Source organism: Rhipicephalus microplus, chromosome 5, assembly GCF_043290135.1.
Source record: "Rhipicephalus microplus isolate Deutch F79 chromosome 5, USDA_Rmic, whole genome shotgun sequence".
Classification (NCBI taxonomy): domain Eukaryota; kingdom Metazoa; phylum Arthropoda; class Arachnida; order Ixodida; family Ixodidae; genus Rhipicephalus; species Rhipicephalus microplus.
In genome coordinates this window covers 208542453-208614541 of record NC_134704.1, presented here as the reverse complement: position 1 = coordinate 208614541, position 72089 = coordinate 208542453, and the positions used below count along the sequence as shown (strand labels likewise).

At 49.5% G+C, this 72089-nt stretch overlaps 1 protein-coding gene across 4 annotated transcripts; it reads left to right on the top strand.

Annotated features, from left to right (window-relative positions):
* Positions 1 to 36035: 36035 nt before the first annotated feature.
* On the top strand, positions 36036 to 47530 carry LOC142818106 (uncharacterized). Of its 4 annotated transcripts, XR_012895576.1 has the most exons (5): positions 36036 to 36476; positions 41453 to 41515; positions 43677 to 43765; positions 46926 to 47085; positions 47183 to 47318. XR_012895576.1 is itself a non-coding variant. In XM_075896441.1 (4 exons), the coding sequence occupies exons 1-4, from the start codon at positions 36330 to 36332 to the stop codon at positions 47459 to 47461; spliced, it is 570 nt and encodes a 189-aa protein (XP_075752556.1). In that variant the 5' UTR covers positions 36036 to 36329; the 3' UTR covers positions 47462 to 47530. The 4 variants fall into 4 exon arrangements, 3 of the variants coding, with proteins under 3 accessions (XP_075752556.1, XP_075752557.1, XP_075752558.1); XM_075896441.1 differs by lacking the exon at positions 46926 to 47085 and having other exon boundaries at positions 41461 to 41515; positions 47183 to 47530; XM_075896442.1 differs by lacking the exon at positions 46926 to 47085 and having other exon boundaries at positions 47183 to 47530.
* Positions 47531 to 72089: the final 24559 nt, after the last annotated feature.

Here is a 72089-nt window from a genome sequence, read left to right as displayed (position 1 = left end):
ATGCCCGCCAGCATCGTGGACCACACCTACCAACGTTGTCGAAGCAGCGCAGGCGCCACTCGAAGCCCGGTTTCCGAGAACGACCATCGCAACATGTAGCATGGGGCAAAAAGGATTGCTCAGTATGTTGCTGAGATCACTGCTTCCTCGCTCACTGGTTAAGTAAAGCTTGTCGTGTGCTTTTGTAGCCATACGATGAGGCACGTGACTTTGCGTCACTGTTTATAAGGTGATATGCCGGTCAGTGGCACGTGGAAAACGTGGATCCTTGATGCCGCATTCACCAAGTGTGGATAAATGCCCGCCAGCGTCGTGGACCACACCTCCCAACGTAGTCGAAGCAACGTAGACGCCACTTGAAGCCCGTTTTCAGAGAACGACCATAGCAACATGTAGCATGGGGCAAAAAGGATTGCTCAGTATGTTGCCGAGATCACTGCTTCCTCGCTAACTGGTTAAGTAAGGCTTGTCGGGTGCTTTTAACGCCATACGATGAGGCACGTGACTTTGCGTCACTGTTTATAAGGTGATATGCCGGTCAGTGGCACGTGGAAAACGTGGATCCTTGATGCCGCATTCACCAAGTGTCGATAAATGCCCGCCAGCATCGTGGACCACACCTACCAACGTTGTCGAAGCAGCGCAGACGCCACTGGAAGCCCGGTTTTTGAGAACGACCGTCGCAACATGTAGCATGAGGCAAAAAGGATTGCTCAGCATGTTGCCGAGCTTGCTGCTGCCTCGCCCACTGGTGAAATACAGTTTGTCGGGTGCTTTTAACGCCATACGATGAGGCACGTGACTTTGCGTCACTGTTTATAAGGTGATATGCCGGTCAGTGGCACGTGGAAAACGTGGATCCTTGATGCCACATTCACCAAGTGTCGATAATTGCCCGCCAGGATCGTGGACCACACCTACCAACGTTGTCGAAGCAGCGCAGACGCCACTGGAAGCCCGGTTTCCGAGAACGACTGTCGCAACATGTAGCATGAGGCAAAAAGGATTGCTCAGCATGTTGCCGAGCTTGCTGCTGCCTCGCCCACTGGTGAAATACAGTTTGTCGGGTGCTTTTAACGCCATACGATGAGGGACGTGACTTTGCGTCAATGTTTATAAGGTGATATGCCGGTCAGTGGCACGTGGAAAACGTGTATCCTGATGCTGCATTCACCAAGTGTCGATAAATGCCCGCCAGCATCGTGGACCACACCTACGAACGTAGTCGAAGCAGCGTAGACGCCACTGGAAGCCCGGTTTCCGAGAACGACCGTCGCAACATGTAGAATGAGGCAAAAAGGATTGCTCAGTATGTTGCCGAGCTTGCTGCTGCCTCGCCCACTGGTGAAATACAGTTTGTCGGGTGCTTTTAACGCCATACGATGAAGCACGTGACTTTGCGTCACTGTTTATACGGTGATATGCCGGTCAGTGGCACGTGAAAAACGTGGTATACTTGATGCCGCATTCACCAAGTGTCGTTAAATCCCCGCCAGCATCGTGGACCACACCTACCAACGTTGTCGAAGCAGCGTAGACGCCACTCGAAGCCAAGTTTCCGAGAAAGACCATCGCAACAAGTAGCATGAGGCAAAAAGGATTGCTCATCATGTTGCCGAGCTTGCTGCTGCCTCTCCCACGGTAGAAATACAGTTTGTCGGGTGCTTTTACCGCCATACGATGAAGCACGTGACTTTGCGTCACGGTTTATGAGGTGATATGCCGGTCTAAGCACGTAGAAAACGTGGATCTTTGATGCCGCATTCACCAAGTGTCCATAAATGCCCGCCAGCATCGTGGACCACACCTACCAACGTTGTCGAAGCGGCGCAGACGCCACTGGAAGCCCGGTTTCCGAGAACGACCGTCGCAACATGTAGCATGAGGCAAAAAGGATTGCTCAGCATCTGTCCGAGCTTGCTGCTGCCTCGCCCCCTGGTGAAATACAGTTTGTCGGGTGCTTTTAACGCCATACGATGAGGCACGTCACTTTGCGTCACTGTTTATAAGGTGATATGCCGGTCAGTGGCACGTGAAAAACGTGGATCCTTGATGCCGCATTCACCAAGTGTCGATAAATGCCCGCCAGCATCGTGGACCACACCTACCAACGTAGTCGAAGCAGCGTAGACGCCACTCGAAGCCCGGTTTCCGAGAACGACCATCGCAACATGTAGCATGGGGCAAAAAGGATTGCTCAGTATGTTGCCGAGATCACTGCTTCCTCGCTCTCTGGTTAAGTAAAGCTTGTCGGGTGCTTTTTAGCCATACGATGAGGCATGTGACTTTGCGTCACTGTTTATAAGGTGATATGCCGGTCAGTGGCACGTGGAAAACGTGGATCCTTGATGTCGCAATCACCAATTGTCGATAAATGCCCGCCAGCATCGTGGACCACACCTACCAACGTAGTCGAAGCAGCGTAGACGCCACTCGAAGCCCGGTTTCCGAGAACGACCATCGCAACATGTAGCATGGGGTAAAGAGGATTGCTCAGTATGTTGCCGAGATCACTGCTTCCTCGCTAACTGGTTAAGTAAGGCTTGTCGTGTGCTTTTATAGCCATACGATGAAGCACGTGACTTTGCGTCACTGTTTATAAGGTGATATGCCGGTCAGTGGCACGTGGAAAACGTGGATCGTTGATGCCGCATTCATTAAGTGTCGATAAATGCCTGCTAGCATCGTGGGCCACACCTACCAACGTTGTCGAAGCAGCGTAGACGCCACTCGAAGCGCAGTTTCTGAGAACGACCATCGCAACATGTAGCATGAGGCAAAAAGGATTGCTCAGCATCTTGCCGAGCTTGCTGCTGCCTCGCCCACTGGTGAAATATAGTTTGTCGGGTGCTTTTAACGCCACACGGTGAGGCACGTGACTTTGCGTCAATGTTTATAGGGTGATATGCCGGTCGGTGGCACGTGGAAAACGTGGATCCTTGATGCCGCATTTACCAAGTGTCGATAAATTCCCGCCAGCATCGTGGACCACACCTACCAACGTTGTCGAAGCAGCGCAGACGCCACTCGAAGCCCGGTTTCCGAGAACGACCATCGCAACATGTAGCATGGGGCAAAAAGGATTGCTCAGTATGTTGCCGAGATCACTGCTTCCTCGCTCACTGGTTAAGTAAAGCTTGTCGGGTACTTTTGTAGCCATATGATGAGGCACGTGACTTTGCGTCACTGTTTATTAGGTGATATGCCGGTCAGTGGCACGTGGAAAACGTGGATCCTTGATGCCGCATTCACCAAGTGTCGATAAATGCCCGCCAGCATCGTGGACCACACCTCCCAACGTAGTCGAAGCAGCGTAGACGCCACTTGATGCCCGGTTTCAGAGAACGACCATCGCAACATGTAGCATGGGGCAAAAAGGATTGCTCAGTATGTTGCCGAGATCACTGCTTCCTCGCTAACTGGTTAAGTAAGGCTTGTCGGGTGCTTTTAACGCCATACGATGAGGCACGTGACTTTGCGTCACTGTTTATAAGGCGATATGCCGGTCAGTGGCACGTGGAAAACGTGGATCCTTGATGCCGCATCTACCAACTGTCGATAAATGCCCGCCAGCATCGTGGACCACACCTACCAACGTTGTCGAAGCAGCGCAGACGCCACTGGAAGCCCGGTTTCCGAAAACGACCGTCGAAACATGTAGCATGAGGCAAAAAGGATTGCTCAGAATGTTGCCGAGCTTGCTGCTGCCTCGCCCACTGGTGAAATACAGTTTGTCGGGTGCTTTTAACACCATACGATGAGGCACGTGACTTTGCGTCACTGTTTATAAGGTGATATGCCGGTCAGTGGCACGTGGAAAACGTGGATCCTTGATGCCGCATTCACCAAGTGTCGATAAATGCCCGCCAGCATCGTGGACCACACCTACCAACGTAGTCGAAGCAGCGTAGACGCCACTCGGAGCCCGGTTTCCGAGAACGACCATCGCAAGATGTAGCATGGGGCAAAAAGGAATGCTCATCATGTTGCCGAGATCACTGCTTCCTCGCTCACTGGTTGAGTAAGGCTTGTTCGGTGCTTTTATAGCCATACGATGAAGCACGTGACTTTGCGTCACTGTTTATAAGGTGATATGCCGGTCAGTGGCACGTGGAAAACGTGGATCCTTGACGCCGCATTCACAAAATGTCAATAAATGCCCGCCAGCATCGTGGACCACACCTACCAACGTTGTCGAAGCAGCGTAGACGCCACTCGAAGCCCAGTTTCAGAGAACGACCATCGCAACATGTAGCATGGGGCAAAAAGGAATGCTCATCATGTTGCCGAGATCACTGCTTCCTCGCTCACTGGTTAAGTAAAGCTTGTCGTGTGCTTTTGTAGCCATACGATGAGGCACGTGACTTTGCGTCACTGTTTATAAGGTGATATGCCGGTCAGTGGCACGTGGAAAACCTGGATCCTTGATGCCGCGTTCTCCAAGTGTCGATAAATGCCCGCCAGCATCGTGGACCACACCTACCAACGTTGTCGAAGCAGCGCAGGCGCCACTCGAAGCCCGGTTTCCGAGAACGACCATCGCAACATGTAGCATGGGGCAAAAAGGATTGCTCAGTATATTGCTGAGATCACTGCTTCCTCGCTCACTGGTTAAGTAAAGCTTGTCGTGTGCTTTTGTAGCCATACGATGAGGCACGTGACTTTGCGTCACTGTTTATAAGGTGATATGCCGGTCAGTGGCACGTGGAAAACGTGGATCCTTGATGCCGCATTCACCAAGTGTGGATAAATGCCCGCCAGCGTCGTGGACCACACCTCCCAACGTAGTCGAAGCAACGTAGACGCCACTTGAAGCCCGTTTTCAGAGAACGACCATCGCAACATGTAGCATGGGGCAAAAAGGATTGCTCAGTATGTTGCCGAGATCACTGCTTCCTCGCTAACTGGTTAAGTAAGGCTTGTCGGGTGCTTTTAACGCCATACGATGAGGCACGTGACTTTGCGTCACTGTTTATAAGGCGATATGCCGGTCAGTGGCACGTGGAAAACGTAGATCCTTGATGCCGCATTCACCAACTGTCGATAAATGCCCGCCAGCATCGTGGACCACACCTACCAACGTTGTCGAAGCAGCGCAGACGCCACTGGAAGCCCGGTTTCCGAGAACGACCGTCGCAACATGTAGCATGAGGCAAAAACGATTGCTCTCATGTTGCCGAGCTTGCTGCTGCCTCTCCCACGGGTGAAATACAGTTTGTCAGGTGCTTTTAACGCCATATGATGAGGCATGTGACTTTGTGTCACTGTTTATAAGGTGATATGCCGGTCAGGGGCACGTGGAAAACGTGGATCCTTGATGCCGAATTCACCAAGTGTCGATAAATGCCCGCCAGCATCGTGGACCACACCTACCAACGTTGTCGAAGCAGCGCAGACGCCACTGGAAGCCCGGTTTCCGAGAACTACTGTCGCGTCATGTAGAATGAGGCAAAAAGGTTTGTTCAGCATGTTGCCGAGCTTGCTGCTGCCTCTCCCACTGGTGAAATACAGTTTTTCGGGTGCTTTAACGCCATACGATGAGGCACGTGACTTTGCGTCACTGTTTATAAGGTGATATGCCGGTCAGTGGCACGTGGAAAACGTGGATCCTTGATGCCGCATTCACCAAGTGTCGATAAATGCCCGCCAGCATCGTGGACCACACCTACCAACGTTGTCGAAGCAGCGCAGACGCCACTGGAAGCCCGGTTTTTGAGAACGACCGTCGCAACATGTAGCATGAGGCAAAAAGGATTGCTCAGCATGTTGCCGAGCTTGCTGCTGCCTCGCCCACTGGTGAAATACAGTTTGTCGGGTGCTTTTAACGCCATACGATGAGGCACGTGACTTTGCGTCACTGTTTATAAGGTGATATGCCGGTCAGTGGCACGTGGAAAACGTGGATCCTTGATGCCACATTCACCAAGTGTCGATAATTGCCCGCCAGGATCGTGGACCACACCTACCAACGTTGTCGAAGCAGCGCAGACGCCACTGGAAGCCCGGTTTCCGAGAACGACTGTCGCAACATGTAGCATGAGGCAAAAAGGATTGCTCAGCATGTTGCCGAGCTTGCTGCTGCCTCGCCCACTGGTGAAATACAGTTTGTCGGGTGCTTTTAACGCCATACGATGAGGGACGTGACTTTGCGTCAATGTTTATAAGGTGATATGCCGGTCAGTGGCACGTGGAAAACGTGTATCCTGATGCTGCATTCACCAAGTGTCGATAAATGCCCGCCAGCATCGTGGACCACACCTACGAACGTAGTCGAAGCAGCGTAGACGCCACTGGAAGCCCGGTTTCCGAGAACGACCGTCGCAACATGTAGAATGAGGCAAAAAGGATTGCTCAGTATGTTGCCGAGCTTGCTGCTGCCTCGCCCACTGGTGAAATACAGTTTGTCGGGTGCTTTTAACGCCATACGATGAAGCACGTGACTTTGCGTCACTGTTTATACGGTGATATGCCGGTCAGTGGCACGTGAAAAACGTGGTATACTTGATGCCGCATTCACCAAGTGTCGTTAAATCCCCGCCAGCATCGTGGACCACACCTACCAACGTTGTCGAAGCAGCGTAGACGCCACTCGAAGCCAAGTTTCCGAGAAAGACCATCGCAACAAGTAGCATGAGGCAAAAAGGATTGCTCATCATGTTGCCGAGCTTGATGCTGCCTCTCCCACGGTAGAAATACAGTTTGTCGGGTGCTTTTACCGCCATACGATGAAGCACGTGACTTTGCGTCACGGTTTATGAGGTGATATGCCGGTCTAAGCACGTGAAAAACGTGGATCCTTGATGCCGCATTCACCAAGTGTCGATAAATGCCCGCCAGCATCGTGGACAACACCTACCAACATTGTCGAAGCAGCGCAGACGCCACTGGAAGCCCGGTTTCCGAGAACGACCGTCGCAACATGTAGCATGAGGCAAAAAGGATTGCTCAGCATATGTCCGAGCTTGCTGCTGCCTCGCCCCCTGGTGAAATACAGTTTGTCGGGTGCTTTTGACGCCATACGATGAGGCAAGTGACTTTGCGTCACTGTTTATAAGGTGATATGCCGGTCAGTGGCATGTGGAAAACGTGGATACTTGATGCCGCATTCACCAAGTGTCCATAAATGCCCGCCAGCATCGTGGACCACACCTACCAACGTTGTCGAAGCGGCGCAGACGCCACTGGAAGCCCGGTTTCCGAGAACGACCGTCGCAACATGTAGCATGAGGCAAAAAGGATTGCTCAGCATCTGTCCGAGCTTGCTGCTGCCTCGCCCCCTGGTGAAATACAGTTTGTCGGGTGCTTTTAACGCCATACGATGAGGCACGTGACTTTGCGTCACTGTTTATAAGGTGATATGCCGGTCAGTGGCACGTGAAAAACGTGGATCCTTGATGCCGCATTCACCAAGTGTCGATAAATGCCCGCCAGCATCGTGGACCACACCTACCAACGTTGTCGAAGCAGCGCAGACGCCACTGGAAGCCCGATTTCCAAGAACGAGCGTCGCAACATGTAGCATGAGGCAAAAAGGATTGCTCAGCATGTTGCTGAGCTTGCTGCTGCCTCGCCCACTGGTTAAATACAGTTTGTAGGGTGCTTATAACGCCATACGATGAGGCACGTGACTTTGCGTCACTGTTTATAAGGTGATATGCCGGTCAGTGGCACGTGAAAAACGTGGATCCTTGATGCCGCATTCACCAAGTGTCCATAAATGCCCGCCAGCATCGTGGACCACACCTACCAACGTTGTCGAAGCGGCGCAGACGCCACTGGAAGCCCGGTTTCCGAGAACGACCGTCGCAACATGTAGCATGAGGCAAAAAGGATTGCTCAGCATCTGTCCGAGCTTGCTGCTGCCTCGCCCCCTGGTGAAATACAGTTTGTCGGGTGCTTTTAACGCCATACGATGAGGCACGTGACTTTGCGTCACTGTTTATAAGGTGATATGCCGGTCAGTGGCACGTGAAAAACGTGGATCCTTGATGCCGCATTCACCAAGTGTCGATAAATGCCCGCCAGCATCGTGGACCACACCTACCAACGTTGTCGAAGCAGCGCAGACGCCACTGGAAGCCCGATTTCCAAGAACGAGCGTCGCAACATGTAGCATGAGGCAAAAAGGATTGCTCAGCATGTTGCTGAGCTTGCTGCTGCCTCGCCCACTGGTTAAATACAGTTTGTAGGGTGCTTATAACGCCATACGATGAGGCACGTGACTTTGCGTCACTGTTTATAAGGTGATATGCCGGTCAGTGGCACGTGAAAAACGTGGATCCTTGATGCCGCATTCACCAAGTGTCCATAAATGCCCGCCAGCATCGTGGACCACACCTACCAACGTTGTCGAAGCAGCGCAGGCGCCACTCGAAGCCCGGTTTCCGAGAACGACCATCGCAACATGTAGCATGGGGCAAAAAGGATTGCTCAGTATATTGCTGAGATCACTGCTTCCTCGCTCACTGGTTAAGTAAAGCTTGTCGTGTGCTTTTGTAGCCATACGATGAGGCACGTGACTTTGCGTCACTGTTTATAAGGTGATATGCCGGTCAGTGGCACGTGGAAAACGTGGATCCTTGATGCCGCATTCACCAAGTGTGGATAAATGCCCGCCAGCGTCGTGGACCACACCTCCCAACGTAGTCGAAGCAACGTAGACGCCACTTGAAGCCCGTTTTCAGAGAACGACCATCGCAACATGTAGCATGGGGCAAAAAGGATTGCTCAGTATGTTGCCGAGATCACTGCTTCCTCGCTAACTGGTTAAGTAAGGCTTGTCGGGTGCTTTTAACGCCATACGATGAGGCACGTGACTTTGCGTCACTGTTTATAAGGCGATATGCCGGTCAGTGGCACGTGGAAAACGTAGATCCTTGATGCCGCATTCACCAACTGTCGATAAATGCCCGCCAGCATCGTGGACCACACCTACCAACGTTGTCGAAGCAGCGCAGACGCCACTGGAAGCCCGGTTTCCGAGAACGACCGTCGCAACATGTAGCATGAGGCAAAAACGATTGCTCTCATGTTGCCGAGCTTGCTGCTGCCTCTCCCACGGGTGAAATACAGTTTGTCAGGTGCTTTTAACGCCATATGATGAGGCATGTGACTTTGTGTCACTGTTTATAAGGTGATATGCCGGTCAGGGGCACGTGGAAAACGTGGATCCTTGATGCCGAATTCACCAAGTGTCGATAAATGCCCGCCAGCATCGTGGACCACACCTACCAACGTTGTCGAAGCAGCGCAGACGCCACTGGAAGCCCGGTTTCCGAGAACTACTGTCGCGTCATGTAGAATGAGGCAAAAAGGTTTGTTCAGCATGTTGCCGAGCTTGCTGCTGCCTCTCCCACTGGTGAAATACAGTTTTTCGGGCGCTTTAACGCCATACGATGAGGCACGTGACTTTGCGTCACTGTTTATAAGGTGATATGCCGGTCAGTGGCACGTGGAAAACGTGGATCCTTGATGCCGCATTCACCAAGTGTCGATAAATGCCCGCCAGCATCGTGGACCACACCTACCAACGTTGTCGAAGCAGCGCAGACGCCACTGGAAGCCCGGTTTTTGAGAACGACCGTCGCAACATGTAGCATGAGGCAAAAAGGATTGCTCAGCATGTTGCCGAGCTTGCTGCTGCCTCGCCCACTGGTGAAATACAGTTTGTCGGGTGCTTTTAACGCCATACGATGAGGCACGTGACTTTGCGTCACTGTTTATAAGGTGATATGCCGGTCAGTGGCACGTGGAAAACGTGGATCCTTGATGCCACATTCACCAAGTGTCGATAATTGCCCGCCAGGATCGTGGACCACACCTACCAACGTTGTCGAAGCAGCGCAGACGCCACTGGAAGCCCGGTTTCCGAGAACGACTGTCGCAACATGTAGCATGAGGCAAAAAGGATTGCTCAGCATGTTGCCGAGCTTGCTGCTGCCTCGCCCACTGGTGAAATACAGTTTGTCGGGTGCTTTTAACGCCATACGATGAGGGACGTGACTTTGCGTCAATGTTTATAAGGTGATATGCCGGTCAGTGGCACGTGGAAAACGTGTATCCTGATGCTGCATTCACCAAGTGTCGATAAATGCCCGCCAGCATCGTGGACCACACCTACGAACGTAGTCGAAGCAGCGTAGACGCCACTGGAAGCCCGGTTTCCGAGAACGACCGTCGCAACATGTAGAATGAGGCAAAAAGGATTGCTCAGTATGTTGCCGAGCTTGCTGCTGCCTCGCCCACTGGTGAAATACAGTTTGTCGGGTGCTTTTAACGCCATACGATGAAGCACGTGACTTTGCGTCACTGTTTATACGGTGATATGCCGGTCAGTGGCACGTGAAAAACGTGGTATACTTGATGCCGCATTCACCAAGTGTCGTTAAATCCCCGCCAGCATCGTGGACCACACCTACCAACGTTGTCGAAGCAGCGTAGACGCCACTCGAAGCCAAGTTTCCGAGAAAGACCATCGCAACAAGTAGCATGAGGCAAAAAGGATTGCTCATCATGTTGCCGAGCTTGATGCTGCCTCTCCCACGGTAGAAATACAGTTTGTCGGGTGCTTTTACCGCCATACGATGAAGCACGTGACTTTGCGTCACGGTTTATGAGGTGATATGCCGGTCTAAGCACGTAGAAAACGTGGATCTTTGATGCCGCATTCACCAAGTGTCGATAAATGCCTGCTAGCATCGTGGGCCACACCTACCAACGTTGTCGAAGCAGAGTAGACGCCACTCGAAGCGCAGTTTCCGATAACGACCATCGCAACATGTAGCATGAGGCAAAAGGGATTGCTGATCATGTTGCCGAGCTTGCTGCTGCCTCTCCCACGGGTGAAATACAGTTTGTCGGGTGCTTTTAACGCCATACGATGAGGCACGTGACTTTGCGTCACTGTTTATAAGGTGATATGCCGGTCAGTGGCACGTGAAAAACGTGGATCCTTGATGCCGCATTCACCAAGTGTCGATAAATGCCCGCCAGCATCGTGGACAACACCTACCAACATTGTCGAAGCAGCGCAGACGCCACTGGAAGCCCGGTTTCCGAGAACGACCGTCGCAACATGTAGCATGAGGCAAAAAGGATTGCTCAGCATATGTCCGAGCTTGCTGCTGCCTCGCCCCCTGGTGAAATACAGTTTGTCGGGTGCTTTTGACGCCATACGATGAGGCAAGTGACTTTGCGTCACTGTTTATAAGGTGATATGCCGGTCAGTGGCATGTGGAAAACGTGGATACTTGATGCCGCATTCACCAAGTGTCCATAAATGCCCGCCAGCATCGTGGACCACACCTACCAACGTTGTCGAAGCGGCGCAGACGCCACTGGAAGCCCGGTTTCCGAGAACGACCGTCGCAACATGTAGCATGAGGCAAAAAGGATTGCTCAGCATCTGTCCGAGCTTGCTGCTGCCTCGCCCCCTGGTGAAATACAGTTTGTCGGGTGCTTTTAACGCCATACGATGAGGCACGTGACTTTGCGTCACTGTTTATAAGGTGATATGCCGGTCAGTGGCACGTGAAAAACGTGGATCCTTGATGCCGCATTCACCAAGTGTCGATAAATGCCCGCCAGCATCGTGGACCACACCTACCAACGTTGTCGAAGCAGCGCAGACGCCACTGGAAGCCCGATTTCCAAGAACGAGCGTCGCAACATGTAGCATGAGGCAAAAAGGATTGCTCAGCATGTTGCTGAGCTTGCTGCTGCCTCGCCCACTGGTTAAATACAGTTTGTAGGGTGCTTATAACGCCATACGATGAGGCACGTGACTTTGCGTCACTGTTTATAAGGTGATATGCCGGTCAGTGGCACGTGAAAAACGTGGATCCTTGATGCCGCATTCACCAAGTGTCCATAAATGCCCGCCAGCATCGTGGACCACACCTACCAACGTTGTCGAAGCGGCGCAGACGCCACTGGAAGCCCGGTTTCCGAGAACGACCGTCGCAACATGTAGCATGAGGCAAAAAGGATTGCTCAGCATCTGTCCGAGCTTGCTGCTGCCTCGCCCCCTGGTGAAATACAGTTTGTCGGGTGCTTTTAACGCCATACGATGAGGCACGTGACTTTGCGTCACTGTTTATAAGGTGATATGCCGGTCAGTGGCACGTGAAAAACGTGGATCCTTGATGCCGCATTCACCAAGTGTCGATAAATGCCCGCCAGCATCGTGGACCACACCTACCAACGTAGTCGAAGCAGCGTAGACGCCACTCGAAACCCGGTTTCCGAGAACGACCATCGCAACATGTAGCATGGGGCAAAAAGGATTGCTCAGTATGTTGCCGAGATCACTGCTTCCTCGCTCTCTGGTTAAGTAAAGCTTGTCGGGTGCTTTTTAGCCATACGATGAGGCATGTGACTTTGCGTCACTGTTTATAAGGTGATATGCCGGTCAGTGGCACGTGGAAAACGTGGATCCTTGATGTCGCATTCACCAATTGTCGATAAATGCCCGCCAGCATCGTGGACCACACCTACCAACGTAGTCGAAGCAGCGTAGACGCCACTCGAAGCCCGGTTTCCGAGAACGACCATCGCAACATGTAGCATGGGGTAAAGAGGATTGCTCAGTATGTTGCCGAGATCACTGCTTCCTCGCTAACTGGTTAAGTAAGGCTTGTCGTGTGCTTTTATAGCCATACGATGAAGCACGTGACTTTGCGTCACTGTTTATAAGGTGATATGCCGGTCAGTGGCACGTGGAAAACGTGGATCGTTGATGCCGCATTCACCAAGTGTCGATAAATGCCTGCTAGCATCGTGGGCCACACCTACCAACGTTGTCGAAGCAGCGTAGACGCCACTCGAAGCGCAGTTTCTGAGAACGACCATCGCAACATGTAGCATGAGGCAAAAAGGATTGCTCAGCATCTTGCCGAGCTTGCTGCTGCCTCGCCCACTGGTGAAATATAGTTTGTCGGGTGCTTTTAACGCCACACGGTGAGGCACGTGACTTTGCGTCAATGTTTATAGGGTGATATGCCGGTCGGTGGCACGTGGAAAACGTGGATCCTTGATGCCGCATTTACCAAGTGTCGATAAATTCCCGCCAGCATCGTGGACCACACCTACCAACGTTGTCGAAGCAGCGCAGACGCCACTCGAAGCCCGGTTTCCGAGAACGACCATCGCAACATGTAGCATGGGGCAAAAAGGATTGCTCAGTATGTTGCCGAGATCACTGCTTCCTCGCTCACTGGTTAAGTAAAGCTTGTCGGGTACTTTTGTAGCCATATGATGAGGCACGCGACTTTGCGTCACTGTTTATTAGGTGATATGCCGGTCAGTGGCACGTGGAAAACGTGGATCCTTGATGCCGCATTCACCAAGTGTCGATAAATGCCCGCCAGCATCGTGGACCACACCTCCCAACGTAGTCGAAGCAGCGTAGACGCCACTTGATGCCCGGTTTCAGAGAACGACCATCGCAACATGTAGCATGGGGCAAAAAGGATTGCTCAGTATGTTGCCGAGATCACTGCTTCCTCGCTAACTGGTTAAGTAAGGCTTGTCGGGTGCTTTTAACGCCATACGATGAGGCACGTGACTTTGCGTCACTGTTTATAAGGCGATATGCCGGTCAGTGGCACGTGGAAAACGTGGATCCTTGATGCCGCATCTACCAACTGTCGATAAATGCCCGCCAGCATCGTGGACCACACCTACCAACGTTGTCGAAGCAGCGCAGACGCCACTGGAAGCCCGGTTTCCGAAAACGACCGTCGAAACATGTAGCATGAGGCAAAAAGGATTGCTCAGAATGTTGCCGAGCTTGCTGCTGCCTCGCCCACTGGTGAAATACAGTTTGTCGGGTGCTTTTAACACCATACGATGAGGCACGTGACTTTGCGTCACTGTTTATAAGGTGATATGCCGGTCAGTGGCACGTGGAAAACGTGGATCCTTGATGCCGCATTCACCAAGTGTCGATAAATGCCCGCCAGCATCGTGGACCACACCTACCAACGTAGTCGAAGCAGCGTAGACGCCACTCGGAGCCCGGTTTCCGAGAACGACCATCGCAAGATGTAGCATGGGGCAAAAAGGAATGCTCATCATGTTGCCGAGATCACTGCTTCCTCGCTCACTGGTTAAGTAAGGCTTGTTCGGTGCTTTTATAGCCATACGATGAAGCACGTGACTTTGCGTCACTGTTTATAAGGTGATATGCCGGTCAGTGGCACGTGGAAAACGTGGATCCTTGACGCCGCATTCACAAAATGTCAATAAATGCCCGCCAGCATCGTGGACCACACCTACCAACGTTGTCGAAGCAGCGTAGACGCCACTCGAAGCCCAGTTTCAGAGAACGACCATCGCAACATGTAGCATGGGGCAAAAAGGAATGCTCATCATGTTGCCGAGATCACTGCTTCCTCGCTCACTGGTTAAGTAAAGCTTGTCGTGTGCTTTTGTAGCCATACGATGAGGCACGTCACTTTGCGTCACTGTTTATAAGGTGATATGCCGGTCAGTGGCACGTGGAAAACCTGGATCCTTGATGCCGCGTTCACCAAGTGTCGATAAATGCCCGCCAGCATCGTGGACCACACCTACCAACGTTGTCGAAGCAGCGCAGGCGCCACTCGAAGCCCGGTTTCCGAGAACGACCATCGCAACATGTAGCATGGGGCAAAAAGGATTGCTCAGTATGTTGCTGAGATCACTGCTTCCTCGCTCACTGGTTAAGTAAAGCTTGTCGTGTGCTTTTGTAGCCATACGATGAGGCACGTGACTTTGCGTCACTGTTTATAAGGTGATATGCCGGTCAGTGGCACGTGGAAAACGTGGATCCTCGATGCCGCATTCACCAAGTGTGGATAAATGCCCGCCAGCGTCGTGGACCACACCTCCCAACGTAGTCGAAGCAACGTAGACGCCACTTGAAGCCCGTTTTCAGAGAACGACCATCGCAACATGTAGCATGGGGCAAAAAGGATTGCTCAGTATGTTGCCGAGATCACTGCTTCCTCGCTAACTGGTTAAGTAAGGCTTGTCGGGTGCTTTTAACGCCATACGATGAGGCACGTGACTTTGCGTCACTGTTTATAAGGCGATATGCCGGTCAGTGGCACGTGGAAAACGTAGATCCTTGATGCCGCATTCACCAACTGTCGATAAATGCCCGCCAGCATCGTGGACCACACCTACCAACGTTGTCGAAGCAGCGCAGACGCCACTGGAAGCCCGGTTTCCGAGAACGACCGTCGCAACATGTAGCATGAGGCAAAAACGATTGCTCTCATGTTGCCGAGCTTGCTGCTGCCTCTCCCACGGGTGAAATACAGTTTGTCACGTGCTTTTAACGCCATATGATGAGGCATGTGACTTTGTGTCACTGTTTATAAGGTGATATGCCGGTCAGGGGCACGTGGAAAACGTGGATCCTTGATGCCGCATTCACCAAGTGTCGATAAATGCCCGCCAGCATCGTGGACCACACCTACCAACGTTGTCGAAGCAGCGCAGACGCCACTGGAAGCCCGGTTTCCGAGAACTACTGTCGCGTCATGTAGCATGAGGCAAAAAGGATTGTTCAGCATGTTGCCGAGCTTGCTGCTGCCTCTCCCACTGGTGAAATACAGTTTTTCGGGTGCTTTTAACGCCATACGATGAGGCACGTGACTTTGCGTCACTGTTTATAAGGTGATATGCCGGTCAGTGGCACGTGAAAAACGTGGATCCTTGATGCCGCATTCACCAAGTGTCCATAAATGCCCGCCAGCATCGTGGACCACACCTACCAACGTTGTCGAAGCGGCGCAGACGCCACTGGAAGCCCGGTTTCCGAGAACGACCGTCGCAACATGTAGCATGAGGCAAAAAGGATTGCTCAGCATCTGTCCGAGCTTGCTGCTGCCTCGCCCCCTGGTGAAATACAGTTTGTCGGGTGCTTTTAACGCCATACGATGAGGCACGTGACTTTGCGTCACTGTTTATAAGGTGATATGCCGGTCAGTGGCACGTGAAAAACGTGGATCCTTGATGCCGCATTCACCAAGTGTCGATAAATGCCCGCCAGCATCGTGGACCACACCTACCAACGTAGTCGAAGCAGCGTAGACGCCACTCGAAGCCCGGTTTCCGAGAACGACCATCGCAACATGTAGCATGGGGCAAAAAGGATTGCTCAGTATGTTGCCGAGATCACTGCTTCCTCGCTCTCTGGTTAAGTAAAGCTTGTCGGGTGCTTTTTAGCCATACGATGAGGCATGTGACTTTGCGTCACTGTTTATAAGGTGATATGCCGGTCAGTGGCACGTGGAAAACGTGGATCCTTGATGTCGCATTCACCAATTGTCGATAAATGCCCGCCAGCATCGTGGACCACACCTACCAACGTAGTCGAAGCAGCGTAGACGCCACTCGAAGCCCGGTTTCCGAGAACGACCATCGCAACATGTAGCATGGGGTAAAGAGGATTGCTCAGTATGTTGCCGAGATCACTGCTTCCTCGCTAACTGGTTAAGTAAGGCTTGTCGTGTGCTTTTATAGCCATACGATGAAGCACGTGACTTTGCGTCACTGTTTATAAGGTGATATGCCGGTCAGTGGCACGTGGAAAACGTGGATCGTTGATGCCGCATTCACCAAGTGTCGATAAATGCCTGCTAGCATCGTGGGCCACACCTACCAACGTTGTCGAAGCAGCGTAGACGCCACTCGAAGCGCAGTTTCTGAGAACGACCATCGCAACATGTAGCATGAGGCAAAAAGGATTGCTCAGCATCTTGCCGAGCTTGCTGCTGCCTCGCCCACTGGTGAAATATAGTTTGTCGGGTGCTTTTAACGCCACACGGTGAGGCACGTGACTTTGCGTCAATGTTTATAGGGTGATGTGCCGGTCGGTGGCACGTGGAAAACGTGGATCCTTGATGCCGCATTTACCAAGTGTCGATAAATTCCCGCCAGCATCGTGGACCACACCTACCAACGTTGTCGAAGCAGCGCAGACGCCACTCGAAGCCCGGTTTCCGAGAACGACCATCGCAACATGTAGCATGGGGCAAAAAGGATTGCTCAGTATGTTGCCGAGATCACTGCTTCCTCGCTCACTGGTTAAGTAAAGCTTGTCGGGTACTTTTGTAGCCATATGATGAGGCACGTGACTTTGCGTCACTGTTTATTAGGTGATATGCCGGTCAGTGGCACGTGGAAAACGTGGATCCTTGATGCCGCATTCACCAAGTGTCGATAAATGCCCGCCAGCATCGTGGACCACACCTCCCAACGTAGTCGAAGCAGCGTAGACGCCACTTGATGCCCGGTTTCAGAGAACGACCATCGCAACATGTAGCATGGGGCAAAAAGGATTGCTCAGTATGTTGCCGAGATCACTGCTTCCTCGCTAACTGGTTAAGTAAGGCTTGTCGGGTGCTTTTAACGCCATACGATGAGGCACGTGACTTTGCGTCACTGTTTATAAGGCGATATGCCGGTCAGTGGCACGTGGAAAACGTAGATCCTTGATGCCGCATTCACCAACTGTCGATAAATGCCCGCCAGCATCGTGGACCACACCTACCAACGTTGTCGAAGCAGCGCAGACGCCACTGGAAGCCCGGTTTCCGAGAACGACCGTCGCAACATGTAGCATGAGGCAAAAACGATTGCTCTCATGTTGCCGAGCTTGCTGCTGCCTCTCCCACGGGTGAAATACAGTTTGTCACGTGCTTTTAACGCCATATGATGAGGCATGTGACTTTGTGTCACTGTTTATAAGGTGATATGCCGGTCAGGGGCACGTGGAAAACGTGGATCCTTGATGCCGCATTCACCAAGTGTCGATAAATGCCCGCCAGCATCGTGGACCACACCTACCAACGTTGTCGAAGCAGCGCAGACGCCACTGGAAGCCCGGTTTCCGAGAACTACTGTCGCGTCATGTAGCATGAGGCAAAAAGGATTGTTCAGCATGTTGCCGAGCTTGCTGCTGCCTCTCCCACTGGTGAAATACAGTTTTTCGGGTGCTTTTAACGCCATACGATGAGGCACGTGACTTTGCGTCACTGTTTATAAGGTGATATGCCGGTCAGTGGCACGTGGAAAACGTGGATCCTTGATGCCGCATTCACCAAGTGTCGATAAATGCCCGCCAGCATCGTGGACCACACCTACCAACGTTGTCGAAGCAGCGCAGACGCCACTGGAAGCCCGGTTTTTGAGAACGACCGTCGCAACATGTAGCATGAGGCAAAAAGGATTGCTCAGCATGTTGCCGAGCTTGCTGCTGCCTCGCCCACTGGCGAAATACAGTTTGTCGGGTGCTTTTAACGCCATACGATGAGGCACGTGACTTTGCGTCACTGTTTATAAGGTGATATGCCGGTCAGTGGCATGTGGAAAACGTGGATACTTGATGCCGCATTCACCAAGTGTCCATAAATGCCCGCCAGCATCGTGGACCACACCTACCAACGTTGTCGAAGCGGCGCAGACGCCACTGGAAGCCCGGTTTCCGAGAACGACCGTCGCAACATGTAGCATGAGGCAAAAAGGATTGCTCAGCATCTGTCCGAGCTTGCTGCTGCCTCGCCCCCTGGTGAAATACAGTTTGTCGGGTGCTTTTAACGCCATACGATGAGGCACGTGACTTTGCGTCACTGTTTATAAGGTGATATGCCGGTCAGTGGCACGTGAAAAACGTGGATCCTTGATGCCGCATTCACCAAGTGTCGATAAATGCCCGCCAGCATCGTGGACCACACCTACCAACGTTGTCGAAGCAGCGCAGACGCCACTGGAAGCCCGATTTCCAAGAACGAGCGTCGCAACATGTAGCATGAGGCAAAAAGGATTGCTCAGCATGTTGCTGAGCTTGCTGCTGCCTCGCCCACTGGTTAAATACAGTTTGTAGGGTGCTTATAACGCCATACGATGAGGCACGTGACTTTGCGTCACTGTTTATAAGGTGATATGCCGGTCAGTGGCACGTGAAAAACGTGGATCCTTGATGCCGCATTCACCAAGTGTCCATAAATGCCCGCCAGCATCGTGGACCACACCTACCAACGTTGTCGAAGCGGCGCAGACGCCACTGGAAGCCCGGTTTCCGAGAACGACCGTCGCAACATGTAGCATGAGGCAAAAAGGATTGCTCAGCATCTGTCCGAGCTTGCTGCTGCCTCGCCCCCTGGTGAAATACAGTTTGTCGGGTGCTTTTAACGCCATACGATGAGGCACGTGACTTTGCGTCACTGTTTATAAGGTGATATGCCGGTCAGTGGCACGTGAAAAACGTGGATCCTTGATGCCGCATTCACCAAGTGTCGATAAATGCCCGCCAGCATCGTGGACCACACCTACCAACGTAGTCGAAGCAGCGTAGACGCCACTCGAAACCCGGTTTCCGAGAACGACCATCGCAACATGTAGCATGGGGCAAAAAGGATTGCTCAGTATGTTGCCGAGATCACTGCTTCCTCGCTCTCTGGTTAAGTAAAGCTTGTCGGGTGCTTTTTAGCCATACGATGAGGCATGTGACTTTGCGTCACTGTTTATAAGGTGATATGCCGGTCAGTGGCACGTGGAAAACGTGGATCCTTGATGTCGCATTCACCAATTGTCGATAAATGCCCGCCAGCATCGTGGACCACACCTACCAACGTAGTCGAAGCAGCGTAGACGCCACTCGAAGCCCGGTTTCCGAGAACGACCATCGCAACATGTAGCATGGGGTAAAGAGGATTGCTCAGTATGTTGCCGAGATCACTGCTTCCTCGCTAACTGGTTAAGTAAGGCTTGTCGTGTGCTTTTATAGCCATACGATGAAGCACGTGACTTTGCGTCACTGTTTATAAGGTGATATGCCGGTCAGTGGCACGTGGAAAACGTGGATCGTTGATGCCGCATTCACCAAGTGTCGATAAATGCCTGCTAGCATCGTGGGCCACACCTACCAACGTTGTCGAAGCAGCGTAGACGCCACTCGAAGCGCAGTTTCTGAGAACGACCATCGCAACATGTAGCATGAGGCAAAAAGGATTGCTCAGCATCTTGCCGAGCTTGCTGCTGCCTCGCCCACTGGTGAAATATAGTTTGTCGGGTGCTTTTAACGCCACACGGTGAGGCACGTGACTTTGCGTCAATGTTTATAGGGTGATATGCCGGTCGGTGGCACGTGGAAAACGTGGATCCTTGATGCCGCATTTACCAAGTGTCGATAAATTCCCGCCAGCATCGTGGACCACACCTACCAACGTTGTCGAAGCAGCGCAGACGCCACTCGAAGCCCGGTTTCCGAGAACGACCATCGCAACATGTAGCATGGGGCAAAAAGGATTGCTCAGTATGTTGCCGAGATCACTGCTTCCTCGCTCACTGGTTAAGTAAAGCTTGTCGGGTACTTTTGTAGCCATATGATGAGGCACGCGACTTTGCGTCACTGTTTATTAGGTGATATGCCGGTCAGTGGCACGTGGAAAACGTGGATCCTTGATGCCGCATTCACCAAGTGTCGATAAATGCCCGCCAGCATCGTGGACCACACCTCCCAACGTAGTCGAAGCAGCGTAGACGCCACTTGATGCCCGGTTTCAGAGAACGACCATCGCAACATGTAGCATGGGGCAAAAAGGATTGCTCAGTATGTTGCCGAGATCACTGCTTCCTCGCTAACTGGTTAAGTAAGGCTTGTCGGGTGCTTTTAACGCCATACGATGAGGCACGTGACTTTGCGTCACTGTTTATAAGGCGATATGCCGGTCAGTGGCACGTGGAAAACGTGGATCCTTGATGCCGCATCTACCAACTGTCGATAAATGCCCGCCAGCATCGTGGACCACACCTACCAACGTTGTCGAAGCAGCGCAGACGCCACTGGAAGCCCGGTTTCCGAAAACGACCGTCGAAACATGTAGCATGAGGCAAAAAGGATTGCTCAGAATGTTGCCGAGCTTGCTGCTGCCTCGCCCACTGGTGAAATACAGTTTGTCGGGTGCTTTTAACACCATACGATGAGGCACGTGACTTTGCGTCACTGTTTATAAGGTGATATGCCGGTCAGTGGCACGTGGAAAACGTGGATCCTTGATGCCGCATTCACCAAGTGTCGATAAATGCCCGCCAGCATCGTGGACCACACCTACCAACGTAGTCGAAGCAGCGTAGACGCCACTCGGAGCCCGGTTTCCGAGAACGACCATCGCAAGATGTAGCATGGGGCAAAAAGGAATGCTCATCATGTTGCCGAGATCACTGCTTCCTCGCTCACTGGTTAAGTAAGGCTTGTTCGGTGCTTTTATAGCCATACGATGAAGCACGTGACTTTGCGTCACTGTTTATAAGGTGATATGCCGGTCAGTGGCACGTGGAAAACGTGGATCCTTGACGCCGCATTCACAAAATGTCAATAAATGCCCGCCAGCATCGTGGACCACACCTACCAACGTTGTCGAAGCAGCGTAGACGCCACTCGAAGCCCAGTTTCAGAGAACGACCATCGCAACATGTAGCATGGGGCAAAAAGGAATGCTCATCATGTTGCCGAGATCACTGCTTCCTCGCTCACTGGTTAAGTAAAGCTTGTCGTGTGCTTTTGTAGCCATACGATGAGGCACGTCACTTTGCGTCACTGTTTATAAGGTGATATGCCGGTCAGTGGCACGTGGAAAACCTGGATCCTTGATGCCGCGTTCACCAAGTGTCGATAAATGCCCGCCAGCATCGTGGACCACACCTACCAACGTTGTCGAAGCAGCGCAGGCGCCACTCGAAGCCCGGTTTCCGAGAACGACCATCGCAACATGTAGCATGGGGCAAAAAGGATTGCTCAGTATGTTGCTGAGATCACTGCTTCCTCGCTCACTGGTTAAGTAAAGCTTGTCGTGTGCTTTTGTAGCCATACGATGAGGCACGTGACTTTGCGTCACTGTTTATAAGGTGATATGCCGGTCAGTGGCACGTGGAAAACGTGGATCCTCGATGCCGCATTCACCAAGTGTGGATAAATGCCCGCCAGCGTCGTGGACCACACCTCCCAACGTAGTCGAAGCAACGTAGACGCCACTTGAAGCCCGTTTTCAGAGAACGACCATCGCAACATGTAGCATGGGGCAAAAAGGATTGCTCAGTATGTTGCCGAGATCACTGCTTCCTCGCTAACTGGTTAAGTAAGGCTTGTCGGGTGCTTTTAACGCCATACGATGAGGCACGTGACTTTGCGTCACTGTTTATAAGGCGATATGCCGGTCAGTGGCACGTGGAAAACGTAGATCCTTGATGCCGCATTCACCAACTGTCGATAAATGCCCGCCAGCATCGTGGACCACACCTACCAACGTTGTCGAAGCAGCGCAGACGCCACTGGAAGCCCGGTTTCCGAGAACGACCGTCGCAACATGTAGCATGAGGCAAAAACGATTGCTCTCATGTTGCCGAGCTTGCTGCTGCCTCTCCCACGGGTGAAATACAGTTTGTCACGTGCTTTTAACGCCATATGATGAGGCATGTGACTTTGTGTCACTGTTTATAAGGTGATATGCCGGTCAGGGGCACGTGGAAAACGTGGATCCTTGATGCCGCATTCACCAAGTGTCGATAAATGCCCGCCAGCATCGTGGACCACACCTACCAACGTTGTCGAAGCAGCGCAGACGCCACTGGAAGCCCGGTTTCCGAGAACTACTGTCGCGTCATGTAGCATGAGGCAAAAAGGATTGTTCAGCATGTTGCCGAGCTTGCTGCTGCCTCTCCCACTGGTGAAATACAGTTTTTCGGGTGCTTTTAACGCCATACGATGAGGCACGTGACTTTGCGTCACTGTTTATAAGGTGATATGCCGGTCAGTGGCACGTGAAAAACGTGGATCCTTGATGCCGCATTCACCAAGTGTCCATAAATGCCCGCCAGCATCGTGGACCACACCTACCAACGTTGTCGAAGCGGCGCAGACGCCACTGGAAGCCCGGTTTCCGAGAACGACCGTCGCAACATGTAGCATGAGGCAAAAAGGATTGCTCAGCATCTGTCCGAGCTTGCTGCTGCCTCGCCCCCTGGTGAAATACAGTTTGTCGGGTGCTTTTAACGCCATACGATGAGGCACGTGACTTTGCGTCACTGTTTATAAGGTGATATGCCGGTCAGTGGCACGTGAAAAACGTGGATCCTTGATGCCGCATTCACCAAGTGTCGATAAATGCCCGCCAGCATCGTGGACCACACCTACCAACGTAGTCGAAGCAGCGTAGACGCCACTCGAAGCCCGGTTTCCGAGAACGACCATCGCAACATGTAGCATGGGGCAAAAAGGATTGCTCAGTATGTTGCCGAGATCACTGCTTCCTCGCTCTCTGGTTAAGTAAAGCTTGTCGGGTGCTTTTTAGCCATACGATGAGGCATGTGACTTTGCGTCACTGTTTATAAGGTGATATGCCGGTCAGTGGCACGTGGAAAACGTGGATCCTTGATGTCGCATTCACCAATTGTCGATAAATGCCCGCCAGCATCGTGGACCACACCTACCAACGTAGTCGAAGCAGCGTAGACGCCACTCGAAGCCCGGTTTCCGAGAACGACCATCGCAACATGTAGCATGGGGTAAAGAGGATTGCTCAGTATGTTGCCGAGATCACTGCTTCCTCGCTAACTGGTTAAGTAAGGCTTGTCGTGTGCTTTTATAGCCATACGATGAAGCACGTGACTTTGCGTCACTGTTTATAAGGTGATATGCCGGTCAGTGGCACGTGGAAAACGTGGATCGTTGATGCCGCATTCACCAAGTGTCGATAAATGCCTGCTAGCATCGTGGGCCACACCTACCAACGTTGTCGAAGCAGCGTAGACGCCACTCGAAGCGCAGTTTCTGAGAACGACCATCGCAACATGTAGCATGAGGCAAAAAGGATTGCTCAGCATCTTGCCGAGCTTGCTGCTGCCTCGCCCACTGGTGAAATATAGTTTGTCGGGTGCTTTTAACGCCACACGGTGAGGCACGTGACTTTGCGTCAATGTTTATAGGGTGATGTGCCGGTCGGTGGCACGTGGAAAACGTGGATCCTTGATGCCGCATTTACCAAGTGTCGATAAATTCCCGCCAGCATCGTGGACCACACCTACCAACGTTGTCGAAGCAGCGCAGACGCCACTCGAAGCCCGGTTTCCGAGAACGACCATCGCAACATGTAGCATGGGGCAAAAAGGATTGCTCAGTATGTTGCCGAGATCACTGCTTCCTCGCTCACTGGTTAAGTAAAGCTTGTCGGGTACTTTTGTAGCCATATGATGAGGCACGTGACTTTGCGTCACTGTTTATTAGGTGATATGCCGGTCAGTGGCACGTGGAAAACGTGGATCCTTGATGCCGCATTCACCAAGTGTCGATAAATGCCCGCCAGCATCGTGGACCACACCTCCCAACGTAGTCGAAGCAGCGTAGACGCCACTTGATGCCCGGTTTCAGAGAACGACCATCGCAACATGTAGCATGGGGCAAAAAGGATTGCTCAGTATGTTGCCGAGATCACTGCTTCCTCGCTAACTGGTTAAGTAAGGCTTGTCGGGTGCTTTTAACGCCATACGATGAGGCACGTGACTTTGCGTCACTGTTTATAAGGCGATATGCCGGTCAGTGGCACGTGGAAAACGTAGATCCTTGATGCCGCATTCACCAACTGTCGATAAATGCCCGCCAGCATCGTGGACCACACCTACCAACGTTGTCGAAGCAGCGCAGACGCCACTGGAAGCCCGGTTTCCGAGAACGACCGTCGCAACATGTAGCATGAGGCAAAAACGATTGCTCTCATGTTGCCGAGCTTGCTGCTGCCTCTCCCACGGGTGAAATACAGTTTGTCACGTGCTTTTAACGCCATATGATGAGGCATGTGACTTTGTGTCACTGTTTATAAGGTGATATGCCGGTCAGGGGCACGTGGAAAACGTGGATCCTTGATGCCGCATTCACCAAGTGTCGATAAATGCCCGCCAGCATCGTGGACCACACCTACCAACGTTGTCGAAGCAGCGCAGACGCCACTGGAAGCCCGGTTTCCGAGAACTACTGTCGCGTCATGTAGCATGAGGCAAAAAGGATTGTTCAGCATGTTGCCGAGCTTGCTGCTGCCTCTCCCACTGGTGAAATACAGTTTTTCGGGTGCTTTTAACGCCATACGATGAGGCACGTGACTTTGCGTCACTGTTTATAAGGTGATATGCCGGTCAGTGGCACGTGGAAAACGTGGATCCTTGATGCCGCATTCACCAAGTGTCGATAAATGCCCGCCAGCATCGTGGACCACACCTACCAACGTTGTCGAAGCAGCGCAGACGCCACTGGAAGCCCGGTTTTTGAGAACGACCGTCGCAACATGTAGCATGAGGCAAAAAGGATTGCTCAGCATGTTGCCGAGCTTGCTGCTGCCTCGCCCACTGGCGAAATACAGTTTGTCGGGTGCTTTTAACGCCATACGATGAGGCACGTGACTTTGCGTCACTGTTTATAAGGTGATATGCCGGTCAGTGGCACGTGGAAAACGTGGATCCTTGATGCCACATTCACCAAGTGTCGATAATTGCCCGCCAGGATCGTGGACCACACCTACCAACGTTGTCGAAGCAGCGCAGACGCCACTGGAAGCCCGGTTTCCGAGAACGACTGTCGCAACATGTAGCATGAGGCAAAAAGGATTGCTCAGCATGTTGCCGAGCTTGCTGCTGCCTCGCCCACTGGTGAAATACAGTTTGTCGGGTGCTTTTAACGCCATACGATGAGGGACGTGACTTTGCGTCAATGTTTATAAGGTGATATGCCGGTCAGTGGCACGTGGAAAACGTGTATCCTGATGCCGCATTCACCAAGTGTCGATAAATGCCCGCCAGCATCGTGGACCACACCTACGAACGTAGTCGAAGCAGCGTAGACGCCACTGGAAGCCCGGTTTCCGAGAACGACCGTCGCAACATGTAGAATGAGGCAAAAAGGATTGCTCAGTACCCAGGCAGCACAGAAGGTTGGCCCAATATTGGGGATAGATCGGCATTGCCTGGCCCATGAACGGCCCAGTTTTCACAACGTACCGCCAAGATTGGCTATGCCAGCCAAATAGAACGGCGACGTTGGACCAGCGTTGACAACGTACCCCCAATATTGGTTCTGCCAGCCGAATAGAACGGCTATGTTGGACCAGCATTAACAACATTCCGCCAATGATGGCTGTGCCAGTCTATTAGATTGGTTATATTGGGCCAGCTTTCAGAACTTTCCGCCCATATAGGCTGTGCCGGCCTATTAGAACGGACACATCGGGCCAGGTTGTACAAGTAGCAGCCAATACGGGCGGAGCCATCCAATAAGACCGGCATTATTGGCCCGCCGTTTGAACGTTATTGCCGGCGTCAGCTGAAAAGTCAACATCACGATGTCATAATATTAGAATATGAGCCAATTTCTGCGTGTGCTGCTTTATGGCGCTGTTCTGGCCCCAATTCACGCGCCGATTTTTCAAGTTAGAGAGAGAGTAATATATGTGGCGGGCACAATATTAGAACTATCTTTTCGTCATTAAAACATGCCCCGCCGCGGCGGTCTAGTGGCTAAGGTACTCGGCTGCTGACCCGCAGGTCGCGGGTTCGAATCCCGGCTGCGGCGGCTGCATTTCCGATGGAGGCGGAAATGTTGTAGGCCCGTGTGCTCAGATTTGGGTACACGTTAAAGAACCCCAGGTGGTCGAAATTTCCGGAGCACTCCACTACGGCGTCTCTCATAATCATATGGTGGTTTTGGGACGTTGAACCCCACATATCAATCAATCAATCATTAAACCATGCACAGCTCGTTGAAATGCATAATCGTTGGTTGAAGGTGTGCAAGGTAGACTTTTTAAGTGAGAAAAAATTACCGATCAAGTTTCTCTGTCAGACGTGACGTCCGATGCGGTGCTATCCGTACGTATGACGAAGCTGCTGCGGATACCGCTGTCTTACGCGTGCATGTAGACGTCGAATATCTGACGCAAATCTTATCGTATCATGTGTCGGGCTAGCTATCTACGTGACCTATTCTAATCTGTTTTGCGTTCACAGCACAGTACGGTTAACGGCCGGCACTTGCTGCTGCTTGACGTGTGGGAAGAGCGGGGGTCGTCAGTTGCGTTATGGTGACTGAATCATACAACATATGCAGTTGCCGTGATCTAACACACAGACGCGCGTGCGCACGCACGCACGCGCTATATTCATGCAACGACCACACGAATTCCCAACAACATCGCAGCGAACGGTTGGTAAGGTGTTGCGGAGTGTGTGGGCGTCGTAGGGCACCCTGTCGGTGCCCAGCTCGTTGCGAACGTGAATTTCGGCGTGGAACGCATCTTTTTTATGTACTTTTTTTACGTTTGCCCAAAACGGTAGGCTGTGCGATACGAAAAGTACGACACACAAAAAAGAAGAAACGTGAATGCATAGGGCAAATCGTTAATAACAAAAAAAAAAAAACAAAACACGCACGCTCACGCCACTGCAGTGGCGTGAGCGTGCGTGTTTTTTTGTTATTAACGAAGCACATGTGCTTCCATAAAACTTGACAGCCAAGAATGATGAAGTATTCATTTACATACAAATTACTATGAGTTGCTGAAACTCACGCAAAAGAACATAATTTTCTTCCTTGGATATTGATCGAGTGCCTTGGAATTATGCTATGTGAATTTGACACATCAACAGTGCATTATGATTCCCACCATAAGGGGCCACAATCTTGGCAAGTAATAGAAGTACTCTTCCCACCTGATGTGCACCTAACGTAAAGAGGCCTTGGTTCTCAAGTTAGCAAGTATATATTATATATATATATATATATATATATATATATATATATATATATATATATATATATATATATATATATATATATATATATATATATATATATATATATATATATATATATATATATATATAACCACTGGAAAAATATACTAGGTGTAACCAGAAAAAGGTGCACCTGCAGTTTTAAAGTTTAAAAGAAGCAATGACATGCCAACCATCCAAAATAGAACGCCCGAGAAAGGAGCATCAATCAGTATTACAGCAGCTAAAAGCCTGCTAACAGCTGAAGGTAGTCATGCTGCTCTTCCATTCAAGTATAGTGTACACTGAGAAAAGATACTGAAGATACACCATCAGCAAATGACAAAAGCAATACAGACAGAGCTTTCTCTTATAATACAAAAAGTCTTTAGCTGAGGAGGCAAATAAGTCATTGGCACACAATAAGTGCACAAAAAAAAAGCTGTCGCACGAGGCTGTCAGCGCTTAGACAACACAGGCAAAAATACAGTAGACTGAAGAAGGGAAAACCCATAGCAAAAGTTACCATACTCCTGAGTTCTTGCTTTGCGTGCAAATGAAGCTAGCGTGCAGTTGAACACTAGATTAAAGCACCACAATCAAAATCTGGAAGTCAATGCTTTAGGAATAATACAAAGTACTGAAGAAGGATGCAAAGAGCATTCCTGTGAAGGCAAATATAAAGTAAGACTGAAAGCTCTGTGGCCCTGAACAAGACAACACCACAACCAATCGAAGAGCCGTTCGGACACATCAGCAGTTCTGGCCAACACTAAAAAGTCACAAAAACATACCTTTAATGCCTTTTTTACAAGAGAACTTCAAAAGAAATGTGCATACACCAATGCCAGAAGTATCGATGGAAGCTATTACTCATATTCAGCTCTTCATTGAAACAATGACAGAAGATACATGTACCTGGATGCTTAATTACTTTGGTACAACTCAAGAGCGTCGACACCAAGTGGCAAAAAAATTATGATGGAAGACTACAATGTGATCAAATGCACACGTCAACCACCAACCAAGGTCCTATGCTAGAGTGAATATCGCAAAAAGTCTTGAACGCCTAATGTCAGTGGCTCATACTCAGCGTTATCAATCAAAATCTTGACCTCCCGCACAGCATATTATTTCAACAACCTGCCACCTCTCACCATGTCATGAAACAAGCTCGAGTATACACAAACCCTCCTCACCGTTAGGTAGTTAGATAGCTCCACTAGTGCTTCACTCTCGGAACACATAGACCAGGGCCGTAACTAGACGGGTAGTAAGGAGGTTCTGAGCCCCTGAAGTATTTTCATGCTCTGACTTTTCGTCAACAATAGCTTAATCTGGGCAAGTTGGTTCATCGTGGTTGTGTTCTAGTAACAGTGAGAGAAGTTCAGGAAGAGACAAAAAGGACAGGAAAGAGCGCTGGCTGCCAACTAAATTTTATTGAAGGTACTACGCCCACTTTTTTACAGAGTACAAGAACAGCGCTCATGCACAACGACACATGTGAGACCATGATAATATAATCTTAACTGAGAAAAGAATACTCTCTCTCCGAATGGATGAGTGAAGGTATACTGATGCACTGGTTCATGGCCTTCCTGACAAGAAAATGCTTTCACAGTCTCTCTTTCATTTCTTGTTCTTGCTTTCTTCAAAAACAGTGTTTTATGAAACATAGAACTGCACTTACATTCTTTACAGTGTATGGCCATGCGACTACCATAGCCATTCTTAACATTTTAAGCATGCTGTCTTGCTCAAACATTGGGGCATTGCCCAGTTTGTCTTATGTTTACGTTTCCATGTGTCAATAGTATCTCATACACAACATTATATTGGCATTCAGTATACCTATTCTCGTGACGAATGGTGATATAGTGGCTATTCCTGTTGCTTTTTAGTACACACACTTTTGAAAACTTGCAAGGGATGGCAAATAACAAGATAAAATCATATCGGCTCGCTATTTTCTTTATATTGTGAAACACCTTATGTACGTACGATATAGCATGCAAAGATCTTTGGACATTCTGTTTTTATTTTGGTCCTGTTTTGTTTAACTTGACTTTCTGCAGGAGGGTTTAGCACACGGGTGTGATGGTGCTGTTGGGATATCCAGCATCCTTTAGTCTTTTAATCTGGTTTTTAAGGCTTACCTCATCCTTATGGTCACATGACTTTTGAAGGGTGGCCTCAATGTACGTGGTGGCAATTCCTCTGTGTAAATTGTGTAAATGTGTAATTATGTGTTATGATGTACTAAAAAAGATGACCCAAGAATCGGAATAAGTGACAGTAGTCAAAGTTTTTGTCACTGCCTTTATACAAATACCAGTTTATTTGTTGCCTCCTGCAGTATTTTAGGGCCTCTTATATAGATAGGATGTTTTCTCACTTTTATTACATTTTTGTATTGATGATGCCATATGCTCAGGAGGTAGAATGTCGTTATGTTATTTCTGATAACTTCTAGCTTCTGAGCAAAGATAATGTTTCAGAAAAATGAAAAAAGGCTAGCATAATATTAAGACATGGGAAGAAAGCAGAGTTTATCAAAAATGAATGCATTAGTTGGGAATGAGAAAAAAAGATGGATGACAGGTCAGTAATGTCAATTAATTTATATTAGGACACATGAAATGTAGCAGAGGGTGGCAGGTGATTAGTTCCAATGAGATCGAGAAATTATCAGCCATAATATGAAATTGGCTCATACAGGACAGGGAACATTGATTGGGCTTCCACCCTGCGGTGGACATAATATAGGCTTAACGCTAACAATGAGCAAAGCCTGTGAAATTAATGCTCCATGAAATGAGCAGTACTGCACAGATTGCTGTGCTAGACTTCCCATTTTGCATGTTTTTACCAGCTTATCCTGCTCGCTGTTCAGACACAAAGCTTCACCAGAAAAACAATGTTATACTTGGTGAGGATAATGCCAGTGAATCCACTGTTTTATCTACACCTTTCCTTGCTTAAGTCCTCCTCCAAACTATACGATTTTTCTTGGAAATGTTCTGCTTACAGCACACCAACCGATCAAGTGAAACAACTTTATTGGGGTCCTGCAGGGCGCGCCCTAGTATGCAATCACCATTTCACTTCACGTTACAACATACTGGTGGTAAAAATATTCTTTGGCAGGGTACAGAAGTGCATGCACTGAGCTAGCTTGTGCAGCGCGATCTATTCCAGAAAGCTGAACCTATGTTTGGTACAGAATTTTGTAACCACACGATGCTTGCACAGATTAAATGTGGCCACACATAGCAACTTCTGAGCTTTTTTATGAAATGATCTCACAGTATCTGAAAACATTTGTTTTTTTGTTTACTTCATAGTTCCCAGTGAAATATTTCTCTTGTTCCTCTCATTGAATAATGGCATTTGGTGTGACTAAGGTGTTCCTGATGCCTCACTATGAGATTAGAAAAACGACTCTCCTTGAAATTGCTTCACAAGCATTTCCTAAGATATTGAATGACACTGCTTGCACATGTACAAACATTTGCTAGTTTTATTGAGGGTTGATGATAAAGGCAATCAGTTGGTGCATCCAAGCCGGACAGAGATTGACTGGCCCTGAAAAGGGCCGTTTAGTTATATATCTTGCAGCTTGTTCCAGGTAGACAGGGCTTCATTCTGTAGAAATGGTAACTCATCACACTGGTTCCTCAGCATGAAGAACATAACTTGATGCTAACACTGACTCAGATGTTCTGAAATGTCATAGAGGGTACATGAAGGCTGGGTACATGAAGGTTGCAGTTATACTAACTGTACAGTCAGCATGCTTGTGTGATATGTGCATAGCTGCATCAAAGCTACGTGTGAGAATTGCGTGAACAGCTGAAAATCTCAATGGCAGCATAGCTTAAGAAGTATGTCATCCCTTTTTTGCCAGTTTCCAATATCATCCTTCCCTTTTCATGCATCTTCTTTCAATATATCTGGGGTTTTAATTCCCAAAACCACGATATATTAATGAGAAGCAAATTTTGAAGATCTGGTGTTCTTTAACATCTTCACTTGTTAGCAGCGCAACACCAGAAACACAGGACAAGGAAGGAGCAAAAGAGAAAGAAAAGACGGCGCCGACTCTGAAAAAGACGGCACTGACATCATGACACGCACATGTCGTGATGTAAGCTGCCCAAAGAGTGGCCTCCCGTGATAATAGTGAAGAATTGGGAATAGGATCTACCAGTAAGGGCTTTGTGTGCAATTCACAAACAGTGAAAAAGATCCACCAGGGGTGAACCTCAGGTACATGGTACACTCTGGTTGAGAGAGAGCAGAGTAAAGCAGATGTGCCAGACAGGAGATTATAAATGGTTTTGTCTGGAGCTGGTGCCAGACCGAGCTCTAGGATTAAGCGTAAGGGAGTATTGAGCGCCAGGCCAATCTGATCCCATTCCTGTGATGGGGTGCAATGTGATGACAGGTGCGAATTCCATTTTCTTTTTTTTCCATGGGTTTAGGGAAATAATTTTTCAAGGATCAGATGAAAATACCTCCGACATACATAATAACATGCTTATTCTTGGGCGTAGTCATGCCTAGCCACCAGATTGGGAGAAAAAGGAATGTTTCCCGAAATGTGCGATAAAGTGTTTGGTGCTACGCCTTGACGGAAGTATTGATAGGTGCTTTGGAAATCGGTACGCCATTTCTGTAATCGTTAAATATGCAACTGCATGTGCCACTGCTAGGGATAGCGTGACATTCCCAGCCATTTCGGGGTAAGCTGCTTAATCTACATGAAGATGTTAATGAGCCCGTTCTCCATCACAGAAGTAGCTGTGGCCATTCCTTCAACTAGGCCTACTGCAGCGCCAACTAAACGTCTGCATGAATTTAGTGCTAGTACCGTACATAATAATCAGCACGTGCCTTGGGTTCACTTCGATGGTGTTGTGAATTCATCTTGCGTGACAATGGTTTAAGTTGCATGCGTGCCTTAATCATTATTGCAATAGGAGACCATGATTTATCGTCACGCATGGTGTTGCTTAGCTCGGTCATCAGTGTTCGAAGCAGGTTCCGCCTTGTGAGTGCATGAGAGAGGCACAAGAGTTGATTTCTGTTCTGTGTTTCTATAATTCCCTGGCCTGTATTATACAGGAAGCGGATAGTGCTGGTGTGCGTCAGCTGCCTCGGTGCGCTCTCAACCGTCTGCCTGGTAAGACTGATAGCTCATTCTATCAGCGCCTTGTCGTACTCCCTCCTCACACTGCGACATGTCCTCCACTTGGAGGACATGATAACGGAACAAGATGATACGAAGCCCAAAACCGCAATGTTTGCAAGCCACAACCCGAGCAAACAATTCAACGGTGAGGCCAGAAAATCCTAGGCCTGGAGCAACAAGCCAGAGAGCATATTCTTGGCTGGATAGATGGATGGATGTGGCCGTACCCTTTAGATCGGGCGGCGGCTAACGTCACCTAGCCGTAATGCTTAGTGAACTAACCACTAGATTTTTTTTTTCCCCTTTAAATAGTAAAGTTGGACGGGTACTTTGAAGTGAAGGGTTTAATTTTCAATCGTGCCTTGACTTTAGCCACCAATCAGATAACCTCCTTCTAGTTAAGTCTACCCGCTTAAAGTCTATTTTGCCCTCCCTGTCCCTAAACACCAGTGCTTTGAAAAACTCTGCGCCATCATCTTGAACTATAAGGTGAAGCCCTTTACAGAGCATTGTCAAGTGTTCGGCAGTTTTTTCTTTCTCTTCGCACACACTGCATATTGTGTCTACCTCTTCATATTTGGCCCGATATGTCTTGGTTCGCAATACTCCCGTCCTGGCCTCAAACAGTAGAGATCTACCCTGAGTATTATCATAGATTCTTTCTTTGGCAATTTCCTGCTTAAAAGTTCGATAGATCTCTAGTGCGAACTTCTTAATCACGCCAATTCTCCACATGTCAGTCTCCGTTTCCTGCAGTTCCTTTTTAACCGATAGTTCTTTCTGGTTTGGCCACCTGCTGTTTTCTAAGTATTTACCAGTCAATTTCCTGGTTCGCTTCCTCCATTTTGTATTGACATTCTTCATGTACAAGTAGCTGAAAACCTTCATAGCCCAACGCTCCTCCCCCATTTCTCTCAATCGCTTCTCAAATTTTATCTTGCTGCTAGCTTCCCTGCCATCAAATGATGTCCATCCCATATCACCTTGTACTCCCTGGTTTGGTGTATTCCCGTGAGCTCCTAAAGCAAGCCTACATATTTCACGTTGCCTAATTTCTAATCTTGCTTGAACTTCTGACCTCATGCACAAGACCGCGTTGCCGAACGTCAGCCCAGGAACCATGACCCCTTTCCATATTTCTCTCACAACATTATACCTATTGTAATTTCACAGTGCCCTATTTTTCATCACTGCTGCGTTCCTGTTATCTTTAGTCGTCACGCATATTTCGTGTTCCCTCAGGTACTCGGTCCCTTTTGCTTATCCGTACGCCCAGTTATTTGTATTTATCTGTTATCTCTAGCGTGACTTCCTGTATTCTAAGCTCACTACCTTTGTTATCATTAAAAATCATGACTACTGATTTTTCCTAACTGAATCTAAAATCTAACCTATCTTCCTCAATACCGCAGATGTCCATCAACCTCTGCAAATCTTCCTTGTTGTCGGCCATTAGCACTATATCATCTGCGTAGATTAATGCTGGTAGTGCCTGATCAATGAGTTTTCCTTGTTTGACTAAAGAGAGGTTGAAGCCAAGTCCCCTTGCCTCTAATTTGGCCTCTAATCCTTGTAGGTACATCATGAATAAGAAGGGTGAGAGCGGGCACGCCTGCCTAAGTCCACGTTTCACCACTGTGGGCTTGGATACCTGTTTTTCTCACTTTTTACCTACCTTGTTAGTTTTATAGATTTCCTTTAAACGATTAGTGACTCCATCTTTTACACCCAGTGAGTCTAGTATTCCCCACAAGTCCTCTTGAACCACGCTATTGTACGCTCCCTTGAATTTCTGCAGGCCGGTAGGAAGCTTCACAGCGCAGCGCCTGATCTTGTGAAACGGCGCAGCCATGCAGGCAGGGCATTCAATTCCCTCCCTATTTTTTGTATACTACTGTCCTTGTGTACATCGTAGAACACATAACAGTAATGATAGCAAACAGATCATTGATTCGGGTAGGCTTGGTGTTTTTATTTAAAATGGAACAACGAGGAAGCTGCTGAAGCTCGTGCCTGTATACAGCTGCTTTATATGGAGATAAAACTTTAACGAAAAAAAAATGTAATGATAAACAGTAGGCTCATAACAAACAACATTTCTCTGAGGGTGCATGGAATATATGTCCCATGCAAGGCTATGCATTGCAGTCCTTACTGCATTAATTATGTACACGTACTGCAGGGCATGCAAGTGTATGCAGACACACGCTGACGAAATGACATTTTTTGCTACATACAAACGTGCACCGCACCAAATAAGACGCACGTGTTTATATAGTCAGGGAACACTCGTGAATATTGATGAAATCACACAGCTCGCTTACAGTATAAAACAAACACAATTGCGAACAATAAAATGTGACGCTGTTTAAAGAGGCGGACCCAGGTTACGAGGAGAATTATCAGTATGGCATACACACCACGTGTAAAGCTTTTGCAACATCTAAAGAGACTAAATACGGAAAGTTGCCTTTGTAAGTTAACATGACAGTACCAAATGGAGAAGCCACACGAGAGTACAATTCATCGTGGGCTAAAGAATGTGTTTTAAATATTATACACAGCTTTGCAAGATAATATCGACGAGTTTTACTCGCCTAGGTGTGGGAGGTGTAGGCCTGATAAAATGCGAAGTTGCTTCAGAGCCTTTCTGTCGTAATATTGCAATTTTATTCAACTCTTTCAAACGCGGCACCGTAAATTTCTACTGGGAGCTCGAACATGGCAAGCAGGTCGCGGGGCAAAATCTTTGTAACATTTTATTACCGAAACAGCGATACTAGCAATGCTTGAGCTGCACTTGCTGTTTTCTAAATTGTAACCTCCTCAATCTCATCACTGTGATCAGGAAACAGAGAGGAAAAGTACAGCAGTAGTACGTAGAGAAATATTCAATTTCAAGCCCTTTAGCAATATCATCTAAACAAATTGCCAGTTCACTGTTGAATTCTCGATGGAAACAAACAGCTGATCAGGGAAGCAAGCTTGGCTTGGCACTGGCTTGGCCGTTCATACAGAGCCAAAAGCCGCTGCAGGAAACTGAATTGCGGATCGTATTGAGACAAAATATTTTATACATTTTTGTTTTCTTTGTTTCCTTTCTCTAATTGCTCTTGTGATGGCGTGGACCGCGCTTCGTGATCTCATGTACCGGCGCACTGTTTTTAAGTTTAGTATGGCGCACTATAATACATGATTGCGTGCTTTAATTTAAAAAGGTTCGCGAGTATGGCAGCAACACTGCAATGTCGGGAAGAGGCACGGGGAAGAGGACAGTAGTAGAACCAGTAGCAGCTGCATGCCCGGGTGGAGCGACTGATGCCCAGATGGAGGAATGTCAACCCGATGCCTTTTGTGTTGGCCGTTCTGGCAGTTCCGCCGACTTTATAGAAAGAGACGACCCCGTCGCTTGTCCTCTTCTCTTTTTTTTCGGGCATCAGCGACAACATTGACGGACGACGTGTTCGACTTCACCGTGCACGTGAGTATAGGTTGGTTTTTCATTCGAGTGAATTCTTGTTCAGATTTGCAACTTGTCGACTCCATCCTGATCACCTGTCACCGGCAATAAGTCACATACGTGTGATATTTAGGTGAAATAAATGATAATGCACATTTTCTGCTCCATTTGCGTGACTTAGCTACACCGGGACATGAGGTAAAGCCTTTGTCGCCTAGCCACTAGCAGGCAAGATCGATCACTCGCATCCTTCAGTTCACGAATCAACGCGCCTGCCTTAAAATTAGCTAGCTGCTCGCAAAGAAATCATACCGAGGCAATTTTCTTTTCTGTGAACAATTCACCGTAGATTTGTCTTGAATAACAAAAAAAAAACTTGAAAAATAAATGTCGCGACCTTTTAGAAAACGCCGTGTCTAAGAGCTAGACGCGGCATTTTGTAAAAGGCTCATTAAATTCAGTATGTTTTCGTAGTTTCTGCTTGAAATTATTATTGTCTATGAATTTCATGGCCCAATCTTTTGCTTTGGCTGAAAATCTCGGCGGCAAAAACTTTGTTCAGTGTCCCTTTAAGGGCAGGTGTAGATGCCATCATTTCAGTCGCAAATCTTTTTGCTAGTCGGTCGGCTGGTTAACAATAAGGGTACTAACTAGAGTTCCAGATTTCATCAGCAACACATCGTCATGGCTTCATCAGATGCTGCATTATATACATTCTATCCTCGTTTTTAAATAGGTGTACCGTATGGTCCACTGTTACAGGAAACAAGCGAGCTCATGGACAGTGAGCCATGTGGTGCTAACTGGCAGCGAGGCTTGTGAATGGGACGCATGCGCATAGAATCGGGGTGCGCCCAGTTTTGTCTGCCATTTCTCCGCCTGTACGCATGACAGCATTGGAAAGCGCATCCGTATTTTAGCTGCACAATTTATCTAGCCCAGTGCCTCCTGCTTCAGGGATTTCCTGTGAGCACAAAAAATGCATGATTTTAATCGTTGCTGCAGTGTTTTGCAAGTTGTCACCGTAAAGCACATCATATTTTTCGCATAATGCTCGCTGCAACTAGCAAGTTTCGATGACTCAAAATGCTGTTCAGGTCTGATGTAGCAAACATTTTAAGCTCGTACTCGTGACCATGAAATATTGGTTTATTAAATAATGGAAGGCAGAGTTGGTATCAGTTGATTTACAGTGTGAAAATGAAAAGTGCGAAGGACCGTGCCTCGCAAGTAAGCCCCGAGAGCATGAGCAGAGAAGTAGCAGATGAGGATGCTCATGCGCTGCATTTCCAAATCTCACCAGCACTAATGCTTGACGGACTGCTGGCCACGCACTAGCGTGTTCTTTCTGAAACAGGACTTTGGCCCTGTTAGCAAGTTCTTGAAGGGCATAAGTAAAACGTAGAATGGGCCCCCTAAATGCACCCATCCTTGAACCATTGGGCTTATGAATTAGTGCCCTTTTCAAAATACAACTATTCTGAGCTATAAATTGTGACAGAACAGTGCACGAAGTTTAAAAATGGGAAAAAAGTCTTTAAATGTCCCCTTTATACATAGTGTTCTTGTGATGTCACTTCTGCCGTTGTCGCCCTCTCCCGCCATGCCCGTGTAACTCCCTGGGTACTTACGGCAGTTCACATGCTGCAGTGCGGTTTGTTGGGGGCTCGTCATCTGTTGCTGTGAACAATGTGGAAGCATTGTGGTTTTTTGTTGTCTTACTTTAACGAGCTCATTGGATTAGGAAGGCCTCGCTCGTTCACTCGATACAAGACCAGATAATCAAGATGTGCGACACATATACCAGCCACGGCGTACACCGACTGCCCGCCACAACCTACGAGGGCCTATTATCTTGCTTTCACTACAAATTGCCTTGCCCAAAAACAAGTGAAAGCTCAAAATCTCTCGAGCCGCAATTTTAAGAGTGGATGTGCGAAGCGCAGCTGCTCCCATCGAAAACTAGTCGTGCAGAGCTAGGCAAGTTTACAAGAGATATAATATTATGAATATATTGTCACGGCCTACGCCACCAAAGTAGCAATGCCCCCCCCCCCCCCCCCCCCCAAGGGTTTTAAACAGTGCTGATGTTGAGCTTGAGCCTCTTTGATTGCAATTTGTGGAAATAGTCGAGGAAAATATTATACAAGGCAGATAGCGACATTGCGTGGTGGGTGCCGCGGTAATGCCAGTCATCACTTTATTTTTCGCATATGCTTTAACACACTTTTCACTTTGTATTTTGCTTTTGTTGTACGCTAATGTACAGTGGAGTCACTGAACATGATAGAGACCGTGTATAGAATTAATTGACTAATTAAAAAAAATCATGACGCCCAACTTGAACCGATCGGCTATACTTCAAAGTGAACTAATATTGTTTCCCATTCTTTATAGTTTGTTTCAATGCAATACCAAATCTCCGTGATCGCCATCACGATTTTAACCGCCTTCCTTGCCATCATGATTTTAACTGCGGACAAGTTTGTATGTACAGTATCTTAGTAAGCTATATCTGTTTGCAGGTAAATACTTGGCTATGGCACTTACCCGTAATGAAGTTGCACCTGAAGATGCAAATATTGCAAAGTTTCTTCAAGTAGCCTTTGTTAATCTGCACCAGCCAAATACGCTGGTACTTTTAGGAAAATCGGAATGTGCGTTCTCAATTTCAGGTTATAACTTTCAGCGAAGAAACACCCTAAGCTCTGCTCCCTCTGCGTGGACTACTAAATCAACTTGCCTCACTAGCAGCTCATAATTTCTCAAACTTGCATCGTGAGGCAAAACTAAACGGGTGCAAGCACGAGGAGACAACATGGCAGTTGTAGGCGATAGATTCGGTTGGTGCCCGGGCATGTTGGTGGCGCATTTCGGAAGTGACGAAAAGGCGCTGCGAGATGCACGTGCACACTTTGTATAGTTGCTGTATTGGACAGCAAACTTTTTTTCTTATCTGAGCAGTTTTACCAAAGGAAGCTTCATCATATGGCGTGATAAATGAAGCGAATCCACAGGTTGAACCACATCATAGCCTCGCTGTGCTTTTGTACTTTTTTTAGCTCGCAAAATTTATTTGTACATATAAGTGACAACTTGCCAGTAATAAGGCAGCACTTGTTTCTTTACCATATGATCATCTCCGGTGTGCTGCTGCCTCAATATTTCAAATTATAAGCATTTACACCATTGTATGCTAACTTTTCCTTCAAAGTGAGACAAGCCACATGTGTATCGTAGATCAAGAAGCATGCCAGTTTTACGTACTTGCAAGGTAAACATCAGAAATGCACAGTTGATCAAAAATACTAGTTTAATGGTGCATCTACATAGCAGAGCACCTGTGGCACCTCGGGAACAAGATAATGCCACATATGTTACAAGAGATAATTAAAAAAGACAGGGGACGTTCCGTGAACAAATAGAAACAAAAATAAAATGGCACGTGGCAGCGAGCGAAGGCGGCAAGGGGGGGGGGAGCCCGTGGGACTTCAGCGGATGAACGTAAGGTGTGTGTTTAATATGTGGAAGAAAAAAAAAATTCAAAATTTTGGCGACTGAAATGAGGGTGACTTAGTGAGTGCGCTCATGACAAGAGTAAACACGGTTATTATTTTTTTTTCAAATCTCTTTTGAAAGCCACAAAAAATCTGTATGTGGTGCAGCCTAACAGAAGGTCCGTGAAGGCAAATTATGAATTTGTCGTTGTAGAAAGGCCTTTTTTTTTTTTTTTCATGCGCACCATCCTCGCCGCGGTGGTCTAGTGGCTAAGGTACTTGGCTGCTGACCCGCAGGGCGCGGGTTCGAATCCCGGCTGCGGCGGCTGCATTTCCGATGGAGGCGGGAATGTTGTAGGCCCGTGTGCTCAGATTTAGGTGCACGTTAAAGAACCGCAGGTGGTCTAAATTTCCGGAGCCCTCCACTACGGCGTCTATCATAATCATATAGTGGTTTTGGGACGTTAAACCCCACATATCAACAATCAATCAATCATGCGCACCATAAATAGTGCTCAAAATTTAATTGCATATGTTGTTTTCATCCTTGCTGTATTCCGTGCTGTTTATGATGTAAAAAAAAAAGTAGCACGCTGAAGTGGTGCTGCTTTTGGGCAACAGTTGAAAATGGCGGGGTGCATGAATGCGGAATACTGCCGCTTACACTCAAATCACTCTTGTGGTCACCTCCCACTGTTTGCAGCATGTGTTGTGTATACACAGCTGCATATTTCCTAGCTAGAAAAATTTGATTTTAGGTGTTTCACGCCATTTTCCATGTAACTATTCCACAATTGCACACACTGATCAGCAGGCTTTCAATTGCGCTGAAGGACACAGGTGCCATAAAATTCATAGTCGATTCTTTCAAGAAACCGTATGTAAAGGCTGAAGCTTCATGCGTACATACACACACATACCATATTGTTTTTTGTACTTTATGAAAGCTGCGAAGGTCTCATGTGCCTCCAAGCGTAACCTGTCTTATTTATTCTCCATCACCGCAAAAGTTTTGTGAGTTTAAAATAAAAGTACTTTGCCCATGGCCACTTTTGGGTAATTTTTTTGTGTAGGTGTTATTTGAGCAGCCTACAGTGTTTACTTTATAAGCCTGTATGTATATGTTGCATTATAAGGATGCAGAATGTGTGTAGCTGTACAATATAGATGAAGTGTAAAAATTAAGTGTGTCTATTGTAGTGTTCTTGCAAGCAATCTTACCCCCGTATTCTAGAACGTCCCTCCACTCAACGCTTCACCTTCACTTGAGATGGCTGATGGGAGCGCCGTCTCTAAGCAGAAAAAATTGCTGCATGTCAGCAATAATCTGCTGTGATTCTCGAGTAGCGCAGCGTCGCTTTCAAACGAGCAGCGGCACAGTGCTCAACTCTGTCAAGTGAAGGGTGAAAGCCGAGTCGGGGAGCGTTTATGAATATGGGGGTTAGTTTTGTTGTCTTGTTAACCTGCCATTAACACTGGATTGCTGCTACTTTGCTCTAGCTGTACAGTGCTCTCCAAGGCTCAAGGAGGCACCGCACGGGGAAGGCTCGGAGCAAACCATGCGTGAGTTTCCTTTCATTGTTACACTATGCACGTATTAAGTGATAGACTTTAATGTATGCTATTTGTATTGTGCAAGTTTTTGGGGACATACAACTTCCAACACATATGTTCTGACGAAAATCACGCAAGAATCAGCGAAGCTTGTGCAAAAATTATGCAATAGTGTAAGAAGCTTTTGCAGAAGTCTGTGAAATGAAGTTTTGAAATTTTGTGGCAATGTGTCATTGTACAGTGGTCAACAGTCTTGCTCAGCATGCTTGACTGCAGGGCTCCCGTCTGGACAGGCGCATCTACGGAGTGCCTGATGCATGATGGGCCAAATGTCAGCCTGCACACTGGTGCCTCTTATCCCCGTTTGTCTGTTACATCAGTGTCTCTTGTAAAGGGGATCAACTGTGCTACCTCTTTTTTTTTTTCGAATGTAATGAGTTCTTCTTCCAGATTATTGTTGTTTTAAGGCAGAGCCTCACATTTCTATCAAATACTGAAGATTCTATTTTTCCTTCTAGATGCTATGAAGTCACTGCTTGTGTTACAATAGAGTGAACACTGTTATGAGAAAAGCTACTTTATGGAGTTAACTCACTCCATATTGACTTAACACACAGAATTGGTGAAAACTACACTCCATTCCAGCTGCATTAGGAATAATATTCATTTGCATACTTCTGTTTCTTTTGTTTGTTTGTTGGCTGGAGGTTTGGAGTATAGGGTGGCCAGAGGGCACTGTGTAGTCTTTCTTCATCTTCCCAATTTTGTGAACATCAATTGATAGCCGAAAGGAAGCAGCCAGCATGCTGAAACAGCGGTGCAAGCATGCAAGATGTTCACCATTGCATGCAGTCAGTTGCTGTGAGCAACCTACTGCATACAATTAACTGCGAGTGGTGAACTAACGCTGTACTATGTGTGCCTCCTGGAAAGCTGCAATGGTAAAGTGCCACAATCGTATGGACAACATGGATAACACATGGATAACATCGCAATTTGTTTGGTGAATAATTTTGCAACAGAATCAATGGAGTTTTGGATAAATTTGTGTATCTGCCTGGTTCATCAAAGCTACAGAGTCAAATGCGGTATATACTCGCGTATTATGTGTACTTTTTTTGTCAATCCGGTCATGTGCGAAGCTAGTAGGAATCACTGGCCTAAAAGCTCAACTGGGAATATATGTTGCAGGCGCTGTCACAGCTGTCTCAAAGTGGATTGTCATTTGTTTGCTAAGCCTGTTCAAATGCCCCCATTTTCTTGAAGTTCTTCCGAACAGTGCTCACAAAAACCAGTTCCCACGACAGGGTTATACCAGAGAACATAAGTACTCTCCAATAATTGTCGGGAACCCAACGTAAAGTAAGATGCAGACAAGGAAGCGCGATGCCAACACAGTGCTGTGTGTGTCGCCCTTCATGTGTGTGTGTGTCCATTCCTTGTCCCAGTCTTCTATTGCGTTGTGTTCCCTCCGATATCTAACCAACACACCCAAGCTTCTATGCTAAGTCTTATTCAACGCAGTCTTCTGCTGGCTCCCATACTGAATATTGCATGTCGAAGAACTCCACGCTGATGTGCTTAGCGGTAGCACGGTTTCAGTTTTCTTCGGTAAGCTTTATAACAGCAATCTGCCTCGTATATAATTATTGTAGCCTATCACAAGGAATGGTAAAAACGCAATGGCCAGATGGCGAAACCGAAAAAAAAAAAAAATGAGTGCGAAAACCTGCCTCATCTAGTGACAGGTCCTTGCACGCGTTCAACATCTGTGCTGTGTCTCTGGAATACATTCTTGCCGTGGAAGAGGTGGGAAGATAGGAGGCAAACCTTTAGGCATTTCGGACTACACATAAACAGGTTTCAGTTTTCAAGTTCGATATTCTAGGGAAAGCATAAAAGTTCATGGAAGAAGGGACCTTGCACTCAGTCCATTTTGTGTAAGACTGCACTCACCTGCTCGACAAGAGATGTGCCTGACCAGAGCATCATGAAGTCAAATGTGTCTGTGTGTGTGCTGGCAAGGTGGCTCGGGCTGGTTGGGGAGGGCAAAGTATGCGAGCAAAAAGTTTCTTGTAGTAAAGCAGGCTGGCTAATTATACTGGTGAGCAAATTATGTGAGGATGCAAATTGTGCGAGTAAATATGGTATGTACTCTTGTATGTTTCAGCTCTATTGCTACGGACCCTGCGGATCCAACTTGGCATCCGGCAGCAACAAAGAGAGGTTCTGCAGGAGGTGCGACAGCTGAAGCACAAGGTACGGCTCTTGTCCGTGCCTCAGCACGCCCAGCCAGCCCAGCGCCCCTCTGACCTTCCCCGGCTGCCTGCTGGTACAATTGGAGAAGTGGAGGCAGCAGAGGCAGCTGTGCAGAGTAAAGCTGTGGCTGCAGCTTTGGTGTATATTTCTTGATTTTTAATATGCCTATGTAACATGCAGAAATTTAGTACTGCTTTAGGTGTTTCGGGAAACAAACTAGTCAGGTTATCTCATGAGCCACTGTACTACAGTCGAATATGAATAATTCGTACTCCAGAGGCCAGAAAATTTGTTCAAATTAAAAGAAGTTCAAAATAATGAAAGTTACCGTAATTACCTTAATCTAACAAGCACCTTTTTTCCGGTTAAGAGAGTTCATAAATCGCATGTGCGCTAGAATCGAGTACGAAAAAAAAATGAATATGGTCATTCTATTGCCATCGCCACTTACAAAATGGCCGCCCCCTACGTGCGTCGGCTTGGCGCGTCGGTCATTTCTGCCTATGTGTTTCCCATGCGCGGCACTTCATACGTGTGCTGAGGAGTTCGTCATCTTGTAGTACATTAGCATCGACGGCATGGTAGGGCCGACTCCAAAAACTCGACGAGTGCACCACAATGCTGCTTCTAAAAGAAAAGTCGTCGCGTGTGCCGGAACGGACAAAAATCGGGCCGCATTGCGGTAATTCGGAGTTCCCGAAACGTGCGTGCAGGACTGGCGGAAACAAAAGCAGAATATTGTCGACAGCAGATTCACGCAAAGGCTTCAGTGGACCACAGCAGGGTCGGTTTCCACAAATTGAAGAGCTGCTCGACGAGTATGTGATTAAGCAGTGAGCGGCACAGCGGCCCGTGACGACAGAACTGCTCCAAGTGCAGGCTATGCAGTTAGCCTTAGAAAAAGGGCTAATGCAGAGCCATTTTAAAGTGAGCAGGTGCTGGATAACGAACTTAATGAAGAGAAAAGGCTTTTCCCTCCGAAGGCGAACGGGCATATGCCGGAAGTTGCCGGAGGAGTACGAAGAAAAGCTTCAGAGTCTTCAGAGGTTCCTCCTAAACTTGCGGCACAACAACGGCTACCTGCTTGGGCAAATCGGGAATGCCGATCACACGCCCCTTTACTTCGACATGCCTGGCACCACAATTGTCTAGGAGAAGGGGGCGAAGCAAGTTTGTGTACTGACATCGGGCCACGGTAAAACTAGAGTGACAGCAATGCTCTGTTGCACGTCAGATAGGCATAAGCTTCCCCCGTACTTCATATTTAAACGGAAGACGCTCTCAAAAAGAGTCGTTTTCGCGAGTGGTGTGATCAAGCGGGCCAACGAGAAAAAAGGGTGCGCGTTGCAACCAATGTCTTAGTTTTTTTTTTTTTTTTTTTTTGTGGAAACCGGGTGCGCGTTACAATTGAGGGCGCGGTAGATTAGAGTAAATACGGTAAACGAGAGGAGGGCTCACCATGCAGTGATGCATGTGCATGGAGAAGTTTTATTCACAAATTACAGGACATCCGTCGTTAATTAAAGTTGTCAATACATGTCTGTACACGTTGGCCTTGCAACGAGTCAACAAGTTTTGCGTGCAGTTTGCAAAGCATTTGTACTTCGGCTTCAGTATTCTCCTGGCAAAAGAAGTTACGCGCGGCAATGTCCAGTGCTGACACTCTTCGAAGACAACTGTGTTTCCACTGTTACCATCTGCGCTGCAGCCGGAGCGTGGCCAGCACATGATGAGAATGGAGGAGCGTCTCCACCTGGAGAAAAGCAGATCGGCATTCGAGAGAGAAACACTCCGCGGCAGCTTTTTTTTTTTTTTCTCTCTTCATGCGCGGTGTTGAAAGGATAAGAGTCTCTACATAGCAGGAACGAAAAACAGGGAAGCGTGACACTGGCGCGTTGCAGATCGGCATGAGAGAGCCAACTCTCTGCGACAGCTTTTTTTCCCCTCTTTCTCTTCATGCGCAGTGTTAAGAAGAGAAGGGTCTCTACGTGGCAGGGACGGAAAAAGCCGAAGCGGGGCACAGGAATGTCGCAGATTGGCATTTGGCAAACATTCCACCGCAGTCTTTTCTTTCCTTTTCTTCATTTTCTTCTTCAAGCACAGCGATGAGGTGTCGGAAGTGCCACCGCAGGATTGGGCGGGGTGCTGAGAGCATTTTCGGAGCGCGGTATAGCTTTGATAGGACCACAGCGTCAGTTCGAATTAAGTGTGTTGGAATTAATGAGATTCGACTGTATTTACTATAGTCTGTGAAGTCCGACTGAACTGTCCTAAGCTAGCAGACGATGTAGGCGGCATCGTGTGCTTGATGGGCAGTGACTAGCAATAGCCTGCTTAAAACAGACATTCAGTAATTTTGTTCATTTATCACCCTATTTCGTGTCCGCTGCGGCTCTCTCTACTTTGAGCTACAGTTCACCCTGTCTTGTGTTAGCCGATTTCTTACTTTTTTAAAAATCTAACATGCACCCAATTTTGCAGTGTGAAGAAAAATGCACCTTTGTTTATTGTGATGAGATTTCTATAGCGACATGCCTCTTTGTTGGCTATCACAGAAAAATATAAACAGCAAATGGTGCGATCATCTAGTGCGACCTTTATTTTTCTATCAGTTTCATCTATGACCAAGATTTGGTCGCTCTAAGGTTGCCTCTTAGTATGCCTTGATCATGTTCATTTATCTTGTTGTGCTCTGCTTACAATGCATTGATTAAAAACATGTCCTAGCTTCTTTTTGAATTCCACATGTTTTATCGTTTTTCACCTGTAGAAGCTACTCCTGGTCAACATTCAGGCAAAGACATTGTAACCTCGAAGAAACGTGTATTGGAATTCGAGCACTGTACAAAGTAATTATACTATTTCATAGCTAGAATCAATATTTATGAAGGGTTATAACAGTGTTGTATTTGATTTCATAACAGCGAAACTGCATTCAGAGAAGGACTCTGAAAGGTTCTCACACTGAGTGTGAGAGGGCTGATGTGGAAACCATTTTAGGTCAATTGAGTTGAAGTTAGCGAAAAAAAAACAATGAAATGTTGTGATGCCCAAAAATTCAAGTTGTTGTTTTCAGTGTCCTCTTCTTGCAGATTTTTATCATGAAAACATTTCGATGTGCTGTTGCGTTTACCCCATCTATGCTTGCATTTTTTTACAGCGCAAGCACCTCCTGCAGATTGGGGGACTTGGCCTCTGAGAAATTGGTGTGAATGCCATGAAGGCTGTATTGGCACATGACGTGCAAGTGCTGTACAGCCTTCATGGCAGAAAAGGGAAAAGGGCCTTTGTGAACCTGAGGCTCTGTAGATTAGTGACAGGTTAGACTTGTTCATTATTTTATGTGTGTGTACCCTTGTGTATTCTCTGTACTGCAGTGCTTCATGTGTGCTATGGTATTTTTGTTCTTGTATGCAGATGTCATCCGCCAAAAAGCAGGGTGCGACCAGGCGGAGGCCCTCAACTTTATTAAGAGGTGGCTGCCAGGGTCTGGTGATCGCTGTGGGGGCAGGAAGCGGCGCTTCAGAGAAGCATTTGTTGTGGAGCAGCCCGATGATCCCCACTCTCAGAGTGCAGATTATCGGCTGCTCGCGGCAGCTGGCTTCCTGCCCAGCCACAGCAGCCAGGGCCTTGACAGCACCACTGTCACTGTGCCCCCAACGCAACCTGACCTGCAGTAGAGCGGGCCTTTTTTAGTTGTGTATATATATTTTTCAATGTATACATTTTTTGTTGTACCAAATAAATAAAAAAACAAAGAATAAATGGTCTGCAGACTGTCGGTGGTGCACTGTTCGGCTAGCTTATGCTGATTCGGAAGCACCATCACCATGTTTTAGTTACAAAAAAATGCTCTAAACTATGAATATTCTCGATTACCATGTGGGGGACATACGCTTTCAACATTTACTTCCTAACGACTTTTTTCGATTTGCTGTACTAAATACCAGTACCAAATAAAGCACTCGCTATTGAAAAAGATAAATTGGTAAAAAAATAAACTACACTTCTAGTGTTAGCAAACGGCATGAGGTATTAAAGATGAAATAGATCGGGTAACTGCTTTCAGTTCTCAGCATTCAATTTTCTGTTGCCCCAAGTATACAGGGCTGCAAAGCTACAAGAGCGGGTCATCGAGGCATATTGTTTAAATCTTCTGGTAAGAAAAATTCCCTACTAATAATGGTTACATAATGGCAAGCCAATCAGTAGCCAATATTCGTCGTGCAGGAAACATCGGTGTAATAACGGCATTTGATTGGCTGCAATGTGGCCCTGGATTGGTCCAATGTCGGTCGTACATCCGTAGCCAATATTCGTCGTGCAGCAAACATCGGCGTAAAAATGGCATGTGATTGGCTGAAATATGGCCCAATGTTGGCCGAACATTGGCAGCTTTGTCGGCAATACGATGGGCCTTCGTCGGCCCAATGTTGGTTGCATACTGGCTAAAACATCGGCAAAACGTCGGCCCATCATTGGCTTGAACGTCGGCCCGACATTGGAAGAAGTTGCACTTCCGACGTCGGCCCGACGTCGGTGCCGATGTTAGCCGATGTTGGTCCAAGATTGGTCCAACGGCGGCGTGCTGCCTGGGTATGTTGCCGAGCTTGCTGCTGCCTCGCCCACTGGTGAAATACAGTTTGTCGGGTGCTAATAACGCCATACGATGAAGCACGTGACTTTGCGTCACTGTTTATACGGTGATATGCCGGTCAGTGGCACGTGAAAAACGTGGTATACTTGATGCCGCATTCACCAAGTGTCGTTAAATTCCCGCCAGCATCGTGGACCACACCTACCAACGTTGTCGAAGCAGCGCAGACGCCACTCGAAGCCCGGTTTCCGAGAACGACCATCGCAACATGTAGCATGGGGCAAAAAGGATTGCTCAGTATGTTGCCGAGATCACTGCTTCCTCGCTCACTGGTTAAGTAAAGCTTGTCGGGTACTTTTGTAGCCATATGATGAGGCACGTGACTTTGCGTCACTGTTTATTAGGTGATATGCCGGTCAGTGGCACGTGGAAAACGTGGATCCTTGATGCCGCATTCACCAAGTGTCGATAAATGCCCGCCAGCATCATGGACCACACCTCCCAACGTAGTCGAAGCAGCGTAGACGCCACTTGATGCCCGGTTTCAGAGAACGACCATCGCAACATGTAGCATGGGGCAAAAAGGATTGCTCAGTATGTTACCGAGATCACTGCTTCCTCGCTAACTGGTTAAGTAAGGCTTGTCGGGTGCTTTTAACGCCATACGATGAGGCACGTGACTTTGCGTCACTGTTTATAAGGCGATATGCCGGTCAGTGGCACGTGGAAAACGTGGATCCTTGATGCCGCATCTACCAACTGTCGATAAATGCCCGCCAGCATCGTGGACCACACCTACCAACGTTGTCGAAGCAGCGCAGACGCCACTGGAAGCCCGGTTTCCGAAAACGACCGTCGAAACATGTAGCATGAGGCAAAAAGGATTGCTCAGAATGTTGCCGAGCTTGCTGCTGCCTCGCCCACTGGTGAAATACAGTTTGTCGGGTGCTTTTAACACAATACGATGAGGCACGTGACTTTGCGTCACTGTTTATAAGGTGATATGCCGGTCAGTGGCACGTGGAAAACGTGGATCCTTGATGCCGCATTCACCAAGTGTCGATAAATGCCCGCCAGCATCGTGGACCACACCTACCAACGTAGTCGAAGCAGCGTAGACGCCACTCGGAGCCCGGTTTCCGAGAACGACCATCGCAAGATGTAGCATGGGGCAAAAAGGAATGCTCATCATGTTGCCGAGATCACTGCTTCCTCGCTCACTGGTTACGTAAGGCTTGTTCGGTGCTTTTATAGCCATACGATGAAGCACGTGACTTTGCGTCACTGTTTATAAGGTGATATGCCGGTCAGTGGCACGTGGAAAACGTGGATCCTTGACGCCGCATTCACAAAATGTCAATAAATGCCCGCCAGCATCGTGGACCACACCTACCAACGTTGTCGAAGCAGCGTAGACGCCACTCGAAGCCCAGTTTCAGAGAACGACCATCGCAACATGTAGCATGGGGCAAAAAGGAATGCTCATCATGTTGCCGAGATCACTGCTTCCTCGCTCACTGGTTAAGTAAAGCTTGTCGTGTGCTTTTGTAGCCATACGATGAGGCACGTGACTTTGCGTCACTGTTTATAAGGTGATATGCCGGTCAGTGGCACGTGGAAAACCTGGATCCTTGATGCCGCGTTCACCAAGTGTCGATAAATGCCCGCCAGCATCGTGGACCACACCTACCAACGTTGTCGAAGCAGCGCAGGCGCCACTCGAAGCCCGGTTTCCGAGAACGACCATCGCAACATGTAGCATGGGGCAAAAAGGATTGCTCAGTATGTTGCTGAGATCACTGCTTCCTCGCTCACTGGTTAAGTAAAGCTTGTCGTGTGCTTTTGTAGCCATACGATGAGGCACGTGACTTTGCGTCACTGTTTATAAGGTGATATGCCGGTCAGTGGCACGTGGAAAACGTGGATCCTTGATGCCGCATTCACCAAGTGTGGATAAATGCCCGCCAGCGTCGTGGACCACACCTCCCAACGTAGTCGAAGCAACGTAGACGCCACTTGAAGCCCGTTTTCAGAGAACGACCATCGCAACATGTAGCATGGGGCAAAAAGGATTGCTCAGTATGTTGCCGAGATCACTGCTTCCTCGCTAACTGGTTAAGTAAGGCTTGTCGGGTGCTTTTAACGCCATACGATGAGGCACGTGACTTTGCGTCACTGTTTATAAGGCGATATGCCGGTCAGTGGCACGTGGAAAACGTAGATCCTTGATGCCGCATTCACCAACTGTCGATAAATGCCCGCCAGCATCGTGGACCACACCTACCAACGTTGTCGAAGCAGCGCAGACGCCACTGGAAGCCCGGTTTCCGAGAACGACCGTCGCAACATGTAGCATGAGGCAAAAACGATTGCTCTCATGTTGCCGAGCTTGCTGCTGCCTCTCCCACGGGTGAAATACAGTTTGTCAGGTGCTTTTAACGCCATATGATGAGGCATGTGACTTTGTGTCACTGTTTATAAGGTGATATGCCGGTCAGGGGCACGTGGAAAACGTGGATCCTTGATGCCGAATTCACCAAGTGTCGATAAATGCCCGCCAGCATCGTGGACCACACCTACCAACGTTGTCGAAGCAGCGCAGACGCCACTGGAAGCCCGGTTTCCGAGAACTACTGTCGCGTCATGTAGAATGAGGCAAAAAGGATTGTTCAGCATGTTGCCGAGCTTGCTGCTGCCTCTCCCACTGGTGAAATACAGTTTTTCGGGTGCTTTTAACGCCATACGATGAGGCACGTGACTTTGCGTCACTGTTTATAAGGTGATATGCCGGTCAGTGGCACGTGGAAAACGTGGATCCTTGATGCCGCATTCACCAAGTGTCGATAAATGCCCGCCAGCATCGTGGACCACACCTACCAACGTTGTCGAAGCAGCGCAGACGCCACTGGAAGCCCGGTTTTTGAGAACGACCGTCGCAACATGTAGCATGAGGCAAAAAGGATTGCTCAGCATGTTGCCGAGCTTGCTGCTGCCTCGCCCACTGGTGAAATACAGTTTGTCGGGTGCTTTTAACGCCATACGATGAGGCACGTGACTTTGCGTCACTGTTTATAAGGTGATATGCCGGTCAGTGGCACGTGGAAAACGTGGATCCTTGATGCCACATTCACCAAGTGTCGATAATTGCCCGCCAGGATCGTGGACCACACCTACCAACGTTGTCGAAGCAGCGCAGACGCCACTGGAAGCCCGGTTTCCGAGAACGACTGTCGCAACATGTAGCATGAGGCAAAAAGGATTGCTCAGCATGTTGCCGAGCTTGCTGCTGCCTCGCCCACTGGTGAAATACAGTTTGTCGGGTGCTTTTAACGCCATACGATGAGGGACGTGACTTTGCGTCAATGTTTATAAGGTGATATGCCGGTCAGTGGCACGTGGAAAACGTGTATCCTGATGCTGCATTCACCAAGTGTCGATAAATGCCCGCCAGCATCGTGGACCACACCTACGAACGTAGTCGAAGCAGCGTAGACGCCACTGGAAGCCCGGTTTCCGAGAACGACCGTCGCAACATGTAGAATGAGGCAAAAAGGATTGCTCAGTATGTTGCCGAGCTTGCTGCTGCCTCGCCCACTGGTGAAATACAGTTTGTCGGGTGCTTTTAACGCCATACGATGAAGCACGTGACTTTGCGTCACTGTTTATACGGTGATATGCCGGTCAGTGGCACGTGAAAAACGTGGTATACTTGATGCCGCATTCACCAAGTGTCGTTAAATCCCCGCCAGCATCGTGGACCACACCTACCAACGTTGTCGAAGCAGCGTAGACGCCACTCGAAGCCAAGTTTCCGAGAAAGACCATCGCAACAAGTAGCATGAGGCAAAAAGGATTGCTCATCATGTTGCCGAGCTTGCTGCTGCCTCTCCCACGGTAGAAATACAGTTTGTCGGGTGCTTTTACCGCCATACGATGAAGCACGTGACTTTGCGTCACGGTTTATGAGGTGATATGCCGGTCTAAGCACGTAGAAAACGTGGATCTTTGATGCCGCATTCACCAAGTGTCGATAAATGCCTGCTAGCATCGTGGGCCACACCTACCAACGTTGTCGAAGCAGAGTAGACGCCACTCGAAGCGCAGTTTCCGATAACGACCATCGCAACATGTAGCATGAGGCAAAAGGGATTGCTGATCATGTTGCCGAGCTTGCTGCTGCCTCTCCCACGGGTGAAATACAGTTTGTCGGGTGCTTTTAACGCCATACGATGAGGCACGTGACTTTGCGTCACTGTTTATAAGGTGATATGCCGGTCAGTGGCACGTGAAAAACGTGGATCCTTGATGCCGCATTCACCAAGTGTCGATAAATGCCCGCCAACATCGTGGACAACACCTACCAACATTGTCGAAGCAGCGCAGACGCCACTGGAAGCCCGGTTTCCGAGAACGACCGTCGCAACATGTAGCATGAGGCAAAAAGGATTGCTCAGCATATGTTCGCGAGCTTGCTGCTGCCTCGCCCCCTGGTGAAATACAGTTTGTCGGGTGCTTTTGACGCCATACGATGAGGCAAGTGACTTTGCGTCACTGTTTATAAGGTGATATGCCGGTCAGTGGCATGTGGAAAACGTGAATACTTGATGCCGCATTCACCAAGTGTCCATAAATGCCCGCCAGCATCGTGGACCACACCTACCAACGTTGTCGAAGCGGCGCAGACGCCACTGGAAGCCCGGTTTCCGAGAACGACCGTCGCAACATGTAGCATGAGGCAAAAAGGATTGCTCAGCATCTGTCCGAGCTTGCTGCTGCCTCGCCCCCTGGTGAAATACAGTTTGTCGGGTGCTTTTAACGCCATACGATGAGGCACGTGACTTTGCGTCACTGTTTATAAGGTGATATGCCGGTCAGTGGCACGTGAAAAACGTGGATCCTTGATGCCGCATTCACCAAGTGTCGATAAATGCCCGCCAGCATCGTGGACCACACCTACCAACGTTGTCGAAGCAGCGCAGACGCCACTGGAAGCCCGATTTCCAAGAACGACCGTCGCAACATGTAGCATGAGGCAAAAAGGATTGCTCAGCATGTTGCTGAGCTTGCTGCTGCCTCGCCCACTGGTTAAATACAGTTTGTAGGGTGCTTATAACGCCATACGATGAGGCACGTGACTTTGCGTCACTGTTTATAAGGTGACATGCCGGTCAGTGGCACGTGAAAAACGTGGATCCTTGATGCCGCATTCACCAAGTGTCCATAAATGCCCGCCAGCATCGTGGACCACACCTACCAACGTTGTCGAAGCGGCGCAGACGCCACTGGAAGCCCGGTTTCCGAGAACGACCGTCGCAACATGTAGCATGAGGCAAAAAGGATTGCTCAGCATCTGTCCGAGCTTGCTGCTGCCTCGCCCCCTGGTGAAATACAGTTTGTCGGGTGCTTTTAACGCCATACGATGAGGCACGTGACTTTGCGTCACTGTTTATAAGGTGATATGCCGGTCAGTGGCACGTGAAAAACGTGGATCCTTGATGCCGCATTCACCAAGTGTCGATAAATGCCCGCCAGCATCGTGGACCACACCTACCAACGTAGTCGAAGCAGCGTAGACGCCACTCGAAGCCCGGTTTCCGAGAACGACCATCGCAACATGTAGCATGGGGCAAAAAGGATTGCTCAGTATGTTGCCGAGATCACTGCTTCCTCGCTCTCTGGTTAAGTAAAGCTTGTCGGGTGCTTTTTAGCCATACGATGAGGCATGTGACTTTGCGTCACTGTTTATAAGGTGATATGCCGGTCAGTGGCACGTGGAAAACGTGGATCCTTGATGTCGCATTCACCAATTGTCGATAAATGCCCGCCAGCATCGTGGACCACACCTACCAACGTAGTCGAAGCAGCGTAGACGCCACTCGAAGCCCGGTTTCCGAGAACGACCATCGCAACATGTAGCATGGGGTAAAGAGGATTGCTCAGTATGTTGCCGAGATCACTGCTTCCTCGCTAACTGGTTAAGTAAGGCTTGTCGTGTGCTTTTATAGCCATACGATGAAGCACGTGACTTTGCGTCACTGTTTATAAGGTGATATGCCGGTCAGTGGCACGTGGAAAACGTGGATCGTTGATGCCGCATTCACCAAGTGTCGATAAATGCCTGCTAGCATCGTGGGCCACACCTACCAACGTTGTCGAAGCAGCGTAGACGCCACTCGAAGCGCAGTTTCTGAGAACGACCATCGCAACATGTAGCATGAGGCAAAAAGGATTGCTCAGCATCTTGCCGAGCTTGCTGCTGCCTCGCCCACTGGTGAATTATAGTTTGTCGGGTGCTTTTAACGCCACACGGTGAGGCACGTGACTTTGCGTCAATGTTTATAGGGTGATATGCCGGTCGGTGGCACGTGGAAAACGTGGATCCTTGATGCCACATTTACCAAGTGTCGATAAATTCCCGCCAGCATCGTGGACCACACCTACCAACGTTGTCGAAGCAGCGCAGACGCCACTCGAAGCCCGGTTTCCGAGAACGACCATCGCAACATGTAGCATGGGGCAAAAAGGATTGCTCAGTATGTTGCCGAGATCACTGCTTCCTCGCTCACTGGTTAAGTAAAGCTTGTCGGGTACTTTTGTAGCCATATGATGAGGCACGTGACTTTGCGTCACTGTTTATTAGGTGATATGCCGGTCAGTGGCACGTGGAAAACGTGGATCCTTGATGCCGCATTCACCAAGTGTCGATAAATGCCCGCCAGCATCGTGGACCACACCTCCCAACGTAGTCGAAGCAGCGTAGACGCCACTTGATGCCCGGTTTCAGAGAACGACCATCGCAACATGTAGCATGGGGCAAAAAGGATTGCTCAGTATGTTGCCGAGATCACTGCTTCCTCGCTAACTGGTTAAGTAAGGCTTGTCGGGTGCTTTTAACGCCATACGATGAGGCACGTGACTTTGCGTCACTGTTTATAAGGCGATATGCCGGTCAGTGGCACGTGGAAAACGTGGATCCTTGATGCCGCATCTACCAACTGTCGATAAATGCCCGCCAGCATCGTGGACCACACCTACCAACGTTGTCGAAGCAGCGCAGACGCCACTGGAAGCCCGGTTTCCGAAAACGACCGTCGAAACATGTAGCATGAGGCAAAAAGGATTGCTCAGAATGTTGCCGAGCTTGCTGCTGCCTCGCCCACTGGTGAAATACAGTTTGTCGGGTGCTTTTAACACCATACGATGAGGCACGTGACTTTGCGTCACTGTTTATAAGGTGATATGCCGGTCAGTGGCACGTGGAAAACGTGGATCCTTGATGCCGCATTCACCAAGTGTCGATAAATGCCCGCCAGCATCGTGGGCCACACCTACCAACGTAGTCGAAGCAGCGTAGACGCCACTCGGAGCCCGGTTTCCGAGAATGACCATCGCAAGATGTAGCATGGGGCAAAAAGGAATGCTCATCATGTTGCCGAGATCACTGCTTCCTCGCTCACTGGTTAAGTAAGGCTTGTTCGGTGCTTTTATAGCCATACGATGAAGCACGTGACTTTGCGTCACTGTTTATAAGGTGATATGCCGGTCAGTGGCACGTGGAAAACGTGGATCCTTGACGCCGCATTCACAAAATGTCAATAAATGCCCGCCAGCATCGTGGACCACACCTACCAACGTTGTCGAAGCAGCGTAGACGCCACTCGAAGCCCAGTTTCAGAGAACGACCATCGCAACATGTAGCATGGGGCAAAAAGGAATGCTCATCATGTTGCCGAGATCACTGCTTCCTCGCTCACTGGTTAAGTAAAGCTTGTCGTGTGCTTTTGTAGCCATACGATGAGGCACGTCACTTTGCGTCACTGTTTATAAGGTGATATGCCGGTCAGTGGCACGTGGAAAACCTGGATCCTTGATGCCGCGTTCACCAAGTGTCGATAAATGCCCGCCAGCATCGTGGACCACACCTACCAACGTTGTCGAAGCAGCGCAGGCGCCACTCGAAGCCCGGTTTCCGAGAACGACCATCGCAACATGTAGCATGGGGCAAAAAGGATTGCTCAGTATGTTGCTGAGATCACTGCTTCCTCGCTCACTGGTTAAGTAAAGCTTGTCGTGTGCTTTTGTAGCCATACGATGAGGCACGTGACTTTGCGTCACTGTTTATAAGGTGATATGCCGGTCAGTGGCACGTGGAAAACGTGGATCCTCGATGCCGCATTCACCAAGTGTGGATAAATGCCCGCCAGCGTCGTGGACCACACCTCCCAACGTAGTCGAAGCAACGTAGACGCCACTTGAAGCCCGTTTTCAGAGAACGACCATCGCAACATGTAGCATGGGGCAAAAAGGATTGCTCAGTATGTTGCCGAGATCACTGCTTCCTCGCTAACTGGTTAAGTAAGGCTTGTCGGGTGCTTTTAACGCCATACGATGAGGCACGTGACTTTGCGTCACTGTTTATAAGGCGATATGCCGGTCAGTGGCACGTGGAAAACGTAGATCCTTGATGCCGCATTCACCAACTGTCGATAAATGCCCGCCAGCATCGTGGACCACACCTACCAACGTTGTCGAAGCAGCGCAGACGCCACTGGAAGCCCGGTTTCCGAGAACGACCGTCGCAACATGTAGCATGAGGCAAAAACGATTGCTCTCATGTTGCCGAGCTTGCTGCTGCCTCTCCCACGGGTGAAATACAGTTTGTCAGGTGCTTTTAACGCCATATGATGAGGCATGTGACTTTGTGTCACTGTTTATAAGGTGATATGCCGGTCAGGGGCACGTGGAAAACGTGGATCCTTGATGCCGCATTCACCAAGTGTCGATAAATGCCCGCCAGCATCGTGGACCACACCTACCAACGTTGTCGAAGCAGCGCAGACGCCACTGGAAGCCCGGTTTCCGAGAACTACTGTCGCGTCATGTAGCATGAGGCAAAAAGGATTGTTCAGCATGTTGCCGAGCTTGCTGCTGCCTCTCCCACTGGTGAAATACAGTTTTTCGGGTGCTTTTAACGCCATACGATGAGGCACGTGACTTTGCGTCACTGTTTATAAGGTGATATGCCGGTCAGTGGCACGTGGAAAACGTGGATCCTTGATGCCGCATTCACCAAGTGTCGATAAATGCCCGCCAGCATCGTGGACCACACCTACCAACGTTGTCGAAGCAGCGCAGACGCCACTGGAAGCCCGGTTTTGGAGAACGACCGTCGCAACATGTAGCATGAGGCAAAAAGGATTGCTCAGCATGTTGCCGAGCTTGCTGCTGCCTCGCCCACTGGCGAAATACAGTTTGTCGGGTGCTTTTAACGCCATACGATGAGGCACGTGACTTTGCGTCACTGTTTATAAGGTGATATGCCGGTCAGTGGCACGTGGAAAACGTGGATCCTTGATGCCACATTCACCAAGTGTCGATAATTGCCCGCCAGGATCGTGGACCACACCTACCAACGTTGTCGAAGCAGCGCAGACGCCACTGGAAGCCCGGTTTCCGAGAACGACTGTCGCAACATGTAGCATGAGGCAAAAAGGATTGCTCAGCATGTTGCCGAGCTTGCTGCTGCCTCGCCCACTGGTGAAATACAGTTTGTCGGGTGCTTTTAACGCCATACGATGAGGGACGTGACTTTGCGTCAATGTTTATAAGGTGATATGCCGGTCAGTGGCACGTGGAAAACGTGTATCCTGATGCCGCATTCACCAAGTGTCGATAAATGCCCGCCAGCATCGTGGACCACACCTACGAACGTAGTCGAAGCAGCGTAGACGCCACTGGAAGCCCGGTTTCCGAGAACGACCGTCGCAACATGTAGAATGAGGCAAAAAGGATTGCTCAGTATGTTGCCGAGCTTGCTGCTGCCTCGCCCACTGGTGAAATACAGTTTGTCGGGTGCTTTTAACGCCATACGATGAAGCACGTGACTTTGCGTCACTGTTTATACGGTGATATGCCGGTCAGTGGCACGTGAAAAACGTGGTATACTTGATGCCGCATTCACCAAGTGTCGTTAAATCCCCGCCAGCATCGTGGACCACACCTACCAACGTTGTCGAAGCAGCGTAGACGCCACTCGAAGCCAAGTTTCCGAAAAAGACCATCGCAACAAGTAGCATGAGGCAAAAAGGATTGCTCATCATGTTGCCGAGCTTGCTGCTGCCTCTCCCACGGTAGAAATACAGTTTGTCGGGTGCTTTTACCGCCATACGATGAAGCACGTGACTTTGCGTCACTGTTTATAAGGTGATATGCCGGTCAGTGGCACGTGAAAAACGTGGATCCTTGATGCCGCATTCACCAAGTGTCGATAAATGCCCGCCAGCATCGTGGACCACACCTACCAACATTGTCGAAGCAGCGCAGACGCCACTGGAAGCCCGGTTTCCGAGAACGACCGTCGCAACATGTAGCATGAGGCAAAAAGGATTGCTCAGCATATGTCCGAGCTTGCTGCTGCCTCGCCCCCTGGTGAAATACAGTTTGTCGGGTGCTTTTGACGCCATACGATGAGGCAAGTGACTTTGCGTCACTGTTTATAAGGTGATATGCCGGTCAGTGGCATGTGGAAAACGTGGATACTTGATGCCGCATTCACAAAGTGTCGATAAAATCCCGCCAGCATCGTGGACCACACCTACCAACGTTGTCGAAGCAGCGTAGACGCCACTCGAAGCCCAGTTTCCGAGAACGACCATCGCAACATGTAGCATGAGGCAAAAAGGATTGCTCATCATGTTGCCGAGCTTGCTGCTGCCTCTCCCACTGGTGAAATACAGTTTTTCGGGTGCTTTTAACGCCATACGATGAAGCACGTGACTTTGAGTCACTGTTTATAAGGTGTTATGCCGGTCTGTGGCACGTATAAAACGTGGATCTTTGATGCCGCTTTCACCAAGTGTCGATAAAGGCCCGCTAGCATCGTGGGCCACACCAACCAACGTTGTCGAAGCAGCGTAGACGCCACTCGAAGCGCAGTTTCCGAGAACGACCATCGCAACATGTAGCTTGAGGCAAAAAGAATTGCTCATCATGTTGCCGAGCTTGCTGCTGCCTCTCCCACGGGTAAAATACAGTTTTTCGGGTGCTTTTAACGCCATACGTTGAGGCACGTGACTTTGCGTCACTGTTTATAAGGTGATATGCCGGTCAGTGGCACGTGGAAAACGTGGATCCTTGATGCCGCATTCACCAAGTGTCGATAAATGCCCGCCAGCATCGTGGACCACACCTACCAACGTTGTCGAAGCAGCGCAGACGCCACTGGAAGCCCGGTTTCCGAGAACGACCGTCGCAACATGTAGCATGAGGCAAAAAGGATTGCTCAGCATGTTGCCGAGCTTGCTGCTGCCTCGCCCACTGGTGAAATACAGTTTGTCGGGTGCTTTTAACTCCGTACGGTGAGGCACGTGACTTTGCGTCAATGTTTATAGGGTGATATGCCGGTCGGTGGCACGTGGAAAACGTGGATCCTTGATGCCGCATTCACCAAGTGTCGATAAATGCCCGCGAGCATCGTGGACCACACCTACCAACGTTGTCGAAGCAGCGCAGACGCCACTCGAAGCCCGGTTTCCGAGAACGACCATCGCAACATGTAGCATGGGGCAAAAAGGATTGCTCAGTATGTTGCCGAGATCGCTGCTTCCTCGCTCACTGGTTAAGTAAAGCTTGTCGGGTGCTTTTTTAGCCATACGAGGAGGCACGTGACTTTGCGTCACTGTTTATAAGGTGATATGCCGGTCAGTGGCACGTGGAAAACGAGGATTCTTGATGCCGCATTCACCAAGTGTCGATAAATGCCCGCCAGCATCGTGGACCACACCTCCCAACGTAGTCGAAGCAGCGTAGACGCCACTTGAAGCCCGGTTTCAGAGAACGACCATCGCAACATGTAGCATGGGGCAAAAAGGATTGCTCAGTATGTTGCCGAGATCACTGCTTCCTCGCTAACTGGTTAAGTAAGGCTTGTCGGGTGCTTTTAACGCCATACGATGAGGCACGTGACTTTGCGTCACTGTTTATAAGGCGATATGCCGGTCAGTGGCACGTGGAAAATGTGGATCCTTGATGCCGCATCTACCAACTGTCGATAAATGCCCGCCAGCATCGTGGACCACACCTACCAACGTTGTCGAAGCAGCGCAGACGCCACTGGAAGCCCGGTTTCCGAAAACGACCGTCGCAACATGTAGCATGAGGCAAAAAGGATTGCTCAGAATGTTGCCGAGCTTGCTGCTGCCTCGCCTACTGGTGAAATACAGTGTGTCGGGTGCTTTTAACACCATACGATGAGGCACGTGACTTTGCGTCACTGTTTATAAGGTGATATGCCGGTCAGTGGCACGTGGAAAACGTGGATCCTTGATGCCGCATTCACCAAGTGTCGATAAATGCCCGCCAGCATCGTGGACCACACCTACCAACGTAGTCGAAGCAGCGTAGACGCCACTCGGAGCCCGGTTTCCGAGAACGACCATCGCAACATGTAGCATGGGGCAAAAAGGGTTGCTCAGCATGTCGCCGAGCTCGCTGCTGCCTCGCTAACTGGTTAAGTAAGGCTTGTCGGGTGCTTTTATAGCCATACGATGAAGCACATGACTTTGCGTCACTGTTTATAAAGTGATATGCCGGTCAGTGGCACGTGGAAAACGTGGATCCTTGATGCCGCATGCACAAAGTGTCGATAAATTCCCGCCAGCATCGTGGACCACACCTACCAACGTTGTCGAAGCAGCGTAGACGCCACTCGAAGCCCAGTTTCCGAGAACGACCATCGCAACATGTAGCATGAGGCAAAAAGGATTGCTCATCATGTTGCCGAGCTTGCTGCTGCCTCTCCCACAAGTGAAATACTTGTTTGTCAGGTGCTTTTAACGCCATACGATGAGGCACGTGACTTTGTGTCACTGTTTATAAGGTTATATGCCGGTCAGTGGCACGTGGAAAACGTGGATCCTTGATGCCGCATTCACCAAGTGTCGATAAATGCCCGCCAGCATCGTGGACCACACCTACCAACGTTGTCGAAGCAGCGCAGACGCCACTGGAAGCCCGGTTTCCGAGAACTACCGCTGCATCATGTAGCATGAGGCAAAAAGGATTGTTCAGCATGTTGCCGAGCTTGCTGCTGCCTCTCCCACTGGTGAAATACAGTTTTTCGGGTGCTTTTAACGCCATACGATGAAGCACGTGACTTTGCGTCACTGTTTATAAGGTGATATGCCGGTCTGTGGCACGCCGAAAACGTGGATCTTTGATGCCGCATTCACCAAGTGTCGATAAATGCCCGCTAGCATCGTGAGCCACACCTACCAACGTTGTCGAAGCAGCGTAGACGCCACTCGAAGCGCTGTTTCCGAGAACGACCATCGCAACAAGTAGCATGAGGCAAAAAGGATTGCTCATCATGTTGCCGAGATCACTGCTTCCTCGCTCACTGGTTAAGTAAGGCTTGTCGGGTGCTTTTATAGCCATACGATGAAGCACGTGACTATGCGTCACTGTTTATAAGGTGATATGCCGGTCAGTGGCACGTGGAAAACGTGAATCCTTGATGCGGCATTCACAAAGTGTCGATAAATGCCCGCCAGCATCTTGGACCACACCTACCAACGTTGTCGAAGCAGCGCAGACGCCACTGGAAGCCCGATTTCCGAGAACGACCGTCGCAACATGTAGCATGAGGCAAAAAGGATTGCTCAGCATGTTGCCGAGCTTGCTGCTGCCTCGCCCACTGGTGAAATACAGTTTGTCGGGTGCTTTTAACGCCATACGATGAGGCACGTGACTTTGCGTCACTGTTTATAAGGTGATATGCCGGTCGGTGGCACGTGGAAAACGTGGATCCTTGATGCCGCATTCACCAAGTGTCGATAAATGCCCGCCAGCATCGTGGACCACACCTACCAACGTAGTCGAAGCAGCGTAGACGCCACTCGAAGCCCGGTTTCCGAGAACGACCATCGCAACATGTAGCATGGGGTAAAAAGGATTGCTCAGTATGTTGCCGAGATCACTGCTTCCTCGCTAACTGGTTAAGTAAGGCTTGTCGTGTGCTTTTATAGCCATACGATGAAGCACGTGACTTTGCGTCACTGTTTATAAGGTGATATGCCGGTCAGTGGCACGTGGAAAACGTGGATCCTTGACGCCGCATTCACAAAATGTCGATAAATGCCCGCCAGCATCGTGGACCACACCTACCAACGTTGTCGAAGCAGCGCAGACGCCACTGGAAGCCCGATTTCCGAGAACGACCGTCGCAACATGTAGCATGAGGCAAAAAGGATTGCTCAGCATGTTGCCGAGCTTGCTGCTGCCTCGCCCACTGGTGAAATACAGTTTGTCGGGTGCTTTTAACGCCATACGATGAGGCACGTGACTTTGCGTCACTGTTTATAAGGTGATGTGCCGGTCGGTGGCACGTGGAAAACGTGGATCCTTGATGCCGCATTCACAAAATGTCGATAAATGCCCGCCAGCATCGTGGACCACACCTACCAACGTCGTCGAAGCAGCGTAGACGCCACTCGAAGCCCGGTTTCAGAGAACGACTATCGCAACATGTAGCATGAGGCAAAAAGTATTGCTCATCATGTTGCCGAGCTTGCTGCGGCCCCTCCCACGGGTGAAATACAGTTTGTCGGGTGCTTTTAACGCCATACGATGAGGCACGTGACTTTGCGTCACTGTTTATAAGGTGATATGCCGGTCAGTGGCACGTGGAAAACCTGGATCCTTGATGCCGCGTTCACCAAGTGTCGATAAATGCCCGCCAGCATCGTGGACCACACCTGCCTACGTTGTCGAAGCAGCGCAGACGCCACTCGAAGCCCGGTTTCCGAGAACGATCATCGCAACATGTAGCATGGGGCAAAAAGGATTGCTCAGTATGTTGCTGAGATCACTGCTTCCTCGCTCACTGGTTAAGTAAAGCTTGTCGGGTGCTTTTGTAGCCATACGATGAGGCACGTGACTTTGCGTCACTGTTTATAAGGTGATATGCCGGTCAGTGGCACGTGGAAAACGTGGATCCTTGATGCCGCATGCACAAAGTGTCGATAAATTCCCGCCAGCATCATGGACCACACCTACCAACGTAGTCGAAGCAGCGTAGACGCCACTCGAAGCCCAGTTTCAGAGAACGACCATCGCAACATGTAGCATGAGGCAAAAAGGATTGCTCAGTATGTTGCCGAGATCACTGCTTCCTCGCTAACTGGTTAAGTAAGGCTTGTCGGGTGCTTTTAACGCCATACGATGAGGCACGTGACTTTGCGTCACTGTTTATAAGGCGATATGCCGGTCAGTGGCACGTGGAAAACGTAGATCCTTGACGGCGCATTCACCAAGTGTCGATAAATGCCCGCCAGCGTCGTGGACCACACCTCCCAACGTAGTCGAAGCAACGTAGACGCCACTTGAAGCCCGGTTTCAGAGAACGACCATCGCAACATGTAGCATGGGGCAAAAAGGATTGCTCAGTATGTTGCCGAGATCACTGCTTCCTCGCTAAGTGGTTAAGTAAGGCTTGTCGGGTGCTTTTAACGCCATACGATGAGGCACGTGACTTTGCGTCACTGTTTATAAGGCGATATGCCGGTCAGTGGCACGTGGAAAACGTAGATCCTTGATGCCGCATTCACCAACTGTCGATAAATGCCCGCCAGCGTCGTGGACCACACCTCCCAACGTAGTCGAAGCAACGTAGACGCCACTTGAAGCCCGGTTTCCGAGAACGACCATCGCAACATGTAGCATGAGGCAAAAAGGATTGCTCAGAATTTTGCCGAGCTTGCTGCTGCCTCGCCCACTGGTGAAATACAGTTTGTCGGGTGCTTTTAACACCATACGATGAGGCACGTGACTTTGCGTCACTGTTAATAAGGTGATATGCTGGTCAGTGGCATGTGGAAAACGTGGATCCTTGATGCCGCATTCACCAAGTGTCGATAAATGCCCGCCAGCATCGTGGACCACACCTACCAACGTAGTCGAAGCAGCGTAGACGCCACTCGGAGCCCGGTTTCCGAGAACGACCATCGCAACATGTAGCATGGGGCAAAAAGGGTTGCTCAGCATGTTGCCGAGCTCGCTGCTGCCTCGCTAACTGGTTAAGTAAGGCTTGTCGGGTGCTTTTATAGCCATACGATGAAGCACATGACTTTGCGTCACTGTTTATAAGGTGATATGCCGGTCAGTGGCACGTGGAAAACGTGGATCCTTGATGCCGCATGCACAAAGTGTCGATAAATTCCCGCCAGCATCATGGACCACACCTACCAACGTAGTCGAAGCAGCGTAGACGCCACTCGAAGCCCAGTTTCCGAGAACGACCATCGCAACATGTAGCATGAGGCAAAAACGATTGCTCATCATGTTGCCGAGCTTGCTGCTGCCTCTCCCACTGGTGAAATACAGTTTGTCGGGTGCTTTTAACGCCATACGATGAGGCACGTGACTTTGCGTCAATGTTTATAAGGTGATATGCCGGTCAGTGGCACGTGGAAAACGTGGATCCTTGATGCCGCATGCACAAAGTGTCGATAAATTCCCGCCAGCATCGTGGACCACACCTACCAACGTAGTCGAAGCAGCGTAGACGCCACTCGAAGCCCAGTTTCCGAGAACGACCATCGCAACATGCAGCATGAGGCAAGAAGGATTGCTCAGCATGTTGCCGAGCTTGCTGCTGCCTCGCCCACTGGTGAAATACAGTTTGTCGGGTGCTTTTAACGCCATACGATGAGGCACGTGACTTTGCGTCACTGTTTATAAGGTGATATGCCGGTCAGTGGCACGTGGAAAACGTGGATCCTTGATGCCGCATTCACCAAGTGTCGATAAATGCCCGCCAGCATCGTGGACCACACCTACCAACGTTGTCGAAGAAGCGCAGACGCCACTGGAAGCCCGGTTTCCGAGAACGACCGTCGCAACATGTAGCATGAGGGAAAAAGGATTGCTCAGCATGTTGCTGCCTCGCCCACTGGTGAAATACAGTTTGTCGGGTGCTTTTAACGCCATTCGATGAGGCACGTGACTTTGCGTCACTGTTTATAAGGTGATATGCCGGTCGGTGGCACGTGGAAAACGTGGATCCTTGATGCCGCATTCACCAAGTGTCGATAAATGCCCGCCAGCATCGTGGACCACACCTACCAACGTAGTCGAAGCAGCGTAGACGCCACTCGAAGCCCGGTTTCCGAGAACGACCATCGCAACATGTACCATGGGGCAAAAAGGATTACTCAGTATGTTGCCGAGATCACTCCTTCCTCGCTCACTGGTTAAGTAAAGCTTGTCGGGTGCTTTTGTAGCCATACGATGAGGCACGTGACTTTGCGTCACTGTTTATAAGATGATATGCCGGTCAGTGGCACGTGGAAAACGTGGATACTTGATGCCGCATTCACCAAGTGTCGATAAATGCCCGCCAGCATCATGGACCACACCTCCTAACGTTGTCGAAGCAGCGTAGACGCCACTCGAAGCCCGGTTTCCGAGAACGACCATCGCAACATGTAGCATGGGGTAAAAAGGATTGCTCAGTATGTTGCCGAGATCACTGCTTCCTCGCTCACTGGTTAAGTAAGGCTTGTCGGGTGCTTTTATAGCCATACGATGAAGCACGTGACTTTGCGTCACTTTTTATAAGGTGATATGCCGGTCAGTGGCACGTGGAAAATGTGGATCCTTGATGCGGCATTCACAAAGTGTCGATAAATGCCCGCCAGCATCTTGGACCACACCTACCAACGTTGTCGAAGCAGCGCAGACGATACTGGAAGCCCGATTTCCGAGAACGACCGTCGCAACATGTAGCATGAGGCAAAAAGGATTGCTCAGCATGTTGCCGAGCTTGCTGCTGCCTCGCCCACTGGTGAAATACAGTTTGTCGGGTGCTTTTAACGCCATACGATGAGGCACGTGACTTTGCGTCACTGTTTATAAGGTGATATGCCGGTCGGTGGCACGTGGAAAACGTGGATCCTTGATGCCGCATTCACCAAGTGTCGATAAATGCCCGCCAGCATCGTGGACCACACCTACCAACGTTGTCGAAGCATCGCAGACGCCACTGGAAGCCCGGTTTCCGAGAACGACCGTCGCAACATGTAGCATGAGGCAAAAAGGATTGCTCAGCATGTTGCTGAGCTTGCTGCTGCCCCTCCCACGGGTGAAATACAGTTTGTTCGGGTTCTGTTAACGCCATACGACGAGGCACGTGACTTTGCGTCACTGTTTATAAGGTGATATGCCGGTCGGTGGCACGTGGAAAACGTGGATCCTTGATGCCGCATTCACCAAGTGTCGATAAATGCCCGCCAGCATCGTGGACCACACCTACCAACGTAGTCGAATCAGCGTAGACGCCACTCGAAGCCCGGTTTCCGAGAACGACCATCGCAACATGTAGCATCGGGTAAAAAGGATTGCTCAGTATGTTGCCGAGATCACTGCTTCCTCGCTAACTGGTTAAGTAAGGCTTGTCGTGTGCTTTTATAGCCATACGATGAAGAACGTGACTTTGCGTCACTGTTTATAAGGTGATATGCCGGTCAGTGGCACGTGGAAAACGTGGATCCTTGACGCCGCATTCACAAAATGTCGATAAATGCCCGCCAGCATCGTGGACCACACCTACCAACGTTGTCGAAGCAGCGTAGACGCCACTCGAAGCCCAGTTTCAGAGAACGACCATCGCAACATGTAGCATGAGGCAAAAAGGATTGCTCATCATGTTGCCGAGCTTGCTGCTGCCCCTCCCAGGGGTGAAGTACAGTTTGTCGGGTGCTTTTAACGCCATACGATGATGCACGTGACTTTGCGTCACTGTTTATAAGGTGATATGCCGGTCAGGGGCACGTGGAAAACCTGGATCCTTGCTGCCGCGTTCACCAAGTGTCGATAAATGCCCGCCAGCATCGTGGACCACACCTACCAACGTTGTCGAAGCAGCGCAGACGCCACTCGAAGCCCGGTTTCCGAGAACGACCATCGCAACATGTAGCATGGGGCAAAAAGGATTGCTCAGTATGTTGCTGAGATCACTGCTTCCTCGCTCACTGGTTAAGTAAAGCTTGTCGGGTGCTTTTGTAGCCATACGATGAGGCACGTGACTTTGCGTCACTGTTTATAAGGTGATATGCCGGTCAGTGGCACGTGGAAAACGTGGATCCTTGATGCCACATTCACCAAGTGTCGATAAATGCCCGCCAGCGTCGTGGACCACACCTCCCAACGTAGTCGAAGCAACGTAGACGCCACTTGAAGCCCGGTTTCCGAGAACGACCATCGATACATGTAGCATGGGGCAAAAAGGGTTGCTCAGCATGTTGCCGAGCTCGCTGCTGCCTCGCTAACTGGTTAAGTAAGGCTTGTCGGGTGCTTTTGTAGCCATACGATGAGGCACGTGACTTTGCGTCACTGTTTATAAGGTGATATGCCGGTCAGTGGCACGTGGAAAACGTGGATCCTTGATGCCGCATTCACCAAGTGTCGATAAATGCCCGCCAGCGTCGTGGACCACACCTCCCAACGTAGTCGAAGCAACGTAGACGCCACTTGAAGCCCGGTTTCCGAGAACGACCATCGATACATGTAGCATGAGGCAAAAAGGATTGCTCAGAATGTTGCCGAGCTTGCTGCTGCCTCGCCCACTGGTGAAATACAGTTTGTCGGGTGCTTTTAACACCATACGATGAGGCACGTGACTTTGCGTCACTGTTAATAAGGTGATATGCTGGTCAGTGGCACGTGGAAAACGTGGATCCTTGATGCCGCATTCACCAAGTGTCGATAAATGCCCGCCAGCATCGTGGACCACACCTACCAACGTAGTCGAAGCAGCGTAGACGCCACTCGGAGCCCGGTTTCCGAGAACGACCATCGATACATGTAGCATGGGGCAAAAAGGGTTGCTCAGCATGTTGCCGAGCTCGCTGCTGCCTCGCTAACTGGTTAAGTAAGGCTTGTCGGGTGCTTTTATAGCCATACGATGAAGCACATGACTTTGCGTCACTGTTTATAAGGTGATATGCCGGTCAGTGGCACGTGGAAAACGTGGATCCTTGATGCCGCATGCACAAAGTGTCGATAAATTCCCGCCAGCATCGTGGACCACACCTACCAACGTAGTCGAAGCAGCGTAGACGCCACTCGAAGCCCAGTTTCCGAGAACTACCATCGCAACATGTAGCATGAGGCAAAAACGATTGCTCATCATGTTGCCGAGCTTGCTGCTGCCTCTCCCACGGGTGAAATACAGTTTGTCAGGTGCTTTTACGCCATGTGATGAGGCACGTGACTTTGTGTCACTGTTTATAAGGTGATATGCCGGTCAGTGGCACGTGGAAAACGTGGATCCTTGATGCCGCATTCACCAAGTGTCGATAAATGCCCGCCAGCATCGTGGACCACACCTACCAACGTTGTCGAAGCAGCGCAGACGCCACTGGAAGCCCGGTTTCCGAGAACTACTGTCGCATCATGTACCATGAGGCAAAAAGGATTGTTCAGCATGTTGCCGAGCTTGCTGCTGCCTCTCCCACTGGTGAAATACAGTTTTTCGGGTGCTTTTAACGCCATACGATGAAGCACGTGACTTTGCGTCACTGTTTATAAGGTGATATGCCGGTCTGTGGCACGCCGAAAACGTGGATCTTTGATGCCGCATTCACAGAGTGTCGCTAAATGCCCGCTAGCATCGTGAGCCACACCTACCAACGTTGTCGAAGCAGCGTAGACGCCACTCGAAGCGCAGTTTCCGAGGACGACCATCGCAACATGTAGCATGAGGCAAAAAGGATTGCTCATCATGTTGCCGAGCTTGCTGCTGCCTCTCCCACGGGTGAAATACAGTTTGTCGGGTGCTTTTAACGCCATACGATGAGGCACGTGACTTTGCGTCACTGTTTATAAGGTGATATGCCGGTCAGTGGCACGTGGAAAACGTGGATCCTTGACGCCGCATTCACCAAGTGTCGATAATTGCCCGCCTGGATCATGGACCACACCTACCAACGTTGTCGAAGCAGCGCAGACGCCACTGGAAGCCCGGTTTCCGAGAACGACCATCGCAACATGTAGCATGAGGCAAAAAGGATTGCTCAGCATGTTGCCGAGCTTGCTGCTGCCTCGCCTACTGGTGAAATACAGTTTGTCGGGTGCTTTTAACGCCATACGACGAGGCACGTGACTTTGCGTCACTGTTTATAGGGTGATATGCCGGTCAGTGGCACTTGGAAAACGTGGATCCTTGATGCCGCATTCACCAAGTGTCGATAATTGCCCGCCAGGATCGTGGACCACACCTACCAACGTTGTCGAAGCAGCGCAGACGCCACTGGAAGCCCGGTTTCCGAGAACGACCATCGCAACATGTAGCATGAGGCAAAAAGGATTGCTCAGCATGTTGCCGAGCTTGCTGCTGCCTCGCCCACTGGTGAAATACAGTTTGTCGGGTGCTTTTAGCGCCATACGATGAGGCACGTGACTTTGCGTCAATGTTTATAAGGTGATATGCCGGTCAGTGGCACGTGGAAAATGTGGATCCTCGATGCCGCATTCACCAAGTGTCGATAAATGCCTGCCAGCATCGTGGACCACACCTACGAATGTAGTCGAAGCAGCGTAGACGCCACTGGAAGCCCGGTTTCCGAGAACGACCGTCGCAACATGTAGCATGAGGCAAAAAGGGTTGCTCAGTATGTTGCCGAGCTTGCTGCTGCCTCGCCCACTGGTGAAATACAGTTTGTCGGGTGCTTTTACCGCCATACGATGAAGCACGTGACTTTGCGTCACTGTTTATAAGGTGATATGCCGGTCAGTGGCACGTGGAAAACGTGGATCCTTGATGCCACATTCAACAAGTGTCGATAAATGCCCGCCAGCATCGTGGACCACACCTACCAACGTAGTCGAAGCAGCGTAGACGCAACTCGAAGCCTGGTTTCCGAGAACGACCATCGCAACATGTAGCATGGGGCTAAAGGTATTGCTCAGCATGTTGCCGAGCTCGCTGCTGCCTCGCTGACTGGTTAAGTAAGGCTTGTCGGGTGCTTTTATAGCCATACGATGAAGAACGTGACTTTGCGCCACTGTTTATAAGGTGATATGCCGGTCAGTGGCACGTGGAAAACGTGGATCCTTCACGCCGCATTCACAAAGTGTCGATAAATTCCCGCCAGCATCGTGGACCACACCTATCAACGTAGTCGAAGCAGCGTAGACGCCACTCGAAACCCAGTTGCCGAGAACGACCATCGCAACATGTAGCATGAGGCAAGAAGGATTGCTCATCATGTTGCCTCGCTTGCTGCTGCCTCTCCCACGGGTGAAATACAGTTTGTCGGGTGCTTTTAACGCCATACGATGAGGCACGTGACTTTGCGTCACTGTTTATAAGGTGATATGGCGGTCAGTGGCACGTGGAAAACGTGGATCATTGATGCCGCATTCAACAAGTGTCGATAAATGCCCGCCAGCATCGTGGACCACACCTATCAACGTAGTCGAAGCAGCGTAGACGCCACTCGAAGCCCGGTTTCCGAGAACGACCATCGCAACATGTAGCATGGGGTAAAAAGGATTGCTCAGTATGTTGCCGAGATCACTGCTTCCTCGCTCACTGGTTAAGTAAGGCTTGTCGGGTGCTTTTATAGCCATACGATGAAGCACGTGACTTTGCGTCACTGTTTATAAGGTGATATGCCGGTCAGTGGCACGTGGAAAATGTGGATCCTTGATGCGGCATTCACAAAGTGTCGATAAATGCCCGCCAGCATCTTGGACCACACCTACCAACGTTGTCGAAGCAGCGCAGACGCCACTGGAAGCCCGATTTTCGAGAACGACCGTCGCAACATGTAGCATGAGGCAAAAAGGATTGCTCAGCATGTTGCCGAGCTTGCTGCTGCCTCGCCCACTGGTGAAATACAGTTTGTCGGGTGCTTTTAACGCCATACGATGAGGCACGTGACTTTGCGTCACTGTTTATAAGGTGATATGCCGGTCGGTGGCACGTGGAAAACGTGGATCCTTGATGCCGCATTCACCAAGTGTCGATAAATGCCCGCAGGCATCGTGGACCACACCTACCAACGTTGTCGAAGCAGCGCAGACGCCACTGGAAGCCCGGTTTCCGAGAACGACCGTCGCAACATGTAGCATGAGGGAAAACGGATTGTTCAGCATGTTGCATCCTCGCCCACTGGTGAAATACAGTTTGTCGGGTGCTTTTAACGCCATACGATGAGGCACGTGACTTTGCGTCACTGTTTATAAGGTGATATGCCGGTCGGTGGCACGTGGAAAACGTGGATCCTTGATGCCGCATTCACCAAGTGTCGATAAATGCCCGCCAGCATCGTGGACCACACCTACCAACGTAGTCGAAGCAGCGTAGATGCCACTCGAAGCCCGGTTTCCGAGAACGACCATCGCAACATGTACCATGGGGCAAAAAGGATTACTCAGTATGTTGCCGAGATCACTCCTTCCTCGGTCACTGGTTAAGTAAAGCTTGTCGGGTGCTTTTGTAGCCATACGATGAGGCACGTGACTTTGCGTCACTGTTTATAAGATGATATGCCGGTCAGTGGCACGTGGAAAACGTGGATACTTGATGCCGCATTCACCAAGTGTCGATAAATGCCCGCCAGCATCGTGGACCACACCTCCAAACGTAGTCGAAGCAGCGTAGACGCCACTCGAAGCCCGGTTTCCGAGAACGACCATCGCAACATGTAGCATGGGGTAAAAAGG

Excerpts from the sequence above, each read along its gene's own strand:
- LOC142818106 (XM_075896441.1), top strand. The coding sequence starts at position 36,330 with ATGTCAACCCGATGCCTTTTGTGTTGGCCGTTCTGGCAGTTCCGCCGA. Across the intron at positions 41,516-43,676 it reads AGGCTCGGAGCAAACCATGC|CTCTATTGCTACGGACCCTG; the intron begins GTGAGTTTCCTT and ends TGTATGTTTCAG. Across the intron at positions 43,766-47,182 it reads TGCGACAGCTGAAGCACAAG|ATGTCATCCGCCAAAAAGCA; the intron begins GTACGGCTCTTG and ends TCTTGTATGCAG.